General features: G+C 38.3%; 1 protein-coding gene and 1 long non-coding RNA gene across 2 annotated transcripts; both read right to left on the bottom strand.

The window, feature by feature from the left end:
• Positions 1-33,148: 33,148 nt before the first annotated feature.
• LOC141017588 (uncharacterized) lies at positions 33,149-34,980 on the bottom strand. Its single transcript, XR_012180659.1, has 2 exons — positions 34,900-34,980; positions 33,149-33,320 (listed from the first exon to the last, which is right to left on the bottom strand). It is a non-coding gene; the product is annotated as an uncharacterized lncRNA (long non-coding RNA).
• Positions 34,981-35,016: 36 nt separating this feature from the next.
• LOC141017698 (uncharacterized) lies at positions 35,017-39,225 on the bottom strand. The gene is made up of 8 exons (XM_073492430.1): positions 39,149-39,225; positions 38,893-38,912; positions 38,163-38,354; positions 37,537-37,739; positions 37,337-37,364; positions 35,730-35,921; positions 35,100-35,302; positions 35,017-35,022 (listed from the first exon to the last, which is right to left on the bottom strand). Exons 1-8 carry the CDS (start codon positions 39,184-39,186, stop codon positions 35,017-35,019), a joined length of 882 nt encoding a protein of 293 aa, XP_073348531.1. The 5' UTR covers positions 39,187-39,225.
• Between the last annotated feature and the right edge of the window lie 32,864 nt (positions 39,226-72,089).

Below are 72,089 nucleotides of genomic sequence, written 5' to 3' on the forward strand. Positions count from 1 at the left end.
CTTACATGGTCGTTCGGAGGTATTTTCTGAACCTTTTTTAATGTGAAAACATTTTCCAAATATAAAATTATAAAGGTTTTATAAAAGTCTGGCTGACACAGGATTTTCTTAGTAAGTCAGATCTAAAGGTTTGATCGGCACTTCCTTTATGTTTGCTGTTATGGATAACCACTCAGTCTCCTCACCGTGGACCAGAGCCACAGCAGGCTGAGGTTCAGCAGCTGGAGTCTCAGGCTCAACAGCAGCCTCTGGTTCTTTGGCTTCTGGCTGGACTGGTTCAACTGGTGGGACTGGTTCTGGATGAGGCTGCATCACTGGCGGTGGATATGGTTGATACTGTGCATAGTACGGAGGTGGTTGTTGCTGATAAAGATGCTGCATCGGTGGAGCTCCGGGATGGACGGGGTGAGCAGTCAGAACAGGAGCAGAGGGAGCTGAACAAATGGACCACGGAAAGTCTATGAAACCACTGCTCATAACACGCTAAAGGAACAGTCTTTTTCTGACATTATATCACTTAGAGTTGATATGACACCAGTATAAATACCTGGCATGGTGGGAGGAGGGTACGGGTTGTCTGTGACAACGTGATGAACTAGAAAATACAGAGTAAATTTGAGTTTTTAATCAGTTTGACATTCAAAATCAGATATTTATTACCCCTGTATGATAACGTTTCACAATGTGTCAGAGTTCTTTCTACTTACCGTACCAGCCAGGTGGAGACGGGCAGTAGACAGGTGCAGGTCTGCAAGGGCCAACTGAAACAGACATATATGAATATGTAGAATATAAATATTTGTTGGTTGCCATGTCTAATGTCTGTTCTATCTATTAGCTTGTTTCTATTTGTTTAGTCTACATTCAGTTTACTCCTGCTGTGTTCATTTGACACTTAAAGTTACTTTGCATATTTAGATTACTATTACAAAATAGTAATCAACTAATACATTTGTAATCTTATAGGTTAAGCTACCCAGCAGCACATAAAGTAACTAAAATAAGCTCCATCTTTACCAGCTGCAACATTAAAATGATGTACACATGTATCATAAAGCAATAATTATAATGCAGTAATATGATATATATGAATCTGCAGACTGAGTAACAGTTCTTTTGAGTTTGGATGCAGGTCCAAACTCAAAGTATTTCTACACAGTAGTATCTGAAAACTTCTTATATCTACATTTGTAAATCGGTACTTTAAAAATCTTTTACTTTGCGTTATTTGTTTATTTGATTGAGACAGAATTAATGAACAGCAGTAGAAAAATATATGTCGTAGTATGAAATCATACAGTCGGAATGGAAATGAGTATCACACCTTCTTCAGATACTGGAACCTCTTCTTGTTTCTTGGTCTCCGTCTCTGTCAAAGAAAAATGAACCGATGAGAAAAGTTTTTGTCCCACAACAACAAGAATATCCAAGCTGCGTTCCCAATCCTACTCAAGTTTCTTTATCTGAACCAAGGTATGCTGAACATACTGTAAAGCCCCCTGAGGCATATCTGTGAATTAAGATATTGCTGTATAAAGTCAATCACTTACCTGATTTGGAAGTCTTGGTCTTCTCTGCTTTCTTGGCTTTTGATTGGAAGTAGAGGAGAAAACACTCCGTTAATTAAAGACGTAACAATGTTGTGAAAGAAATTGTGAAATTGTTTAGGCGCTAAGGACTGACATACATTTCAAGTCATATTCAATTCATGTGATGTTTTGAAAACTCTTACAGTTTAAAATAGATTTTGAGGAATAGTTCAACATTTTGGGAAACGTTTGTTTCCCGGTACACAGTTAGATGATATGATGGGTATCACTCTCATGACTGTACAATTAATATGAAACCACATCTGGCAGCTCTTAAGCTTAGCTTAGCAATAAAACAAAGTTGCTTGTGATTTGTTTGCCTGATCTTTTCGGATATCCAGTGTACCGACCTGTTTTGGCAAGTACACCTTGATTTTTAAGAAAAAAACATGAACTGTCTCTGAGTCGTGCTATTGGGTTCAGTCTGTGTGTGAGAGTTTTGTCACTATAGTTAAGATAAGATTAATACTTAATAGATTACAGGTCTATTTCCTACAATGTTTTCCTTTACACTCAGTTCTAACATCCTGATTAATAGGAAGACCTTCATATATAATAGGGCAGTTTAACTCTGAGTACCTCTGAGAATTGTAGGAATCTTCCTGATTCTCCTGACTGGTGCGCCCAGACCTGCAACTCTTGGCAGAGCTGGAAAAACACATGCACATAATTGACTTTATTACACCACAATAACAACAAGGATTAACTATAACTATACAAGGTGACATAAACACTGTACATATAGTGTTTATTGTTACCGTTCCTTCTTGGCTCTGTCTTCACAGCTTCAGGCTCTTGAAATGGAAATGGAAAATTAAAGAACTTTGCTTGGTTATGTGTCAAAATGCTGCATTAGAAACATGCCTGCCCTGATTTCTGCCTCTAGCCTGCTCCATCAATCAATGTTTACTTTTAGCTTGGAGATGGTGGCTGCCAAAAAACCTTAAAACATGAATTATATTATCACAGATTAGCTTGATTTGTATTTGGAGAATATTTTAAGTTTCTTGTGGTGGCTTTAATGAGAATCCTTCTATTTAAAACTGCAAATTGTTGTCTTTACCTTTTTTCCTCCTCACTGCTGAAACTCTCCTTGGAGTTTCTGGCAACACAAACAAGAGATCACAGACTCAAAGCTACAAACTTAAAGACTTAAACACTAAGATATCTCGGTATCTTGATGTAAAAAGACCTTACACTGACAATGTGTTAAAATAAGGATGTGATACTGTATACTTTCAAACCTTTTTTCTCTGCAGTCTTGGTGACAGACTCTTTGGCCTTCCCAGAGTGCATACAGGGACACACTGAAATCACAAAGTATTAAATGTAAGTCACAGTGAGGGTAAATGTGATAAAATGGCTTTAGCAAGCCTTTATCTGACCTATGGGATCAGTCTTTGGTGCTTCTTCCTCAGGCTCAGGGACAGGTTTGATCACATCCACTGCAGCCTTCTCCTCATCGGCATCTTCATCTTCCTCCTCTTTTCTGTCTTCAGGTTCATCTACGGTTTTCTTTAGTTCAGCTGTCGGCTCTTCATCTTCTCCCTCATCCTCCTCCTGGTCAAAAGCAGCAGGATGGCTGGTAACTGAGGGTGAAAGTTATTATAGTCATGAGACACAGTGACAGATGTAAGAATGGAGAGCAGCTGGAGTTTTTCTACTTTAACTGGAACAGGAAAGGAATTAAAGGAAGAGTTTTGAATTTTATGTCTATATAATGTATACTCTAGGTTTTATGTTTACAGCCTTTCATCTCTCTATTCATACCAAGGTTATTATAGTTAATTAAAACTAAATTATAAACTTAAACATTTATATGAGACACAGTTAAATGATGTGTTAAATGAGCTCTGATAAGCTCATGTTGTTTAACAGTGTGTAAAACAGAGGATGTGTGACACTCACTGATCTTTTCTGCTTCAGCCTCCTCAGATTTGTCTTCATCAGCAGCCTGTTTGACGTCGTCCTCGTCATCATCCTCATCCTCATCAGTGTCTCCCTCGGTCTTTACTGCCTCCTCCTGGACAGTGAACGCTCCTGCCGTGGCAGCTGAAAAACATACAGTGGAGTTTAACTACAAAGCCACTGCAACAAATTGGTTTTGTTGCAAAGTGCAAAATTAAACCATTTTTGACCACTTGAGAACTGATAAAAGGTAAAGTCCCATCACAGAGATAAACAAAACAGCCATTTGGACCCCACAAACATGCAAAATTATTCATTCAGAAACATAATAGCGTTTTTAAGGAAAAGAGAGACTTACATTCTGCACCTTTCTACAAGCTCTGTAGAGGTATTATTTTTAACGTTGATATAATAATTGAATAAATACATGAAGTTTATGTATGAATTTGCATTAATTTAATTTAAATCAGACCAAGTTATCCACATTTACTCAACATGATGACTTTAAATGTGACACTTTACATTGAACGTATGTAATAACATTAGGTGGAAAATGTACATGTAATTAAAATATTTAAAGGTCATTAAGCAACAAAAATGTTAGCTAGCGTTAAACACAACTATAAATGAAAGTTATCAATAATTCTGGACTATACCTGCTAACAAGATGTCTTCAACATCGTCATCATCTTCCTTATCTTCATCATCACCATCATCATCGTCCTCATCTTCTTCTTCCTCACTAGCTAAGGACTCCGATGTGAATTCTTCATCATCTTTTTCAGAGTCAACAAATGCTTCTGTGACCTCTTTGTCGTCTTCTAAGTCGTAGGTGAATTCAAATGAGCTGGTATCAATATCTTCATCATCCTTATCATCTTCATCGGTCGTGTCATAGGAGATGTCATCACTGAACACAGTCTCTCCGATAGATTCTTCATCTGTTTTAAGAAGGATGTCATCGTCGTCATCATCTTCATCGCCTAAGACTCCGCTGTCTGTACTCTCAAATGGAGGGATGTCGACTTCCTCCTTCTCTTCCTCCTCTTTGTCATCATCATCATCATCATCATCATGGATGTCCTCTTCGATGACATCATCAAGTTTGTCATGATCATCCTCGTCAAGGTCAACATGGACATCGAGGTCAAGGTCCTCGTCTTTGAGGTCACTGTCTTCCTCATCATCTTCATCATCTGCAAAGTGCTCTGAGGAGGCAACGGAGATGTCCTCGTCTGATTCGTCAAGATCATCATCTTCATCAGTGTCTTCAGCAACCTTAACTTCCTCTTCCAGGTGTTCATCATCGTCATCATCATCTTCGACAGCAGGCAAAGGAGGAAGATCTTCCTCTTCATCGAGTTTATGATCCTCGACTTCGTCATCTTCATCTTCCTCACTAGCAGCAGGAAGAGGAGGAAGGTCAAGCTCCAGCTCATCAGCGGTGTCTTCTGCAATGACGTCATCGCTGTCAGTTGTTATGACACCCTCAGCTAATCTGTCGTCTTCATCATCGTCGTCATCATCTTGCTCCTCCTCATCACTGGAGAGAATTGCAGATTCACTGACATCTGAGGTGTCAGTGAATGCATCGTCACTAGTGTCGTCAAGTTCATCTTTTTCATCGTCTTCATCAGGCAGAGTTAGGTCTTCATCGCTGTCCGTGACATCAACAGGAGCGTCAGAGTCAGAATCAGGAGACACAGCTAGCTCTTCATCCTCAGAAGTGGAGATAGGTTCAGGAGAAACTTCATCATCTTCTTCATCAGCCTCTGCTGCTTCCTCTTTCACTTCATCGTCATCTTCATCTTCATCAGTCTCAGCTGCAGCTGCCTCAGGTTCCATCTCATCCTCCTCCCCTTCATCCTCATCTTTCTCCACCTCTGCAGCTACCTCCACCTCCTCTTCCTCCTCTGCCTTCACATCATCCTCCTCCTCATCAGCAGCTTCTGCTTCATCTCCCTCTTCTTCTTCTTCCTCCTCCTCTTCCGCTCCTTCTGCCTTTTCCTCCTCCGCCTCCTCTTCTTCCTTCACCTCTTCAGCCTCCTCCTCTTCTTCTTCCTCCTCCCCCTCCTCCTCCTCCTCTACAGCTGCTGCTCCCTCCTCCTCTTCTTCCTTCACCTCTTCAGCCTCCTCCTCTTCTTCTTCCTCCTCCCCCTCCTCCTCCTCCTCTACAGCTGCTGCTCCCTCCTCCTCTTCTTCCTCCACCTCTTCAGTCCCCTCCTCTTCTTCCTCCTCCTCCCCCTCCTCCTCTTCTTTCTCCACCTTTTCTGCCCCCTCCTCTTCTTCCTCCTCCTCACCCTCCTCCTCCTCCTCTACAGCTGCTGCTCCCTCCTCCTCCTCCTCCTCTTCCTCCTCCACCTCAACTCCTTCTTCCTCCTCCTCATACTCTTCTTCTTCCTCATCATAATACTCCTCTTCCTCGTCATAATACTCCTCTTCCTCGTCGTAATACTCCTCTTCCTCTTCATAATACTCCTCTTCCTCCTCCTCCTCCTCCTCCTCCTCCTCCAGTCCTTCTTCCTCTTCCTCCTCCCCAGCAGCCTCCACGTCGTCTCCCTCTTCTCCCTCCTCCTCCCCCACCTCTGCTTCCTCCTCCACGAATTCAATCGCTGGTCGTATCGGCTTTGCTTGCATTTCTATAACTGTAAAAAACAAATTAATGTTATTCTAATTAACTCCATAATTAGGTTCTTAATGAAACATCAATCGAACAGATCAAACGAGGAATAAAGTGCTTCAAGTGGGAGGCAAAGATATAATGGGTAAGTTCACATTAGAGAAGTGTAAGAAGGTGCTAACACTTAGCTTGTGAAGTAGCTATGAGAAGGAAATTAGGTTCCCATATACCTCTCCCCATCAAGAACTGAGAAGTTTCTCATTTCCTCTCATCTGTAAACAATCAAGCTCAAATATTAATGAGCCAAACATGAGGTACAAACCTTTACTTCGGGATGGTAGGAATTCTCCTAGAACACAGAAAGAATAATGGAAATCAGCAACACAACAAACAGATTTAACTGGATCAAACATGTGACAACTCAGTATTTTGTCAGTTTTAGTAGAAGTTTAATAGCTTAGTTGAAGCCGTTATTGTAGAGAGTTAATGAGAAACAGACAAGCTTCTGATAAGAAATTTATTAGGACAACAAAAGAAACAACACATACCTTTTAACTTTTGCTAGTATAGTCATTTTAATGGTGTTGTCTCGATCACTACAGTTACAAGGGTAAGGAACAGGTTTGATAATATCCATCTAGAGTTAATCTAAACGTTCAAAGACAAACAGTCGTCATAAAATACCTTTTGCTTTCTTAATCTTCACCTCCATTTCCTCCTCCTCCTCCTCCTCCAACCATCTTGAATCTTTGAGATCGTTCATAGATCAAGTCAGCTTGAAACTATCACAATTGTTGTCACCTACATCCATGTTTGTCTTCCTATTGTCCCTCAGCCACACATTTTATGTATTTCTGGGAGCTTTTAACAAAACAACACAGTCACTTATCTATGTCTGACGGTAGCAGTGGCATCATCATCCATCTTAAAGACTAACATGCCATTTCCAGTGGGTTTTAATGAAATCACAAACGTACTGCACTGGTACACTTTCAGTGAAACTGTAGCACATACATTTCTAGTTACCATTACTTCTTGAGGGAAAACATTTCGGTTGTGCAATCAAACTCCCCAGAAAAAAAGAATGATATAAAGAACAGCACATGTAATGCAGCGCAGCATGAACAAGACTTTCATAGCAGCGAGCAAGGCTTTATCTCTTTATCTGCAGCAGAATGATGATCGCAACAGGAAATACATTTTAAAAAAAAGCATCAATACAAACCTTTTTTTCTCACTGCGTATAGATTTCCTAATGAAGAGGAGAAAGAAAAGGTTAAACGCACTGTAATGTCATAATTTGATATAATAAACTGTAATCTAGTGGTGGAGTAAGTATTCAGATTTTAGTGAAAGTACTAATATAAAAAGTTACAAGTAAAAAAGCTGCACTGAAAATGTTCCTGAAGTGAAAGTATGTAAGTATAATCCGTAACTGTACTACGTAAGTATTAAAAGTAAAAATACTCAATATCAGTATCAACAATATCATATATTATATTATTATTTGACCACAAAAAAGGATTCTTTTCATTCTGGATAAATCTGCTGATTGATTGTTTAGTCTGTGAATATTCTTAAAATAGGGACAAAATTATGTCAATGTAACACCATGTCAATAACAGTCCAAACCACAAAATTTATTACAAATTCATTAAACTTATAGGAAGTTTCACATTTGAGTCACTCTGACTAAAATCACTTTAACAAGTTATTTTTTGGCAAAATCCACTAGTTGATTTATCTAATTGTTTCAGCTGTATACATTGTTGGGTAGTTTCATTTATAACAAAATGTAATATTTATAAGCTTTTTATATGTTTTCTGTGCAAAAATCTGAATTTGTAAAGTAACAAGCGGCTAAAGCTGTCGGATAATAGTAGAGAAGTAAACATCACTGTGTTTTCCTTTGAGATGTAGTGGTGTAGAAGAAGGAGGTGGCATTAAAACAAGACTCATGTAAAGTACCTCAAATTTGTTTTTACCTTCAGCCATAGGTAAATGTACAATAGTTACATTTCACCACTGCTGTAATCACAGTTTTGTTCTATTTACTTCATCTAAAGGTCCAGTTTGTGTGATTTAGGAAGATCTATTGGAATATAATGTTCCAAATAATTTTGTCATTAGTGTATACACCGATCAGGCATAACATTATGACCGCCTGCCTAACATTGTGAAGGTTCCCCTTGGTGTCTGGCACCAGGGCATTTTATAGTGGATCCTCTTGGTCCTGTATGTTGGGGGGTGGGGCCTCCATGGATCAGACCTGCTCCAGCACGTCTTACAGATGCTCGATCAGATTGGGATCTGGGGAATTTGAAGGCCCGGTCAACACCTTGGGCCCTTTATTGTGTTCCTCGAGCTGTTCCTGAGCAGTGTTTGCGGTGTGTCAGGGCACATTGTCACTCAAATAACAATTGCGTTTTTGTAAACTTTATATTTATATTTTTGATCTCTACAAAGGGATCAGGTCCTCTTCCAGAGTCTGCCATGTTTCTACTGTAGCCCAAACTTAAACCAAACAATGGCTCTAGAGAGTGACTTTCATATTTCTCATATTTTAACGGCTACTGTAAGGGAGACAAGTGGTTTTCAATTGGTTGGAATCTGGAGCATCACTACTAGATGCCACTAAATCCTACACACTGGACCTTTAACAAATCCAACATGTTTACGATGATGAGATTCACTGTTTGTTTTTCTGCGTGCGTTGTGACATGTACCTTCATCTTCTTCAGGAGCAACCAGGTTGGCAGCAAACTTCAATATCACACTGAACAGGTTCGTTGATTCCTCCACGGCATCAGTGACCAGCTTCATGGGATCTGAGCCGACCTTGCTGAGGCCTCCTGGTGATGCAGGGACATGAACACACCAGCTGATCAGTCACACAGTCCGTCTGAATGAAGTTGTTTTTTCTGGCCAAACATATCCAGTTTCAGTAAGAGTTTCTGAACTCTTACTCATACATTTTCTCAGTGCAGACAAAGCTCTCATTCAATGCACACAAGGAAATGTCTGAAAACATGAACTCTATAGCAAAGGGTTAAACTGGGATGGGGCTACAGGTGGTGAAAACTAAAATCTGGATTCCAGGAACTGATTATTCTATTAAAGAACAGTGATGACCCACCTTCCAGTTTAGCCACTCCAAAAGGCCTTCGACATGACATATTGTTGTGCAAAAAGCATTTGAAAAATCACACTGACCCTCTTTCATCAAGTGAATATTGTTTTTTTTCTCCATCACATTTATTATGTCAGAGTCAACACAACTGAAAATGTGAACTTTGCTTTGAATTAAAACAGACAGAAGAGACCAAATGCTTGAATATGAACTTGAACAAAGTTTGATGAAGGAGGCCCAGTGTTCCCAGTGCAAACACTTCTGAAACATGGTTCGTTTGTAATCAGGGCAGTTAAACTGATCTGAATCCCGAAGAGAGGTTTGGAAACTATCATCGAAACCAGAAAAAAAAGGTAACAAGGTAAAAAAAGTAATATTTGTTGTTTTATTTTGATGCACATTATCTCTGTTTTCAATGCATTTTTCATTGAAGGAAAGTAAGTTATCATCTACTCACCCCCACGCAGATGGAAAGTCTGAAGTTTCTTAGTCTACATACCATTTCAGGAGCTTGACAACAAAATAGCATATTTTTGACAACAACTGAGGTAAACGGGGCCTTGTTTTAAAATGTAAAAAAAGAAAAAGAAAACATGAATGGAAGTGATGCACATGGATGATTGTTACTTTGTCAGTCAATATTATTGCCCTAACCCATTTTGCAATGAGTGTGAGTGTTTTCTATTATAAAATTGTTTTCCCACCATGATGATGTACGCTGACCTTATACTGATCCCCACATTACATACAATAGCCTAAAATCACATATGTTGAAGATCATTTATAAAAATGTCTCTTCATCTGAGAACTGATTTCCCCACAACTTTTCAACACAAACTGATACCCCTTCGAAAAGATGTTATTTACACTCCTATTTAAACTGAAGTCATGGCTGTAGCCAGTAAGCGAGGGACTGCTTTGGTAAATCTCACCTGAAATAAAAATATTTAGATGTTTTATTTTTCTTCCTGGTTGCAATAAAACACTTAAATATTTGAACCATTTTTTTTCTGCACACAATAAAGATGATGTAAAAAAAGGGGGAATAAACAAGAAATGATACACATCAGAAAATATCCCTTCTACAGAAACTAAACTACCAGTAACATACTGTATATTTGAATAGAACAGCATCATCATCAAGCATCAGAAATGAAGCAGCTTTCACTCTGTAGATCTACAGAGTTGTTTTGAAGGCCTCTCTAACATTGATAGCAGTCAATGTTAGGTAATTAGTAGTTTTTATCAGCGACTTTAGAAAAAACTTCTGGTCTGAGGAGTTAGTAGCAGATAAGGTGCCTTGCCTCTACTGCCTGAATCCTTAAAAACCTTCCTGACGGGCTGACGACCTGGTTGGATGAGAAACACAGTGGCAATAAGCAAAGACATTCAGCACATTGGTGAAGCAGAAAGAGGAGAGGGGAAGGGAAGGAGGAGGTGCTGTTCAATAAAGTTTGTGTTCACACTGTGATGGCGTGATGATGGTAAAGATGTAACAAGCAGACTACTGCCCGTGGTATGTTAGGAAAACATGAATTCTAATTAATATTCAGAAAGGGGAAAAAAGATAAAAAGGTTGATATTTCTATTAATATTGATGCAGGTGTTGATTTGTTCTCATGTCCTTTTGTCCTTCATTTCAGGATATAAGGAAGCATATTGCTGTCAATCCAGGAAAAGAAAAATGGATCCTAATAAAGTGAAAAGTTTATTGTTATAAAAATATGTTTTCACATTATTACAGAAACAAACTTATCACGTTATAACCAGAAACTTTCCTTGCTTTAACAACATATTATTTATCTTGATATAAGGTGTAATGTTTCATGTTAGAACTTGTTAAATTATATTGTAACGACAAGAAACTTGTCTTGTTACCATAAACTATTTATCTTCTTATAAACTGAAATGTTTCACGTTATAACATGATATATTTTTGTTGTTACATTCACATTATAACAAGATGTTTCCATGTTATATTATCACATTTAACTGCAACGTGTCATGATTTGACAACATGCCTTATATTGTGAAACATTTTTTGTGCATAACATAAAACATTGCACATTAACAAAATATAAATAGTTAATTGCTATAACATGAAACATTTTGATGCTATAAACATAAATTCTTATGTTCTAACATAAAAACAATTCACATTATAACATGAAACTGATCTTTTCTTTCTCTGGCATGGCAGCAACACAATGATGTAAAGAAGAAATCATGAATATTTAAGATATTTAATTAACAATATCATAGACTAGTGAAAATATATGCACTGCTATGTTTTAGTTTTGTTTTGATGTCCAGGTTTTTTGCAAGACCTATTAATCTACAGATAATCAGGCTTAATGAATTAGAAAATGAACAAGCAATACAGACAGATGTTCATGTTAGGATTAGAAAGTTGAGTACAGTTGAACACAACAGAATTAATGAAGTTTTGGGAGCATGTTTGTTTTAATATTGTGAGGGGGGAAAGGAATCAATGCTGGCAACTTAGCTACGTCACTGTTAGTGAGAAACATATGACCAAGTAATAAATCATACTAAAAACAAAAGAAAGAAAAAAAATTATGTTAAGACAAAAATATAAATATCACAATATTAAAATGAAAAGGAGAGAAGGGGAAGAAGGGGAGACATTTAGCCAGCAGTGGAGGAGATCCTCGGTTTTATCCTTGACACCTTCAGTATCTGTTTAAGTGAACCAAGGTCGATGGTGCAGTATTACAGTTTCCTGTGAGCTAAGAAGTAAGACCTGTCCAGTCTAATGATGAACAACTGACTGCTGGCCACTTAATGCCAGCTTGTATTACAGTTAGATGTAGGCAAAATAGTCGTGAACTGCTGGAATACACTTGTAGCTGTGCTAGAAACTTAAAGAAAGTATTAATAATATGTTACATCGCTCATCTGCCTCTCTTCTACAGTTTCAAGTTGATATACTAAAACTTCTCTGAACCGTTTCTTCTTGCCGTCTGCAGAAATCTAGATTAGAGATGCTCTGAGTAGATAGAAATGCTATTGCATATCAGTGCAGAAAGTGCTGTGGGCAAGTGCCTTACAGACTATTTTTGCCCTGGGTTTCACCTCTCAGGCCACATACGAGCTCCCCTACCATATTGGTGAAGTTTGTCGAAGCTATATGCAGTGTGAAAGGAATACCTGCAAAAAAAACAGTTTGAGTGCCGCTAACTGGAGCTGAATTGTTTTTACAAATTCATCCGAGTTCTAACCCTCGAAGCCAAGCTCATCTGGCATGTATGAGCCAGAGCCAGCCCACATTTGGCCGTCTGGTGCCAGAATAGAGCCTATAGTGTACCAACCCTTAGCCAGAATCCATGTGTCTTAGCTGAGTAGAAGCTGGCTGTCGTATGGGAATGTAGTTTATACATGTACGTACCAATTTTAAAACTTCAGTCAAGAAGAATCAATACATACTGTATTCCTCCACAGCTCTTCTTCAATGTATATGAGTGAATACACACCTGTATTTAACACTGAGAGGTAACAATGGTTGGAAATGAACAGCGAACACCTGCCCTTACCTGAAATGGTCTTGTAGTCCATGAGATCAAACATGATGACAAAAACACAAGACCACGTAATGATGAGAGCCAGAACTAAGATCCAAGCCAGTGGGGAGCTGAAGGTAGAGTAGAGGTCATCTGTAAAAGTTTTCTTGGACCCTCGTGCAGACGCTGACCCGGCGTCTCCATTCTTGCTGTCAATGACCATCGTGGTGGTGGTCGATGTCCGCGCTGAGGAGCAAAGAAACTGGGATCAGATGAAGCACATTAAACGTGGCCCTCTATAGAACAGTTTTTTATTTCACCATCCCTAATATCCAGGAATCTACACACTCAAAATAATATTTTCAAAATCAAGTCACACAGGTTTAATTCATTTGTTTTGGATGTACTGTCAGATACATATATATCTTTATTTCCTGCAGAGTTGACTGTTAGTCTTAGTTAACACAGTTCACAGTTTCGTGTAGTATTTTGAGGTACTTTCTTAATTAGTCAAAAGGACTTGTCCATCTCAAAGCAAGGATTTCTGTCTTTACATGGGTAAAAACTCACTGTTTATTCAGTATTTTACAGTTATATGGAGTGTAAATCTGATAACTGGTAAGAACACTTAGAGGAACTGGGAGGAGTACGCAGCAAAACATCAACGACGCTGGAGAAAATCACTGATGATTATTCTAAGTGCTGTATTGAGGCAACTGGACTTGTTTCAGTGTCTTGAAGACGTTTCACCTCTCATCCAAGAGGCTTCTTCGGTTCTAACTAACTGGAGGCGAGTTGCAGGCTTTTTTAAACTCTGTGTGGGAGTGTCCTTAGAGAGTCGTTAGGGACACGTCTGGGCTCTGAGTTTCAGTATATGTTTATTTGCTCTGCCACCAGCAGTTGATTTCACTTGAACATACTGTTGCTAGCAATTTAACGGTCATTTTGAAATCCACCATTTTGTGTAATCTATGGCAAGCATATTTCATCTGCTCTTAAAATATCCCTTTTTTAACAAATGTTTTTATTGAATTTTTCATATACATTACTTTAATTAATAGAAACAAACAATCAAGCATAGAACATTTAAGGTGCAGGGTAGCAGCAAGGCATCTTCCTATAAAGGTTTTTGACAGAGCATTATAACGTGTTGCTCTTCGTGGTCTAAAGTTTACATCAGCATGTTACAAAAAGGAAATAGACATACAATGAAAGAAAAATAAATAAATGTCAAATGAAATGTTACATTTAAGGCAAGAAGGTTTCTTTGGCTTTCTCCCCTTCTAAAAATGATATAAACCTTCTCCAAATTCTATCAACGGTAGACAATTTACATACCTTTATGTACAGTTTATGTACCTCATACCATACCTGTATTGTATTTTTAACAAAGGGATCCTGCATATGGTTTTTAAGTTCTTTTAGTTTAGCTGAGTATAAATATGAGTTGAGAGGCAGAGGAGATGTATTATATCTCTCAATGCTTACCCAGGATAATGGTGTTCCTAGTTCGAACCAGCAGGAGGCAGTAGAAAGTTGGGCCCAATAATACCACTGAAGGTTCAGAAGTCTCAGACCTCCTCTTTCATAGGGGAGATAAAGCAAAGATAAGTGAAGTCTAGCCCTTCTATTGTTCCAGATAAACTTAGAAAACGTGCTTTTCATTCTTGCAAGAAAATGAGTTGGAGGACTGAGAGGAATCGACTGGAATAGGTAAAGAAATTTTGGGAGAACAATCATCTTGACAATATTTATACGGCCCATCATGGAAATTGGTAACATTGACCATCTATTAATTAATTCTGTCACTGATTCGATCACAGGATCATGATTTGCAGCTACTAGATTATCAATTTAAGGGTAATTTTGATGCTCAGGTAAGTGAAGTTACCTGAAAACACTTTGAACGGTGTTTGAAGGTGGATTTAATCTGGATTGCCGAACGTATTAATAGTGTCAAGCAGAGTGAGTAATGACTGTTCCAATTTTATTCTCCAGATTATTTATATTTATACCAATAATATTTTGGTTGCTCCTAACAGCAATTGCCAATGGCTCTATTGCAAGCACAAACAAGAGTGGGGAAAGGGGGCAACCTTGGTGCATGATATTATATTATTAGTTGCCACCGAAGCTACAGAGTTGTTATATAATATTTTAATCCACGTGGAGAAGTAATTGCCAAACCAAAACGAGAAAGCACTTCATGGAAATAGCAATGCTCAACCTGATCAAAGGCTTTTTCTGCATCCAGAGGCCGTAGTAATCTATACGACTGTAGGTATTGTGACTAGTAGAATGACATGAGCATTCTCTCTATTCTCTTGCAGGGTTTCTAGATCTCCAAATATCTTTTAAGTTTAATTCAAGCATAAACTGATGTATAATCTTCCTGCTTCTTGGGTGAGAAATATCTGAACCTGAGGATCGACCTAGTTTCGGATCTAGGGCGCAGTTGAAATCGCCACCTATTATTATGTCACCGTGCAGTGAAGAGATAGATACAGCTAATTGTAAAAGTTTGGTTCGTCATTATTTGGTCCATATAGATTAACCAGAATTAAATCTTGGTTCAGTAATGGATTTATGCACGAGCAAGGTGGCGCCCCTGGCATGCGAGTTATTAGTAGAGTTGTCCCTCCCTCCCAGAAAAATAACTACACTTGGTTATAGTCACTGATCCTTTAGGAGCAGCAGAGAAAACGTCCTACTGTTACTACTCCGACCCTGGTAACAACGTAGTGGTCACATAATAGCTTAACTAAATGAAATATGCAACAATATGCTCAGTGCAGGCTATAGACCATAGGATAAAGGTAATAAATAAAGGTGTAAAAGGTGTCAGCTGTCCTGGTGGAAAATCCTCATCTTACCCGGAAAAATTAGTCCAAGTTTAATTCCCGGAGCTGTTGCTTCACCTCGTTATATTGTCTCCGTTGTTTCTGTACCTCCGTGGACAGTTCCGGGAAAAACATCACTTTTACTTTTTCGCGAGCCGCCTTCATCACCTTCACCTTGTCTTGACAGTTGAGAAACTTCATGATGATGGCGCGTGGGGGACTGTTAGGAACCTGCCGACCTGGTAATCATCTGGAGATGTCGTCTTCAGACATCTTGGTCATCCTCTCAGAGAAAGCGGTAATTGCTTCTTTTGTTTCTTGGTTGGGTGATATGACTTCTCGTATTTGAGTAGAAATGTCTGCTCTCAATAAACGTATGGCTGCTAAAATGTTAGCATCGTCCTCAACCTGGCCGCTAGCATTAGCACGACCCCGTCCAGCAAGGTCACGTCTGTGTTAGCATCTGCTGTGTCGCCAACTTCTCACGTTTTCCTCGGTTTAGTTTTATGTTTGTTTGTTTGTTTGTTTGTTAAGGCAATATTGGCACAGGCGCTGGCAGTTTGGTTTCAGTTCTGATTTCTTAGTCGAAATGAAAGTGCAAATATGGGCCCAGTAGGTCAGAGCTCTAAGTCCTGCTGCTGCTCAGTTAGACGCCACAACCGGAAGTCCTCAAAATGTCCCTGTTGATCGGTAAGTATTGACCAATTTAATTTATTACTAATGATTGATGAGTTTTGATAAAGTTAGTTACAGTTTTTCTCTGACCATGCTAGTGGGTAACCAAGCTAGCTGCCAGCTATCAACGGCTAATGTTTAGCTAACTTTGAGTAATTTATAACTTCTGTGCTAGCTAGCTGTTATGTATTCTGCTCTATATGACTACTTTTACTCTTATGTCTCATTGTCAATGCGGTAAAAGCCTCACTTTAAAGCCTTCAACTTGATGTGTGTTTAACATAGCTAGCTGCATAACTGTACATATAGTTATACGCAGTGTGGGGATTAAAACAGCCTTCTGGGTTTTTCCAGACATGTTTGATTAATATACTAAATTATCTTAATTACCAATGCTTATACAAAAGAGGGACAAGCTGCCACTGAAAATGGCACTAATGTCTTAGCAAGCAGCTGTCTCATGGAGTTTGGCTAATGTAAACTTAATTGCATATCCAACAGATAGAGCATTAATTTGGAGTCATGTTGCAGACCCCCTGAGAAATGTAAGTCCAAAAGTCACTGTCATTTTAAGTAGCTAATTTTTGGTCACCTGGTGTGTTAGCTTAGCTGCTACATGCTCCACAGGCTAGTCACTCGCTTTGTCTCTTGTTTGGTACACGGCAGGTTGTGTACTGTGGGTTTATCAGACTTTTTTTTTTAATGGCTGCCTGTGTGGAGTAAAGACAATGAACTATCAACAAGTGTGTAAAGGTGAAAGAGTCTGAACCAACAGTCAAGTCTTTTAGTTTAAGATAGTTATCCCACCACCACCAGTCGGTTTTAGTTGACAGATGTTTCTGTTTTGAAAAGCATCTTTTATTTTCCTCCATTTTGTGTCGCCTAAACTGTGACCAAGCAATTAACATCATGTATCTACTGATGAAATGCCTTTGTTGCAGAATTACCTGTAAGTACCGGTATTATTTTACTTATTACAGCTGTTTCATGATTAATGAGTTGTGATTAGGGCTGGGCGATATGGCCAAAACTGTTATCACAATATGTTTTTTTATATTGATCGATGTCGATATACAGTATATTTAACAATAATAATGTTGAATTGACAGTTTCCTTAGGACAGAACCCAAAACAAACCAGAAGGTTAATTATGATTTATAAAATACAATTATTTATTGTCAGAATGAATAGGTGACAACCATTCAACAGAACCAACCAGCCAAATGGCTTTATGTTAATCACTGGATAAATAAAATGATGAATATGTTCAACAAATTGCTAGTTTCAAACATGTCTCTTTAAGAGGTAGTATACTGAACTGAACATTGATTAAAGAAAATAAAATAAAAAGGTAAATGTTGAGGATGATTATGCTCCTGTATTCTTTGAATATTGCACATTCTTGAGCTTGCAGGTAGTTGTTCAGTTCAGCTTTAATGCCTCCTGTTCTGTAAGACCTGATGTGGTTCGGACGTGCGACCAGACCGCATATCAGCGGTGACATCTCTGAGCTGCCCCTCCAACTTTACCCTACACTCTGCATAGAGCTGATTTTTCAACCGTGCTTATAGGCATCATATCTTTAGCGATACAGTACGTAACTGCGCTGGTTATGTCTTTGAGTCGCTTCGGTTTCTGCTCATATGGGGTAATGGCTGAAAAAGCAGCGGCAACTGTTGATTGAACTGAAGTTTGACTAGTAGAAGCAGTGGGGCTGGGCTGTTGGCTACTTGAGGGGGACTGACACTAGCATGATAGCGCCAACTCATACTTTCAGAGTACTGTTTGGGACGGTACTTTTTGAGATGATGGAAGAGGTTGGTGGTGTTTCCAGTTCTGCTGAGGACTGGTCGCCGACACATTTTGCACTTAATGCTGGTCTGTCCTTTGTCAGACTTCAGGTAGCCGAACTATTTCCAAATAACCGAAGTGGTATGACCTTTCTTTGGTACAATTTCTTCATCTTTGTCAGTTTCCTCGCACTCGGTTTCGCTAGTCGGACCGCTCATTGTCTTGTGTCGGCTAAACACACAGGTGGTCACCGTCATTCTGAGTAGTTGTGAGTGGGAGGGGCCGGAAACATGTATCAACCACATGCATCTGTTTCTCTGCTGTGTGATTGGCTGTTGGTGTAGTGTTTTCTAGGTAAAGGAAAACTGACTCAAAAATAACTATATCGAAACTAAATGTCATAAATGTATCATCGTTATCGTGGAAAATTTTACCATGAAAATTATCGAGATCGTTTTATCGCCCAGCCCTAGTTGTGATTTAGTTAGTTAATTCAATATATCTGTCACCAGTTTAGTGCTAACCAAGCTAGCTTCCAACAAAGCTAGCAGTTACTTACTGCTAGCTAGCTGTTGTGTATTGTACTTTTTGTAGACCAACAGTCTCTTTTACTATACTAATATATTTGCTTAATTACTTACTGTATTTTACTACCTTTTTGGACTTCATTTTGAGCTTTCACTGATATTGTTTTGACTGCTAGCTAGTCTAACGTTATACATTTGTGAACCCATTTTCCTTGTTTCTGTATTGAATTTCACTTCGCACTTATCTCCAGTAAAAGCCTCAGATGCATTACATTGAATGGAGGTTTAGCTAGCTGCATAACTGTGCATCTACCAGCTAGTTGTGGAGGCAAAGCTAGTATTGTACTGATAAATATTAATAACTTCAGTTAAGTTTCATTCATATTTGTTCTTAGACTACATTTTCTATTTTAACCAACCAGCCAGTCTTTCTTATCAAGCAAACCGATAGGCTAACATAATTTTCTCAGTACATAAACACGTTTTCAGTATGTGTACATTTCAAGTGCTATTATCCATATTGAAAGTTTTAATTCATGCCACCAGGTATAAATTTTTAAACAGAGAAAGTGTTTACCTGAACCTGTGGGAAGTGGGTCGAGTACCATGTACTGGCAGAAGGTAAAACATTTCTGACAATGTTCCCTAGACACTCTCTATGCTGACCCAGTCTTGCATAGTCTTGTTATTATTACCACTTAGCTAACCAGAAACCAGTGCAATCTATTTTGTATTTTCATTTGCCTTAAAATTGGAGTTATAAGGTTTGCAATAACTTAGTATTACACTGTACCCGCAAACTCTCCTTTTTAAATAATGCAGCATTTTATTTTTCATTCAACATAATTGATTATTTCTGTCATGTATAATCAGTAACAGTGTAGTTGCTAATGTTGCTGTGGGTGTGCTGGGGAAGCTCAGGCCACCTGTTGACTCTCCTCAGCTCACTGTTGGCAGCTAATGTAAGTTGCTCCTTTACTGCTGACTCAAACAGCTTAGCAGCACTCCAAACACACAGACACACACACCTCTGTCTAACCTCTTCACAGGTCAGTCCAACATACCATGAGTGGCCGCAGATGAAACCTCACAGTGGCTACTGTTGGATGATCGACATGGCTTTGGATGGTCACTAGAGGTTTGTGTGAATGTGACTTAATGTCTGAAATGTTGTCAACCATGCTCTTTCCAGGAAAAAGTTGTGAATAATACCAAGCACCCTACTCAAACACAAATATAAAGAAACATTTTAACTAGTGTGGGTAGATGACCTCTCTACCATATGAATTTCTTTTTTTTAACTACTTGCAGCACCAAGGGTGCTGATGTCAGTCTTTCCTTTCCACTCTGTTGTCACTGAACTTGGAACTAGGAAAAACAAACAAAAAAAACGTTCTGTGTTTCACGTTATCATATCATATCAACATTTCATCAGGAGGAGGAAGGGATGCTGGTATAGCGAGACCTGATTGGGACTCCTGCCAGGCGAGAGAACTGTTCGAGACGACCTCATCCGTATATCCAGCCGTGTTTGTGCAACAAAATGGGATATTTTTAACAAGACTGGGACACTTTCCAGCCGTGATTGTGACTACAAAACCAGGTAGGTCAAAATAGGTTTTTTCCTCACCCTAAATGTGTGATTAGTGCCTAACCTAACCAGACCATAAGCACAGCATTGTCAAGACATAAAATTGAGTAAATAGATGGTGATAATTCACACAGGACATTACAGTAGTGGCTGTTGTATAAAGAGGGTTTTGCTTCCTGTTGGAGGCTTCTAGGGAAAGATTTGAACGTGTCCTTTTCTATCCTTTCTAACCTGCAGAGTTATTGCTGCTGTTTCTTTTGATGAAACCTGATTAATTCAGGTTCCTGCTCTCAAGTTCATGAAATAGGATGTTATGGCCATCAGCCATGAGATCAGAAGAATGCCTACTGGCCGACTGGTCCATTGGTTGTTCTATCCAAGACTATGGTCCACAGCAACATATCTTGACAACTTCTGGTCAAATCTGGATCTTTTATGACTTTTGACTGTCATGTCAAAATATTCTTCTAATATCCTTCTTGTTAGACATTACATTGTGCTTATGATTACCTTGAAACCATTGTTTTGTTTTCCTAATGATCACCACCATTGGGCCAACATATCCTAAATATTTGTGTCCAGAATGTCATGAAATGTGTTCATTTTCATTGTGGGTACTCTGAGAGCATCTCCTTCAGCAAAACACTCAAAATTACACACAACTTATCTAGTGAGCAACCCTAACTGGGCCTTAAAACATGAATAGCTGGTAGATCTTTCCTTCTCCCTTCACTTTGATGCCTCTTTCCACCACCACTATTTAAACCCAACTCTAAATGGTTTGACCAGCCATCCATGCACGATTCCTCCTTTTATGGCTGACCTATCTCCACACTGTGGATAACATTTCTGTTGTTACTCACACCGGGTATCCATGACAGCTCAACTCAGAGCAGTCATTAGGAGCGAATGGTTGCCTATTCAGTCAGAAAACAGGCAAGTGTTGTCATAACATTTCCTTAATGAGTGCACAGAGCTGAATGAAGTGCAGCAGAGACCTTTACGATCCGGCTGGCTGCGCATGGTGGTATTAATCAGGTTAGGAGCTTGATTCAAGCAGCTGTTTCCATGTTTCCATGTGGCATTAGTGTTGTGCAGCCACTGTAATGTTAGTGTCAACACTGCAGAGAGTCCATTTAGACAGTTTAGGACTCAATGATGACTAAAAGGAAATGGATTACATCAATTCACTTCCCCAATTATAGACCGTTTCCATAGTTAAAGCTTTGTAAACACCCCTGATCTACTTCACTTGCTTATTCACTGAGCTGCCATAACTCTGCATAACAGCCTTTGACATAAATATTTGCTTTGGAAAAGTATCAGCACATCTCATATTTCCTAAGCCAAATCAAGCTAAAAGTTATTTTAGTTCTCCAAAACATTTTATTTTTTGTTCAGTTTACTGGTAAAACTCTTTAATATCTTTTATCTTTAATTATTATATCAAAATATCAGATTTTGTTATCTGGACTAAACTGACACAAAATGGTTCCCAGTGTTACATGTTTTGAAGGACATATTCTGAAACAAAAAACTGATTGTTATCTCTAACAGGATAATGGATGGTCATTCTGTCACAGTCTGTCCAAGTCAGTTCTCCTAGCCATGTGAGAGGGAGGAGATCTCCAAGAGAAAAACATCAAAATTCAAAGTAAGTAGGTCTCTTACCACTGTTTGTTTTCTTGTTAGTGGATCATGAGACAGCAATTGTATTTCCTGAGATAATGAGATAATCACATGTTATTTGTTTCAGCTTTTTTAGAGAATAAACATGGAAACCATAACAGCATCATTTTTGAGCATGGAAGGTGCTTCAAGCTTCAAGCAAAAATCAGTCCTCTCATTAGCCTTTTCCAGAACTTTTGACCAAATGTCACTGTCCTCATCAGCGGTTGGAGTTTGTTCAGTTGTCATGTTGTTCTCAGTTCTCCAACTCCATCCACTGATGAAGACTTTGAAACATGTTTGAATGGAAACGATAAAATGGACCTGGTGTTAAAATTATTTTGTAAAACCTAACTTTTAATATTGAAAATACGATTATTACATGTACGTATTGATCACAGGAAAAATGTATTAGCTCAAGGAAAGTTATCTTGTTATCGTCATCATTAAGGTGTTTTCTGTTATATTGGTTGAGTGGCTCTCTTGTCAGGTCAAAGGAAGGCAGAGCTATGCTTAGGTCAGAAAACTGTATTTACTTTTAAGAACATGACGCTTTTCCAACAATGACATGTCAAAAAAAAGGCCTATCATGATGATGTAAATGGCTCATTTTAATAGGGGAATTGAAACAAAGTGGAGAGTCATGTGGCTGTCAGTCTAATCTGCATACGCCCACAGTGAGAAGACATTTATATGACTAAAGTAACTGAAAACACCAGCATGTGTGTGTTATTAGGTTTTAAATCTTCATGAGACTTTAACAGTAACGACAGCTGCTTTTTGCTTTCAGACCCGCTTGTCTCGTTTCATTATCCATGCACAATGAAAAGATAAAATCTGATAATAATACTACCCTTTGATGTGGCTACATGCAACAAGAGGAACAGTGTTGATGCTGACTGATCCTATACAGCACTGTAGATGTCACAGCAGTCTTAAAGCTGCATTACAAATAGCCGATACACGATAGCGCTGTATTTTTAGATACTTCCAATCATGAAAAATCCCTACACACCAGACAGCACAACATCAGAGGGACTGTGTGCAAAACAAAACATACAGCGCTCTGCAAGAGCTTCACATGTACATTATGAAATAACGTTGAAATTGAATAATAATATTTAATGTGAGGATACTTTACCTTCGACTGCTTCGGTCATAGTTTCAAAATAAAAGTTCTATTCCCACAGTAAATCCCTTGTGCAGATTATGTTGCCATGAAAAGGAATATTTATCGTAGATCCTCAACTCCTCGGCGCGATTTAATCCCAGTGTTTAATTCCAATCTAGCTACGTCGTGCGAATGGCTGGCACTGAGGATATGTTGAAAACCCGAACCCTCTGTCCACCACTGGTAACGCTACACCTCTTTTTCCACTCTTATAACTCAAATTTGCATTTTCCTTTCTTGTTCCAGAAGTCCAAAACTGTTCATGGGTCCAGATGAATGCACGGCGGTCCAGAAAGCAGACTTCCGTCCCAGTGGATGAGGCTGGGGAGACGACAGAGACCAAGTTAAGGTGGTCACTGTCTTCGCCCTTTGACTGGTGGGGCTGGGGTTGTAGATAGAGCAGCCTGCCCCCCCTCTACCCACCCTGACAGAATTAGATCGGCCACGGGGACTGACGGACGATGGAAGTGAGGGGAAGAGAGAGTTTCAAGGTAACTTTATCCCACCAGCTAATGTTGCTTCTGGAGTCATGTGATCACAGTGTGGACAGTGATTTAATTTTACTGAAAATTCATTAGATCTAAATCAAATCTATCATTCAATCTTATTTGTTAAAAATGACTTCAGATTGCTGTGAATCAAACTCTGAATCTAATTAGGTACTGTTACATTCATGCCATGTTTCTGAGCCTCAGGCCCTGAGTTATTCTTAGAGCAGCTCGCTGCTGCTGGTATTCTGCTTCGCCTTTTTAGGCCAGAGGCGTGACCTTAACACCCCGTCCCCCCCACCCCCCTTATGTTAACTAATCCCCCTCCTCCAGACCTCCACTGCTCAGTGCAGAGCTGTCATCAAGTGAAGAGAGAGAGGGGGAGTATCTGAATGGCTCAAGTCTAGGCAATGTACATGCACTTCAAGTTAAATAGAATTTGCAGTGTTGTCACGGCACTACAAGTAAATAAAAGTCCAGGGCCCGTATTCCTAAAGATTCTGAGAATCCTCTCAGAGAGCTCCTAACTTAACCTAAAAATTCCTAGCAAGGAGTCTTAGCTTAGGAGTGATTCCAGAACATTCTCAGAGAACTCGGAGCAAGGAATGGACAGAAACTCCTATCTTAGTGAGGAGGTGTGGTTGACCCCGTTGCTAGATATGAGTCATCATTTCAAAAGCTGTGATTGGTTGATCCTAAAAGCTAGATAAAAAATATACTTTTGGTGATAATGGACAAAGGATGGACCCTCAAATCTATAAACTTAATCATAGAATCTAATCTTATGAAGACTGTGTAATTGTAAATAATATTTCACATAAAAGAAAATATATGTTAAATGAATAGTAAGCTATACTTTAAAATTATCCTACAAAATGTGTGAAAACTTAGGCCCACTTGCACAGTATTCACATAGTGATAGTTATATTAATTGTCGTGCTGGTAATTTTTGCACTTTCAACTTTCAACATTTCAACTCAATTTGGTATTAACGATGGCTCAGCTTTCATCAATGTCCGTGATTGCTGACCGGCCTAGAAGAAGCAGTGTTGGTTGGCTTTCAAATCTACCACAAACCAGTTAACAGCAATGGAGAAGAAAAGAACAAGGAAACCCAACTGGACAGAGGAACAGTGTTTGCTTCTGGCTCAATTGGTCAATGAGCATAAAAGTGTTTTGAGAGGTAAATTTGGCCCCAGTGTCACAGTACAAGCCAAGGAGCAAGCATGGGAAACTATAGCACAACAGATAAATGCCTCCTTTCCGCTGGTTGTGCGGACAAGTGATGATTGCGAGAAGCGGTGGTATGTGTTGCAGTCAAAAGCAAAAGAGGAGATTGCAGCACACAAATGTGAATCTTCACGCACAGGTGAGCGATATACCACTTACTTACACCTGCTGGCAAAGTTAATTTAAATGCCTAATTATTTGTCCTCTGCTTAGGGAACTCCTAAGCCACTTAAAAGTCCTCTTCCCTGCTCTTAACAGATCTCACCTTAGGAGCTCTCTTAAGAGCTAGGATTCTTTAGGAATAGCTTTTATCTTTACTAGGATCTACTCTTCACTTTTAGGGGAAATTCTAGGAAAACATCATGATTCTAAGAATTTTCTTAGAATTTGGCCACTAGGAGCAACTCTTTGACCTAAGAATCTTTAGGAATACGGCCCCAGGTGTATTAATTTTAATGATGCAAATGGCAGATCGGGAAGCTTTAAAAAGGAAACTCAAAGTTTAAGTCTCAGTATGCTTCAAACTAACTAGGTCGAATGACATGTCATCCAACCACATCCAAAGATAAATGTCTTTGTACCTGTTCTGATATTCGGAGCAAAAGACCTGCCATCATCCTCTCCGTCTTCATCACACCGTCTCCCCCATTTCTTTCCAAGACATCAGTGTCATTTGCTGGTGTCTGACATGATGGATTGTACAAATTAGGATAACTTTGCACACCTGCCAACAGTCTCTAATCAAAGACTGTCATTGTGCCACTACTGTTCTTCACAGTAGGTGTGGTAATGGCTAGAGATTGGCTGGTCGCTAAAGTTAAACATTTTGTACATTCACATCAAAAGGTTTGTGAATCAAAAAAGGAACTGAAACATTTTTATTTTTTATCCATCACATTTTATATCAGTGATGCACACAATTTTACAGACGAGCTACACAAATATGATACAGTCACTGGGTTGATTCATTTTTATTTCATGTTCATGAAGGAAAAACATCATCTTGATCTCTGAATGAGCACAAAAGCAGCTGCAATCACAATTTTACACAGACACACACTTAAACATTGACATTCTACAAACTGTTACGTCAAAAGCACAGTCATTGGGGTCATGAAGCAACTTAGGACAAAACCCTGCCCTGACATTCAAGTACTTAAATTACTTACTTCCTTGTTTCTCTTCCAGCTACTTGCTGAAGGCAGACTTGTTATTCTGCTGTCATTCTTCCACATATTATGTTTCAGAAAAACAGGGTATTAATGATCATACACTCCCCAAAAGTTATGTTTTTGCAGATTATTGCACATGTTTAACAAAGAACTTTTTTGGACTACATTAATGGTAATAATACTTTAAACTATGATTAGGTTCCTTTGGGATTAGTCACGCATGCTAGTGCAGGCCTCACAGATCTTCTTATTTTCATGTCACAGAAACAATGATTATCACGAGCACTACCAGCCCTATAAATACAGCTACAGCAACAACCACCCTAGGATCCATGTTCCCTAGAATAAAGAAAAAAAAACAGAAAAATTACTTTACAATTATTTACAATTCAAACAACCCTAAAATGGTTAATAATACCATTTAAAGTATTCCCTAAAATGCAAAGAAAATTAAAGACAGTTCAAGGTTTCTTACATTCAGGGCATTATTTTCATAGTATTGGCCATCGCTTCTGTCACATTTATTTTTTTTTAACCTGGTTTAGACAGCAGAAACACTGAATACAGACCTGATAACCTTGAAAAAAGTCTTAAGTATCACCGTATGCTGAAAGGATTTTCAGCTCACGTACATATGTGTGGGGCCAAAATTTAACGCAGATGTTGGCATTCTGAACCCATTACAATGAGCAATAGACACTTTCTTCATAAGGATCCGTTAACGCAAAAAAGTTGTCCATTGATAATTTAAGTGTGGATGCTTTGCACAGATTAAGGACTGTGGAGCCCTTTTAGGTAGGTATCACTTCACAGTCAATATTGAAATATCAACAACTCTTGGAATGTGCGAAAAATGAGATCTGAAATCTGGAGTAAATGATTACAGTCCCACTTACTTTTGCAGGGAAGGGCAGGAACCCTAAAGGCCTGTCATAAAGAAAGAGAAAGAGGAAGAGTAACAGAAAGAGAAAGGGAAGCAGAGAGTAACAGAAAGAGAAAGAAAAAGAATAATTAGTAATCATGATACTGCATCATACACCATTTCAAAGGTGGACCCCTGTAATGATCCCGTGTCACTAAATATTATAATATCAGCACTCCACATTGATTGTGTGGTTGTATCAGATAAGTAAATCTATTCATTACCTGGACGGCGGAAACTCCAAGTGCTCTCTGGATACCATGCCATGCATCATCATTGCGGTTACAGCTCAGAAATTTGCCCTCATGGAACAGACAGTCCACAGTGAGGAGGACGTTCGGGTCGTTCACCTGTCGCCTGCTTTCAGCTACAACATGATAAGGGTCGTAGTTGTGATGCAACACCACCAGAATTGTCGGTTTACCATCTGTAAGCATAGAGATAACACAACCAAATGAGTCAGAAATAAGATGAAACTTAAGAGATGAGTTCAGTTTAGTGTCTACTCAATCTGTAGCCCATATTATGGGGGTTGCCAGGCTCTGGCACTTTGTATCGAAGCAAAGTTTCTTTTCATGGTATTTTTAAACATGGTTTTAACAGGGTTGTAAATAGGCAATTGAGTATTTGAAAGCAGTATTAGTTTGTTTGTTTGTTTTAGTTTTAGTTTTTTTGTCCACTGGGAGGGTGCAGAACAAGCTTTAAACCAAAATCATTTGTTTAAATTACAGTTCATAATCCACAGTATGGAGGCCCTGACAGGCAAGTGAAAAAAATTGTGGTGATCTGTTTTTTGATTTAAGTTGTGCCATCAAGTGTTTGTTTTTGTAGTACTTATTTCAGCCAGAAGAGGCTGAAGTGCAGCACTACTTTATGCTCTAAATAGGGATAAAAGCACCTTTGCTCCATGCACTATAACCACATTAACAGTAGTGTTACATAGCTTGCTAACCATATTTTATTGTCCATGTGAAGTTATGGCAGGTGATTAAAACAGTTGTGCTAGGATAATTTGTCAATATTGTTTTATCTGTGAAAGTGAAAGTTATCAGTGATTTCCTTTTTTCCAGCTGCGACAGCTTTGGCTTTTTCACGGATGAAGAAAAACTGAGGAAAATGAGCCTGCCAAAATGTTTTTCTCGCATGATTTCACAAACGAAAAACACTTTTTGAAAATGAAAAACGAATTAATTTCTCCTCTCTGGGCTTCCATACCACAGACCTGTTAACACTCTTAGTGTTAAGTTTGAGGCAGTATTCATCCTCCTTATTATAGCACTCGGCCACACCAGCATTCATACCACCTTAATTATAGGACTGATATTAATTAATTTCAACGAACTAGAAATGTGGGGCCATGCTGGTGAACTGCTAAAAGTATATTTTTAGTGTATTTTTTCATAATAAAATAAGGACCTTTTCATATGATTGGTCACATTCCCCTGTGGACCATTGACTAATTAGTGTGAAATTTGCCAAAGACATTTCATACCAGGAATGTCCGCCAGGGCCTCGCCGACGTCCGTTCCCACTCGTGACGCGATAGGACAGAAAACCATAACATAGTCACTTTGTTCAGGAGAGAACACCTCAGTTTGGCCAATGCGTCTGAGCCTCTCAACGTACTCTAGATGAGCCCCGTTAGTTTTTCCTGCCACTTGGACAAAGAATCTTTCCCCAGTCACTAAAGACAGAAAAAAATGTTTGAGTCATTATTGAGCCATATCATTGTTTTTGTACAGCCACACCATCAAACACAGATTCAGGAAAACATTGCCAAAAAGAAAGATCTTGAGCTAGATTCAGCTAAATTTAGAAAAGACACTTCACACATTGCCATACTTTACTGCTTTAGTAAATCAGTTCCACTCAAAAGTACTGCGTTGGATTTTCATAGCATCTTAAAACTTATTCTGATCTCATCCATTTTTGTTTGATTGTGTCAGTGGAGGTGTTCAATATGTGAATGAACAACGCTCCAAAACTTTGATATACAATGTGTTACATTTATTGTACAACATGTCCTGGTTAAAAGATACTGCATGAACAGGAATGCCACAGAAAAAAAAGACAGTTTAATGTTTAACCTTGAGGTGCTTTTACTCTAATCTGTTCACTCGATTCAAAGACCTCTGCTGTGTCTGCCTGTTTGGATCTTTTGTTCAGGATGTTGTGAAAGCTGTTAAAATGTTCTCAATGATTAAATGTTATCTGTTATAGTGACTGAATGTAGTTTAGTTTCTATTGCAGCCTTTACAGAGCAACATATGTTGGCAATTTATCAAACAAGTAAATGTTTTCTTACCGGTTGGAGCTTCCTGCACCATGTCTCTGAGAAAGAGATAAAGAAACAGAGAGGAACCTTGAGTCAACATAATTTAACAACATTAAATAAGGCTGAACAAGTAGCAGGTTAATATGCATCACAAACTGCTGTGTCACAGCTGCTCTTGTACCCAGCCCACAAGACACTGTAAAAAATACCTTAAAGGTCAATAACCTATATCACGGCAGCAGTTCACAGCCTAGCAGGGATAATTTGAAAGGATTTTGATATGCCTACTTACGGAATAGCTTGATAATCTGTTTGTAGAGTCTCTGGCATATTCAGTCCACAGTCAACAAGAAAAACCTCACAGCTCCTCCCTGTGAGTGAAGCACTTTCACTTTTGCTTTGACAAGTAACATGTTCTCAAACTGACCACTAAAGACAAGGGGCAGAGCTGAGCCAATGCTGCTGGTGCAATACATGAAGGGATTCACCATCCCTTCGATCCTGACTAGATTCACATTTCCGTTGTCAAAACGCACCGTCATCGTGCCAACACTGTTCCTCACAGTGGGGGTAGTATTGGCCGGAGGTGTGCTGCACCCTCAAGTTAAACTTTTAAATGTAAAAATGCTGGTGAGCCACAACGGAAATTGAAAGAATTAGTATTTTTTTCAAGGACCAAATTTGTTTTTCAGCTGTGCAAAAACTTTACAAAGACAAGCTCCACAAATATGATACTTTTTTTATTTATTCTTTATGATGGAAAAAAACATAATCTTGATATCTGAATGAGCGCAAATCAGCAGCAGTCAATATTTTACAGAGATGTTTTATCTTGATTTTAAACATTTAAAACACGTTTAAACATGCACATGGCTTTACACTGTCATTAAATGATTTTGTTCCAAACTCACATTAAAATGTCTCTGTCTTTTATCTTTCTTTCTTTCTTTCTTTCTTTCTTTCATTCTTTCCTCCCTTCCTTCCTTCCTTCCTTCCTTCCTTCCTTCCTTCCCCTTTATGTTAACTAATCCCCCTCCTCAAGACCTCCAATGCTCACTGCAGAGTTGCCATCAAGTGAAGAGAGAGGGGGGGAGTATCTGAATGGCCCAAGTCTAGGTCTACAAGTAAACAAAAGTCCAGGTGTATTCATTTAATGATGCAAATGGCAGATCGGGAAGCTTGAAAAAGGAAACTTAAAGTTTAAGTCACAACTCATCACACCGTCTCCCCCATCTCTTTCCATGACATCAGTGTTGTTTGCTGGTGTCTGACATGATGGATTGTACAAATTGGGATAACTTTGCACACCTGCCAACAGTCTCTAATCAAAGACTGTCATTGTGCCACTACTGTTCTTCACAGTAGGTGTGATAATGGCTAGAGATTGGCTGGTCGCTAAAGTTAACATTTTGTACATTGACATCAAAAGGTTTGTGAATCAAAATAGGAACTGAAACTTTTTTATTTTTTATCCATCACATTTTAGATCAGTGATGCAACAAATTTACAGACGAGCTACTCAAATATGATACAGTCACTGGGTTGATTCATTTTTATTTCGTGTTCATGAAGGAAAAACATCATCTTGATCTCTGAATGAGCACAAAGCAGTTGCAATCAATTTTACACAGACACACACTTAAACATTGACATTCTACAAACTGTTACGTCAAAAGCACAGTCACTGGGGTCATGAAGCAACTTAGGACAAAACCCTGCCCTGACATTCAAGTACTTAAATTACTTACTTCCTTGTTTCAAAATAGGAACTGAAACTTTTTTATTTTTTATCGATCACATTTTATATCAGTGATGCAACAAATGTGATAAAATCACTGGATTGATTCATTTTTATTTTGTGTTCATGAAGGAAAAACATCATCTTAATGGTAATAATACTTTAAACTATGATAGGTTCCTTTGGAATTAGTCGTGCATGCTAGTGCAGGCCTCAGAAAATATCTTAAAGGTCAATAACCTATGTCACTCCGATGCATGGTAGAGAGTCAGCACTTCACAGCCTAGCAGGGATAATTTGAAAGGATTTTGTTAGTCTCTGGCATATTCAGTCCACAGTCAACAAGAAAAACCTTACAGCTCGTCCCTGTGAGTGAAGCACTTTAACTTTTCCTTTGACAAGTATCATGTTCTCAAACTGACCACTAAAGACGAGGGGCAGAGCTGAGCCACATTAACTGTGTCAGTGTTGGTAAGAGATGAAATGAACACAGCAGGAGGAAGGAGCAACTGACATGCAACATGCTGTGATGTTTGTACAATGCTGCTGGTGCAATACATGAACATATAATGTGTTGTTTATAGATTAAAGAAATAGTTGCTGAGTCCACTCACGTCAGGGGCAGAGGGAGTCGCACTTTGAGCACTTTTGGCTGCGTGCGCCTCGTCTTGCTCAAAGCTGAATCTTCACTCACACACATGGCTTTACACTGTCATTAAATGATTTTGTTCCCCACTCATTATTATAAAATAATAATGATCATATGCTCAGTAAACAACATTAATATCAGCCTTCACAACTACACTATAATAACAATAATCCTTCCATGGTTATGTTTTTGCAGATTATTACACGTTTCACACAGCACATTTATTTTTATCTCTTCTTTTATTGTGATAATACTTTAAACTTCCATTAGATTCCTCAGGGATTTGTCGCATGTACTAGTGACGGCCCTCACAGATTTTTTTGGCACTTCATAAACAATGATTATCGTGGTGATTACCACTGCTGCACTCAAAAGTGCACCAACAACCACCCCACTTGTCCATGATACCTAGAATAAAGAAAAACTCCTGCACATGTGTGTGCGGCAAAAAGTTAAATTTATTTATTGGTTCTTTATTACTAAATAAATGCTTTTTACATATTATTTACAAAAGGTGCAGATACAGTAACAAACGTTAGTTGCCGTCAACTCAAGGAATGTTATCTTCACTTCACCTGGTTCACTATCTGCACTGTGGCCCCTCTGCTATGCTGTTCCTTCACTTTGCTCCGTGTGTGTGTGTGTGTGTGTGTTTGTAGGTCAGCAAAAAAGAGGCTGCGGTGTAATTATTCCATTGAATATTAAAAAGTACAGATAAACGAGCCAGTAAAGTTGATGCTTAGCAATACCACAATATTTAATCATTTAGATCAGAGGAACAGGTTACCAACGGGTTTCCGAACCCACCCTACATTAACTTAACTTTCTGCCAACTTCCCAGTTGTGAGAAGGGAGAACAACAAAGAGGAAATGAAGGTCAAGAGTTTTGCTATCAGTGTACTGACCCTTGCTAGTCTCTTGAAAGGACATTACGCATTTTAGTTATCATCCCTGCTGATAAATATATTTTTTTGTAGGTGGGTGAAGGCAAGGGTAATCCAGCACTACAATTGGAAGAACTCCTCTTCTTCTTCTTGTGGTTGTCAGCAGGCTACATGTTCATTGTCACATTGCTGCAGCCTCTTTCTCTTAGACTCGAGTCCTGCTGCACAACTGGTCATATTCACAAGGCTTCACCAGCTCATTGCGTACTTAAGGGTGACAAATTGTACAAGATCTTTGATGTGAAAAACTAAACCTGCTGTGCAAAATGCATACAGATTGGCAAAATTTTACAATGATTTCCACTGTTTAATGCAACACATGCAATGTAAGCAGTTTAACCCAGTGATCAAAGAAACTTATTTCGAGGTGAAAACAAATGTGACCATACTCAAAATGTACTCATTTGAACCAGTAGATAGCCTTTCTTTCTTTCTTTCTTTCTTTCTTTCTTTCTTTCTTTCTTTCTTTCTTTCTTTCTTTCTTTCTTTCTTTCTTTCTTTCTTTCAGCCTCTTGTTGAAAGCCTGTATCTGTTATTCTTTCTTCTTTTTTCCCTCTCGTTATGTTAAAGAAAAAGAAAATAATAATGATCATATGCTCAGTAAACAACATTAATATCAGCCTTCACAACTATACTCTAACAATAATAATCCTTCCGTGGTTATGTTTTTGCAGATTATTACATGTTTCACACAGCAAATTTTATTTTTATCTCTTCTTTTATTGTGATAATACTTTAAACTTCTATTAGATTCCTTTGGGATTTGTCACATGTGCTGGTGACAGCCCTCACAGATCTTATTTTTTTGTCACTATAAGAACAATGATTATCACAGCCAATACAACCACCGCCAACGGATGGTCCATGATCCCTTGAATAAAGAAAAACAGAAATTAGTCATCTAGTATTATTTCCAACTCAAACAACTGTTAAATCATTAATAATACCAATTATTATAGAAAATAAAAAGTTTCTTTACAATCTGGGTTTTATTTCCATAGTTTTGGCCATCACTCCTGTCACATTCATTTTTTAACCTGGTTTAAACAAAAGGCGCAGATACAGTAACAAACGTTAGTTGCCGTCAACTCAAAAATGTTATCTTCACTTCACCTGGTTCACTATCTGCACTGTGGCCTCTCTGCTCTGCTGTTCCCTCACTTTGCTCTGTGTGTGTGTGTGTGTGTGTGTGTGTGTGTGTGTGTGTGTGTGGGTGTTTGTGTGTGTGTGTGTGTGTGTGTGTGTGTGTGTGTGTGTGTGTGTGTGTGTGTTTGTTTTGTAGGTCAGCAGAAAAGAGGCTCCAGCATGATGATAACATAAAATATTAAAAAGTACAGATAAAAGAGCCAGTAAAGTTGGAGCTTATCAATACTACAATCTTTTATCACTTAGATTTGGGAGCAGGTTCCTGCCAGGTTTCCAAACCCAGCCCTACATTAACTTAACTTTCTGCCAACTTCCCATCTGTGAGAAGGGAGAACAAGAGGGGTGAAATGGAGGTCAAGAGTTTTGCTGCCAGTGTGCTGACCCTAGCTAGTCTCTTGAAATGACATTTTAGCAATCATCTCTGGTTGTGAATATATTTTTTGCAAGCAGGTGAAGGCAAGGAGAATCCAGCACTACGATTAGAAGAGCTCATCTTTTGGTTGTCGGCAGGCTTCATGTTCATTGACACATTGCTTCTGCCTCTTTCTGTTAGACTTGAGTCCTGCTGCATATGTGGTCATATTCACAAGGCGTCACCAGCTCGCTGCGTACTTTAGAGTGAAAAATTGTACAAGATCTTTCATGTCAAAAACTAAACCTGCTGTGCAAAATGTGATGTGATGCTTGTCCTACATCTCTGGATCTTTTGAAGTCAAATGTTAACTTTTCTGATAAAAATGATGGCCACAACTATGAAATAAGACCATATTTCATTTTATTATAAAAGGCAGAATTATTCAGACTACACTCTGATATGCTTACATGACCACTTATATATTTTCAGGCTCAAGTGACTTGTTGATGAGCTGCTGTCTGCAGTTCAGCTTCAAGTTGGCATGCTCTTTGTTACTATTCCTCCACTGCAGCGCATCATGAAAATACAAACTGGGATTTTTGTTCTAGAAGGACTGTAACTTTGGGAAATGTCCTCCTGATTTGGCTAAATCAGACACTTGAGCTAAATTCAAAGTGGAGACGGACAACTTTGAGCCTTCATTATCTCAGGAGATTTTGTACCCAGGTGCAGACAGAATTGCAGAGAAGACGCCAATGGTGTCTTTACTCTGAACCCATTACATCGTGCACTCAACACTAATGTACTTATCTGTTACATTTCAGTCCCACTTGGAGCTATCCCTTCACAGCCAATAAGGAACAATAACTCCTTTAATGTGCATATGACCATGTTTTAAGATAGACTTCCAAAAATCTGATCTGAAATCTGAAGTTACAGTCACACTTACATTTTCTGAGGGCATTCCACATAGAGACCTAAGAGAGAGAAACAAAGAAAGAGTAATAATAGTTAGTGTATAATGAAGCTGCATCATGTACATCATTTCAAAGGTGGACAACTGAAATTATCCCTTTTCACGAAATATTATAATATCAGCACTCCACGTTGATTGTGTGGTGGTATAAGATCAGTAAATCTATTTATTACCTGGGAAGCAGGAACTCCAAAAGCTTTCTGGATTTCATACCATGCAATATCATTGCGGTTAGACTTCAGAAGTTTGCCCTCATAGAACAGACAGTCCACAGTGAGGCAGACGTTCGGGTTGGCCACCTGTCTTCTGCTCCCAGCAACAACATAGTTAGGATCGAAGGTGTGATGCATCACCACCAGAATTGTTTTTTTTCCGCCTGTGAACAAGAGTCACAAACATGATGAAACTCAAAAGGAGGGATCAGGCTCGTTCACTGTGAAAGAAAAGGGTTTTTTCCATGGTGTTTTTAAACATAGGCATAGCAACGTTGAGAATAGGTATGTAATTTAAAGCAGTATTAGTTGATTTTTTTTTTTTTCTGCCACATTTGAAAGTTTTGAAAAAAAATGGCGATTTTCACAAATGGCTCCACCAGGGTGATGTTTAGACTGATATTATTTTATTTATTTTAAAAGAACTGCCATTTTGGGGCCATGGGGTTTACTGCTTAAAATTAAAAGAAATTTAAGTAGTTTAAACCAGTATGAAAAAAAATGTTTTTCATACTAAAATAAAGAACTTTGCATGTGATTGGTCAAATTTCCATGTGAATCAGTGTGAAATTTGCCAAAGGCATTTCCTACCTGGAATGTTCTCCAGGGCCTCCCCGATGTCCTTTCCCACTCTTGACACAATAGGACAGAAAACCATAACATAGTCACATTGTTCAGGGGAGGACACCTCAGTTTGGCCAATGCCTCTGAGTCTCTCAATGTACTCTAGATGAGCCCCATTAGTTTTTCCTGCCACTTGGACAAAGAATCTTTCCCCAGACACTGAAGACAGAAGAAAATGTTTGAGTCATTGTTGAGCTGTAACATTGTTTTTGTACAGCCACACCATCAAACACAGATTCAGGATAGATTAGAATAGGTATTTTAAACCTCCCCAAACTTTACTACTTTAGTAAACAAGTGTAAGTTGATATCACTATGTGTTACATTTTCACATGATTATAGCATCTTAACATTACTCTCATATGTTTTTGTTTGTTTGTGTCAGTGGAGGTGTTCAACATGTGATTGAACACACCTTCAAGGCTCCAGCATGATGAATACATAAAATATTAAAAAGTACAGATAAAAGAGCCAGTAAAGTTGGAGCTTATCAATACTACAATCTTTTATCACTTAGATTTGGGGCAGGTTCCTGCCAGGTTTCCAAACCCAGCCCTACATTAACTTAACTTTCTGCCAACTTCCCATCTGTGAGAAGGGAGAACAAGAGGGGTGAAATGGAGGTCAAGAGTTTTGCTGCCAGTGTGCTGACCCTAGCTAGTCTCTTGAAATGACATTTTAGCAATCATCTCTGGTTGTGAATATATTTTTTGCAAGCAGGTGAAGGCCAGGAGAATCCAGAACTACGATTAGAAGAGCTCATCTTTTGGTTGTCGGCAGGCTTCATGTTCATTGACACATTGCTTCTGCCTCTTTCTGTTAGACTTGAGTCCTGCTGCATATTTGGTCATATTCACAAGGCGTCACCAGCTCGCTGCGTACTTTAGAGTGAAAAATTGTACAAGATCTTTCATGTCAAAAACTAAACCTGCTGTGCAAAATGTGATGTGATGCTTGTCCTACATCTCTGGATCTTTTGAAGTCAAATGTTAACTTTTCTGATAAAAATGATGGCCACAACTATGAAATAAGACCATATTTCATTTTATTATAAAAGGCAGAATTATTCAGACTACACTCTGATATGCTTACATGACCACTTATATATTTTCAGGCTCAAGTGACTTGTTGATGAGCTGCTGTCTGCAGTTCAGCTTCAAGTTGGCATGCTCTTTGTTACTATTCCTCCACTGCAGCTCATCATGAAAATACAAACTGGGATTTTTGTTCTAAAAGGACTGTAACTTTGGGAAATGTCCTCCTGATTTGGCTAAATCAGACACTTGAGCTAAATTCAAAGAGGAGACGGACAACTTTGAGCCTTCATTATCTCAGGAGATTTTGTACCCAGGTGCAGACAGAATTGCAGAGAAGACGCCAATGGTGTCATTACTCTGAACCCATTACATCGTGCACTCAACACTAATGTACTTATCTGTTACATTTCAGTCCCACTTGGAGCTATCCCTTCACAGCCAATAAGGAACAATAACTCCTTTAATGTGCATATGACCATGTTTTAAGATAGACTTCCAAAAATCTGATCTGAAATCTGAAGTTACAGTCACACTTACATTTTCTGAGGGCATTCCACATAGAGACCTAAGAGAGAGAAACAAAGAAAGAGTAATAATAGTTAGTGTATAATGAAGCTGCATCATGTACATCATTTCAAAGGTGGACAACTGAAATTATCCCTTTTCACGAAATATTATAATATCAGCACTCCATGTTGATTGTGTGGTGGTATAAGATCAGTAAATCTATTTATTACCTGGGAAGCAGGAACTCCAAAAGCTTTCTGGATTTCATACCATGCAATATCATTGCGGTCACACCTCAGAAGTTTGCCCTCATAGAACAGACAGTCCACAGTGAGGCAGACGTTCGGGTTGGCCACCTGTCTTCTGCTCTCAGCAACAACATAGTTAGGATCGAAGGTGTGATGCATCACCACCAGAATTGTTTTTTTTCCGCCTTTGAACAAGAGTCACAAACATGATGAAACTCAAAAGGAGGGATCAGGCTCGTTCACTGTGAAAGAAAAGGGTTTTTTCCATGGTGTTTTTAAACATAGGCATAGCAACGTTGAGAATAGGTATGTAATTTAAAGCAGTATTAGTTGATTTTTTTTTTTTTCTGCCACATTTGAAAGTTTTGAAAAAAAATGGCGATTTTCACGAATGGCTCCACCAGGGTGATGTTTAGACTGATATTATTTATTTTAAAAGAACTGCCAATTTGGGGCCATGGGGTTTACTGCTTAAAATTAAAAGAAATTTAAGTAGTTTAAACCAGTATGAAAAAAAAATGTTTTTCATACTAAAATAAAGAACTTTGCATGTGATTGGTCAAATTTCCATGTGAATCAGTGTGAAATTTGCCAAAGGCATTTCCTACCTGGAATGTTCTCCAGGGCCTCCCCGATGTCCTTTCCCACTCTTGACACAATAGGACAGAAAACCACAATGTAGTCACATTGTTCAGGGGAGGACACCTCAGTTTGGCCAATGCCTCTGAGTCTCTCAACGTACTCTAGATGAGCCCCATTAGTTTTTCCTGCCACTTGGACAAAGAATCTTTCCCCAGACACTGAAGACAGAAGAAAATGTTTGAGTCATTGTTGAGCTGTAACATTGTTTTTGTACAGCCACACCATCAAACACAGATTCAGGATAGATTAGAATAGGTATTTTAAACCTCCCCAAACTTTACTACTTTAGTAAACAAGTGTAAGTTGATATCACTATGTGTTACATTTTCACATGATTATAGCATCTTAACATTACTCTCATATGTTTTTGTTTGTTTGTGTCAGTGGAGGTGTTCAACGTGTGATTGAACAAACCTCCAAACATTTGATATGTGTGTAACTTCCTGTTTAAAAGCTACTGCATGTGCAGGACAGCCACGGCTTCCTCTTCTGCAGAAAGTGCTTTTACGTGGCTCAAAGACCTCTGCTGTGTCTGCCTGTTTGGATCTTTTGTTCAGGATGTTGTGAAAGCTGTTAAAATGTTCTCAATGATTAAATGTTATCTGTTATAGTGACTGAATGTAGTTTAGTTTATATTGCAGTCTTTACAGAGCAACATATGTTGGCAATTTATCAAACAAGTAAATGTTTTCTTACCGGTTGCCACGTCCATGTCTCTGAGAAAGAGATAAAGAAACAGAGAGGAACCTTGAGTCAACATTATTTAACAAAATTAAATAAGGCTGAATAAGTAGCAGGTGTATATGCATCACAAACTGCTGTGTCACAGCTGCTCTTGTACCCAGCCCACAAGACACTGTAAAAAATACCTTAAAGGTCAATAACCTATATCATGGCAGCAGTTCACAGCCTAGCAGGGATCATTTGAAAGGATTTTGATATGCCTACTTACGGAATAGCTTGATAATCTGTTTGTATAGTCTCTGGCATATTCAGTCCACAGTAAACAAGAAAAACCTCACAGCTCCTCCCTGTGAGTGAAGCACTTTCACTTTTGCTTTGACAAGTAACATGTTCTCAAACTGACCACTAAAGACAAGGGGCAGAGCTGAGCCAATGCTGCTGGTGCAATACATGAAGGGATTCACCATCCCTTCGATCCTGACTAGATTCACATTTCCGTTGTCAAAACGCACCATCATCGTGCCAACACTGTTCCTCACAGTGGGGGTAGTATTGGCCGGAGGTGTGCTGCACCCTCAAGTTAAACTTTTAAATGTAAAAATGCTGGTGAGCCACAATGGAAATTGAAAGAATTAGCATTTTTTTCAAGGATTACATCAAATTTGTTTTTCAGCTGTGCAAAAACTTTACAAAGACAAGCTCCACAAATATGATACTTTTTTTTTAATCCATCCATTTTTTATTTCTTCTTTATGATGAAAAAAAAACATAATCTTGATATCTGAATGAGCGCAAATCAGCAGCAGTCAATATTTTACAGAGATGTTTTGTCTTGATTTTAAACATTTAAAACACGTTTAAACATGCACATGGCTTTACACTGTCATTAAATGATTTTGTTCCAAACTCACATTAAAATGTCTCTGTCGAACTTCCGGTGACGTCATAGCAGACATGGCAGCATAGAAACGGAGCTCCGCCAGACGATAAAAAAAAAAAGTGACAACTAGCGGTAATAGACGTCCAAATATCAGTAAACTTGTACAAAATGACTACGACCGCGAGACAAAGAACTCTCAACAAAGGTAGCTGGAAAGAAAAGGAGGACGCATGGAGACCACCGAGTCCAGCTAGCTTAGACACCCCAGCTAGCAGCCAGAGTCAGCAAGAGCTAACGCTACTGGAGGAGTTGAAAAAACTACGCCAAGAAAATCAAGAAGGGCATAACCAAACTAAAATGTCCCTTGGGCGACTGGAGCAAGCGGTTACAGATATAAAAGACCAAATGGCTAAACATGAAGAACGTATTGGACAAATAGAGGAGAAAGCTAGCGAGGTTGGAGACACGGTCATGCGACACCAGAGGGCGCTGCGATACTTGGTTCATCGTGATATGGACCTCTCAGCAAAATGTGAGGATCTCCAAAACAGATTGAGACGGAACAACATAAGGATTTTTCAGATTCCAGAAGGAAGTGAGGGCAAGGATACGGCTGGATTTGTGAAAGGGTTGCTCCGGGAGACACTGAAACTATCACCAGAAATGGACATTAAGATTGAGAGGGCATACCGGTCACTCGGACCTAAACCTAAGGACTCAGCGGCACCTCCCAGGTCGATAATAGTGAGATTCCTTGACGCAGCAATAAAAGATGAGATCATACGACAAGCATGGAGCCAGAAACAAGTCTTTTTCCAAGAGAAAAGGATTTTCTTCTACCAAGACTACTCCCCCGACCTACAAAAGAAAAGAACGAGAGTTCACAAAGTTATCAAACAACTCAAAAATAAGGAAATACAGGCAAAATGTCTGTATCCAGCACAACTGAAAATAAGACTGAAGACCGGGGATAAGATCTTCAAGACACTAACGAGTGCTGCACCGCTGCTGAGGGAGCTAGGAGTCGAGATGCGCTCCGGCGAAAGACAGCAAATTGAGGATGAACTGAGGGAAGGCTGGAGGAGCAGCGCAAAGAGAAAGAGGGACACGGTGCTGTCAACATTGGATCTTAAGGCTCTTCTACAAGGAGACACCTGAACCGACTCCACACATCAAGATAGCCTAGAGGAAGTTTATTGACTGAATTGAAAGGAAAAGGGGACGTCAACCTCACGAAAAATGAGCGTCATAAACATTGTTATGACACAGATGTGAGTAACTTTGGATAGTTAAATGTCACAAATGTATATGTGTTTTATAAAGTTCTGGCGGATGCTGTATTTAGGCTTAACATGAGTGGATTACACTCACTTAGACCTTTTTTACACATTAGTGTAATATTGGTTGCTCTCGTATTGAGCATTGTTCCCACAGAGAGGGCGGGTCACACCTCTCTGTCCCATTACCAACGGGGGTCGGCCACAGTTAAACTAAAGTGGACGACAGGAAAGGTGGAAGTTTTGTTCTGTGTTACTAATGTTAGGTTTCTGTTTTCTCTGACATACTTTATGGACCAAAGTTTGCACAAGTGTATACAAGTAAAGCATATCTGTATAACATGTTTGTTAAAACAAAAAGGGGAACACATCATAATACCACATAGAGAATATGACTTACCTGAATTTTATTAGTTACAATGTGAGAGGAATCAATAACCCAATTAAGAGGAAAAAAATATTTGGGCAATTAAAAAAATTACATTGTTCTGTAGCCCTACTTCAAGAGACGCATTTATCTGAGATAGAGCACCTTAAATTAAAAAGAGAGTGGGTTGAGCAAGTTTATAGTGCAACATGCAGAGGGGGGAAGAAAAGAGGAGTTGCTATCCTGTTTAATAAATCTGTTTATTACAATAATGAAAAAATCTTTCAAGACGATGAAGGCCGATTTGTCATGATAATTGGAACAATTGGTGGCACAAAGATAACCATTTTAAACCTATACGCCCCAAATGAAGACTGCCCATATTTCTTTAAAAAGATTGCAGGCTTAGTGGCAGATAAAGGAGAAGGAATCATACTTGTGGAGGGAGATTTTAATTGTATTTTGAACACAAAACTAGATAGACTACCAGCTATAATAAGACCTCAGTCCAGAATGTCTAAAAGCCTATTAGGTATGATGACAGAACTGGGATTGGTAGATGTTTGGAGACATTTTCATCCTAATGACAGGGATTTTACATTTATGTCTCAAATACACGGAAGTTACACAAGGATAGATTTTTTCTGCATGTCAAAAAAAGACCACAATTGAACCAACCACCATCTCAGACCACAGCCCAGTTGTTATGAAAATTAATAAAGGGCCAAATGACCACTTTAAGTACTGGAGGTTAAATGTTTCATTACTGGCAGATACTCAGGCTAAACAAGAAATACAAGCTGCTTTATCTGAATACTTTGCAATAAATGATGACGGTATTGTTTCTCCATCAGTAGTATGGGACGCAAGTAAGGCCACAATACGGGGGAAGATTATTTCCATTGGCTCTAGAATAAAAAAACAGAGGCTTATAAAACAGCAAGAACTGGAAAATGAAATAAAAAGATTAGAGAGGGAACATAAACAATTCAGAAAAGAAGATACACTTAAAAAGCTTAAAAAGCTAAAAAGAGAAGCTAAGCAAAAATTAGATGAGATATTAACACACAAGGCAGGAGGGAGTCTCAGGTATATTAGTAGAAAATACTACGAAATGGGAAATAAAGCTAACAGGTTGCTGGCCTTTCAGCTCCGGAAGGCCCAGTCCAACCGTATAGTTGCTAAGATCAGAAATCCAGAGACTAACCTTGTTGAGACTCATCTTAAGAAAATATCAAATGCATTTGCAAAATATTATGAACAGCTATATAAGGCTGAGGTACAAGAATCACAGAAAGAAAATATTAATGAATTCTTGAAACCTCTCAAACTGACTAAACTGTCAAATGTGGAGGCAACTAAATTAGTAGAGCCTATCACAGAAGTTGAAATAAGAGAAACTATTGCTAAACTAAAAAACAACAAATCACCGGGAACGGATGGATTTAGTGGGGAATACTATAAGATTTTTGTAAATGAGCTTACTCCCATACTATGCAAAGTATATAATTATGCATTAAACTCAGGAGATCCTCCAAAGTCATGGTCAGAAGCAATTATTGCAGTCTTACAAAAAGAAGGAAAAGACCCCATACAGTGTGCTAGTTATCGCCCGATAAGCCTCCTATGTGTAGACTACAAAATTTTAACTTCTATCCTAGCCACTAGAATTCAGAATTATATAAAGAAACTGATAAAACCAGATCAAACAGGATTCATTATAGGCCGTCATGGAACAGACAACATAAGAAGAGCACTAAATTTACAGTCAATAGCAGGGAAAGACAGGACACCTTCAATGCTTTCTCAGCTTAGACGCTGAGAAGCATTTGATCGGGTTGATTGGCTATTTTTGGAACAAACACTGTTAGAAATGGGATTTGGTGAAACATTTGCTACCTGGATTAATACAATTTATAAAAATCCTAGATCAAAAGTTAGGGTTAATGGCTGTTGTTCGGATCCGTTTAATGTGGAAAAGGGTGTGAGGCAGGGAGACTCACTGTCACCCATTCTCTTTGCACTTAGTATAGAGCCCTTGGCGGCAGCTATACGTCAAAATGCACAGATCCAAGGAATGGAGGACAAAGGAGGAGCAATCCACAAGATAGCCCTTTTTGCTGATGATATTTTGATGTTCATAAAAAATCCACTTCTTTCTATTCCCGCACTTATGCAATGCCTGCACAAATATGGCTCAGTCTCAGGATACAAAATTAATGAAAACAAATCAGAGGCAATGATGGTATCAGGGAAATGGCCTACACAGTTAAATGAAAACATCTCCTTCCGCTGGTCCAGACGGGGATTTAGATACCTGGGAATCACTCTCACTGCAAACTCCATGCATTATTTAAGGCTAATTATAATAATCTACTTAGACAAATAAAAAATGATATAATAAGATGGGAGGTTCTTCCCCTCTCTCTGCTGGGAAGGGACGAGACAGTGAGGATGAACCTCCTGCCACGAATGCTGTTTCTGTTCCAGTCCTTACCTGTAAGAGTGTCAATCTCTACCTTTAATATGTTGGATAAACTAATTTCTAAATTTATTTGGCAGAGAAAGAGGCCCAGGATAAGACTTAAGACTCTTCTTCTACCAAAGGAAAAGGGGGGTCTAGGCCTGCCAAATTTTAAATACTATTATTGGGCTGCACAGTTAAATGCAGTAGTGGCCTGGATTAGAAATGATGAGGAAACTGGGTGGGTCCGGATTGAACAGAGTACAGCTAAAGGTATATCCTTATCAATAATGCCTTTCATCAATGTGAAACCTGTTAATAAGGCTAAAATTGAAAATGAATGGATAAAACATACTCTGAAGGTGTGGACAATAGTTAGAAAAAAGTTTGGAGGTCCATTATCCATTATTATTTGAAAGGTGGGTGGATAAAGGTATTAGAACAATTAACTCACTATTCAATGGAACAGAGTTGAAGTCATTTACCCAGCTTCAGGAGCAGTGTCAACTTCCATCCAATGATCTGTATAGATACTTTCAAATAAGACACTATATTAGAAATCATAAAGAAAGGGAGTTGCTTAGCAAAAACCCAAATGATATAGAAGATTATCTTATTAGTATTGTAGAAAAACACTTCCCAACTAAAAAACATGTTTCTCATATATATAAAAGGCTTATAAACTATACACTGCAAAATACTGAAAGTATAAAGGGAAAATGGGAACTGGAACTAAATGTTATAATTGCAGATAATGTATGGGAAGAGCTGTGTACAAACTGTCATAAAGGACTTAATAGTCAGTTATGGAAAGAATTTGAATTGAATTAAAAATAAGGTATTTTAATACACCTCTCATAATTTCAACGTATGTGAAAGAACCTAATGTCGAACTGTGTTGGAGAAAATGTGGAAAAATTGGAGATCATTCACATATCTTCTGGGACTGCCCAGTAATCCAAGGATTCTGGAAGAGAATCAAGGAAGAAACTGACAAAATCTTACAAGTGAACTCCCCACTGGACCCACTGATATTCCTACTGGGAGCTATACCTAAGGAGACATACAGTTCAGATCAAAGATGCATGTTACGGATACTTTCACTGATTGCTAAGAAAATGATAACTATCAACTGGAAGGAGCCAAAACCACCGACTATAACTCAATGGGTACGGAGACTGAAAAGGGTCTACACAATGGAGCGAATGACTGCAAGTTTACAATTGAAAATGGACACCTTCAAACAAAGGTGGAACTGTGTTACTCTGTATTTGGATGAATGATTAATGAATATGGGTTATGATAAGATGGTTGTGTTTCTCTTCTCGATATTGTACTACTGTAACTCCCCTTGGTACAAATATCTGCTTTTCATGTGATTCCCCTTTATGGTATCTCTACTGCATTCAATTTGCTTGTATTTTAATTCATATGGTCCTATGTCAGTGAATGTTTTGTTTTGTGGAAAAATGAAAATATCTAAATAAAGAGTTAAAAAAAAAAATGTCTCTGTCTTTTTTCTTCCTTCCTTCCTTCCTTCCCCCTTATGTTAACGAATCCCCCTCCTCAAGACCTCCAATGCTCAGTGCAGAGTTGTCATCAAGTGAAGAGAGGGGGGGGGGAGTATCTGAATGGCCCAAGTCTAGGTCTACAAGTAAACAAAAGTCCAGGTGTATTCATTTAATGATGCAAATGGCAGATCGGGAAGCTTGAAAAAGGAAACTTAAAGTTTAAGTCACAACTCATCACACTGTCTCCCCCATTTCTTTCCAAGACATCAGTGTTGTTTGCTGGCGTCTGACATGATGGATTGTACAAATTGGGATAACTTTGCACACCTGCCAACAGTCTCTAATCAAAGACTGTTATTGTGCCACTACTGTTCTTCACAGTAGGTGTGATAATTGCTAGAGATTGGCTGGTCGCTAAAGTTAACATTTTGTACATTCACATCAAAAGGTTTGTGAATCAAAATAGGAACTGAAACTTTTTTATTTTTTATCAATCACATTTTATATCAGTGATGCAACAAATGTGATAAAATCACTGGATTGATTCATTTTTATTTTGTGTTCATGAAGGAAAAACATCATCTTAATGGTAATAATACTTTAAACTATGATAGGTTCCTTTGGGATTAGTCGTGCATGCTAGTGCAGGCCTCAGAAAATATCTTAAAGGTCAATAACCTATGTCACTCCGATGCATGGTAGAGAGTCAGCACTTCACAGCCTAGCAGGGATAATTTGAAAGGATTTTGTTAGTCTCTGGCATATTCAGTCCACAGTCAACAAGAAAAACCTTACAGCTCGTCCCTGTGAGTGAAGGAAGGAAGTGAGGGAGTCACACTATGAGCACTTTTGGCTGCGTGCGCCTCGTTGTCTTGCTCAAAGCTGAATCTTCACTCACACACATGGCTTTACACTGTCATTAAATGATTTTGTTCCCCATTCATTATTATAAAATAATAATGATCATATGCTCAGTAAACAACATTAATATCAGCCTTCATAACTACACTATAATAAAAAATAATCCTTCCATGGTTATGTTTTTGCAGATTATTACACGTTTCACACAGCACATTTATTTTTATCTCTTCTTTTATTGTGATAATACTTTAAACTTCCATTAGATTCCTCAGGGATTTGTCGCATGTACTAGTGACAGCCCTCACAGATTTTTTTGGCACTTCATAAACAATGATTATCGTGGTGATTACCACTGCTGCACTCAAAAGTGCACCAACAACCACCCCACTTGTCCATGATACCTAGAATAAAGAAAAACTCCTGCACGTGTGTGTGCGGCAAAAAGTTAAATTTCTTTATTGGTTCTTTATTACTAAATAAATACTTTTTACATATTATTTACAAAAGGTGCAGATACAGTAACAAACGTTAGTTGCCGACAACTCAAGGAATGTTATCTTCACTTCACCTGGTTCACTATCGGCACTGTGGCCCCTCTGCTATGCTGTTCCTTCACTTTGCTCCGTGTGTGTGTGTGTGTGTGTGTGTGTGTGTGTGTGTGTGTGTGTGTGTGTGTGTGTGTGTGTGTGTGTGTGTTTGTAGGTCAGCAAAAAAGAGGCTGCGGTGTAATTATTCCATTGAATATTAAAAAGTACAGATAAACGAGCCAGTAAAGTTGATGCTTAGCAATATCACAATATTTAATCATTTAGATCAGAGGAACAGGTTACCACCGGGTTTCCGAACCCACCCTACATTAACTTAACTTTCTGCCAACTTCCCAGCTGTGAGAAGGGAGAACAACAAAGAGGAAATGAAGGTCAAGAGTTTTGCTGTCAGTGTACTGACCCTTGCTAGTCTCTTAAAATGACATTACACATTTTAGTTATCATCCCTGCTGATGAATATATTTTTTCATAAGTGGGTGAAGGCAAGGGTAATCCAGCACTACGATTGGAAGAACTCCTCTTCTTCTTCTTGTGGTTGTCAGCAGGCTTCATGTTCATTGTTACATTGCTGCAGCCTCTTTCTCTTAGACTCTAGTCCTGCTGCACAACTGGTCATATTCACAAGGCTTCACCAGCTCGTTGCGTACTTAAGGGTGACAAATTGTACAAGATCTTTGATGTGAAAAACTAAACCTGCTGTGCAAAATGCATACAGATTGGCAACATTTTACATTATTTCCACTGTTTACAGCAACACATGCAATGTAAGCAGTTTAACCCAGTGATCAAAACAACTTATTCATTCATTTCATTCATTCATTCTTGTTGAAAGCCTGTATCTGTTATTCTTTCTTCTTTATCCCTCTTGTTATGTTAAAGAAAAATAAAATAATAATGATCATATGCTCAGTAAACAACATTAATATCAGCCTTAACAACTATACTCTAACAATAATAATCCTTCCGTGGTTATGTTTTTGCAGATTATTACACGTTTCACACAGCAAATTTTATTTTTATCTCTTCTTTTATTGTGATAATACTTTAAACTCCTATTAGATTCCTTTGGGATTTGTCACATGTGTTGGTGACGGCCTTCACAGATCTTATTTTTTTGTCACTTAACTCACAGCCATTCCCGCAGCTGCAATCGAATATGCACCAACAACCACCGCCAAGGGATGGTCCAACCCTTGAATAAAGAAAAACAGAAATTAGTCATCTAGTATTATTTCCAACTCAAACAACTGTTAAATTATTAATAAAACCAATTATTATAGAAAATAAAAAGTTTCTTTACAATCTGGGTTTTATTTTCATAGTTTTGGCCATCACTCCTGTCACATTCATTTTTTAACCTGGTTTTAACAGCAGCATCACTAGATACAGACCTGCCAACCTTTAAAAAACTCTCAGAGTACACTATGCCACACATGTGTGTGCAGCAAAAAGTTGAATATCTTTATCGGTTCTTTGTTATTACTAATTTTTACATATTATTTACAAAAGGTGCAGACACAGTAACAAACATTAGTTGCCGTCAACTCAAGACATTTTATCTTCACTTGACCTGGTTCACTATCTGCACTGTGGCCTCTCTGCTCTGCTGTTCCCAATATCAGCACTCCACATTGATTGTGTGGTTGTATTGGATCTAGTTCAGTAAATCTATTCATTACCTGGGGAGCAGGAACTCCAAGAGCTCTCTGGATATCATACCGTGCAATATCATTGTCAATATTTTACAGAGATGTTTTGTCTTGATTACAAACATTTAAAACACATTAAAACATGCACATGGCTTTAAACTGTTATTAAATGATTTTGTCCCCCACTCACATTCAAATGTCTTTCTTTCTTTCTTTCTTTCTTTCTTTCTTTCTTTCTTTCTTTCTTTCTTTCAGTCTCTTGTTGAAAGCCTGTATCTGTTATTCATCCTTCATTTTCCCTCTTATTATGTTAAAGAAAAATAAAATAATAATGATCATATGCTCAGTAAACAACATTAATATCAGCCTTCATAACTACAATGAAACAACAATAATCCTTCCGTGGTTATGTTTACCTCTTACGTTTCACACAGCACATTTATTTTTATCTCTTCTTTTTTTGTGATAATACGTTAAATTTCTATTAGATTCCTTTGGGATTTGTCACATGTGCTGGTGACGGCCCTCACAGATCTTATTTTTTTGTCACTTCATAAACAATGACTATCACGGCCATTACCACAGCTGCAATCAGGAGTGCACCAAGAACCGCGACCCGCGGATGGTCTTTGGACCCTAAAATAAAGAAAAACATATAAATTAGTCATCTAGTATTATTTCCAACTCATACAACTGATAAATTATTAATAATACTAATTATTTAAGAATATTTGAGGTTTCTTTACAATCTGGGTTTTATTTTCATAGTTTTGGCCATCACTCCTGTCACATTCATTTTTTAACCTGGTTCAAACAGCAACATCACTAGATACAGACCTGCCAACCTTTAAAAAAGTCTCAGAGTATACAATGCCGTGCACATGTGTGTGCAGCATAAAGTCGAATATCTTTATCAGTTCTTTGTTATTACCAAATAAATGCTTTTTACATATTGTTTACAAAAGGTGCAGAGTGTGTGTGTGTGTGTGTGTGTGTGTGTGTGTGTGTGTGTGTGTGTGTGTGTGTGTGTGTGTGTGTTTGTTTTGTAGGTCAGCAGAAAAGAGGCTCCAGCATGATGATAACATAAAATATTAAAAAGTACAGATAAAAGAGCCAGTAACGTTGGCGCTTATCAATACTACAATCTTTAGTCACTTAGATTTGGGGGCAAGTTACTGCCAGGTTTCCAAACCCAGCCCTACATTAACTTAACTTTCTGCCATCTTCCCAGCTGTGAGAAGGGAGAACGAGAGGGATGAAATGAAGGTCAAGTGTTTTGCTGCCAGTGTGCTGGCCACAACTATGAAATAAGACCATATTTCATTTTATTATAAAAGGCAGAATTATTCAGACTACACTCTGATATGCTTACATGACCACTTATATATTTTCAGGCTCAAGTGACTTGTTGATGTCATGCTTGAGCTGATTCAAAGTGGAGACAGACAACTTTGAGCCTTCATTATCTCAGAAGATTTTGTACCCAGGTGCAGACAGAATTGCAAAGTAGACGCCAATGGTGTCATTACTCTGAACCCATTACATCGTGCACTCAACACTAACGTACTTATCTGTTACATTTCAGTCCCACTTGGAGCTATCCCTTCACAGCCAATAAGAAACAATAACTCCTTTAATGTGCATATGACCATGTTTTAAGATAGACTTCCAAACATCTGATCTGAAATCTGAAGTTACAGTCACACTTACATTTTCTGAGGGCATTCCACATAGAGACCTAAGAGAGAGAAACAAAGAAAGAGTAATAATAATTAGTTTATAATGGAGCTGCATCATGTACATCATTTCAAAGGTGGACAACTGAAATATCACTAAATATTATACTATCAGCACTCCACATTGATTGTGTGGTGGTATAAGATCAGTAAATCTATTTATTACCTGGGAAGCAGGAACTCCAAGAGCTTTCTGGATTTCATACCATGCAATATCATTGCGGTTAGACTTCAGAAGTTTGCCCTCATAGAACAGACAGTCCACAGTGAGGCAGACGTTCAGGTTGGCCACCTGTCTTCTGCTCCCAGCAACAACATAGTTAGGATTGAAGGTGTGATGCATCACCACCAGAATTGTTTTTTTTCCGCCTGTGAACAAGAGTCACAAACATGATGAAACTCAAAAGGAGGGATCAGGCTCGTTCACTGTGAAAGAAAAGGGTTTTTTCCATGGTGTTTTTAAACATAGGCATAGCAACGTTGAGAATAGGTATGTAATTTAAAGCAGTATTAGTTGATTTTTTTTTTTTCTGCCACATTTGAAAGTTTTGAAAAAAAATGGCGATTTTCACAAATGGCTCCACCAGGGTGATGTTTAGACTGATATTATTTATTTTAAAAGAACTGCCATTTTGGGGCCATGGGGTTTACTGCTTAAAATTAAAAGAAATTTAAGTAGTTTAAACCAGTATGAAAAAAAATGTTTTTCATACTAAAATAAAGAACTTTGCATGTGATTGGTCAAATTTCCATGTGAATCAGTGTGAAATTTGCCAAAGGCATTTCCTACCTGGAATGTTCTCCAGGGCCTCCCCGATGTCCGTTCCCACTCTTGACACAATAGGACAGAAAACCATAACATAGTCACTTTGTTCAAGGGAGGACACCTCAGTTTGGCCAATGCCTCTGAGTCTCTCAACGTACTCTAGATGAGCCCCATTAGTTTTTCCTGCCACGTGGACAAAGAATCTTTCCCCAGACACTGAAGACAGAAGAAAATGTTTGAGTCATTGTTGAGCTGTAACATTGTTTTTGTACAGCCACACCATCAAACACAGATTCAGAATAGATTAGAATAGGTATTTTAAACCTCCCCAAACTTTACTACTTTAGTAAACAAGTGTAAGTTGATATCACTATGTGTTACATTTTCACATGATTGTAGCATCTTAACATTACTCTCATATGTTTTTGTTTGTTTGTGTCAGTGGAGGTGTTCAACATGTGATTGAACACACCTCCAAACATTTGATATGTGTGTAACTTCCTGTTTAAAATCTACTGCATGTGCAGGACAGCCGAAGCTTCCTCTTCTGCAGAAAGTGCTTTTACTTGACTCAAAGACCTCTGCTGTGTCTGCCTGTTTGGATCTTTTGTTCAGGCTGTTGTGAAAGCTGTTGAAATGTTCTCAATGTTTAAATGTTATCTGTTATAGTGACTGAATGTAGTTTAGTTTCTATTGCAGTCTTTACAGAGCAACATATGTTGGCAATTTATCAAACAAGTATTGTGTTTTCTCACCGCTTGGAGCTTCCTGCACCATGTCTCTGAGAAAGAGATAAAGAAACAGAGAGGAACCTTGAGTCAACATAATTTAACAACATTAAATAAGGCTGAACAAGTAGCAGGTTAATATGCATCACAAACTGCTGTGTCACAGCTGCTCTTGTACCCAGCCCACAAGACACTGTAAAAAAATACCTTAAAGGTCAATAACCTATATCATGGCAGCAGTTCACAGCCTAGCAGGGATAATTTGAAAGGATTTTGGTATGTCTACTTACGGAATAGCTTGATAATCTCTTTGTAGAGTCTCTGAACTATCCGTACCACACTCGACAAGAAAACACTTACAGCTCCTCCCTGTGAGTGAGGCACTTTCACTTTTGCTTTGACAAGTTGTTCTCAAGTTGGCCACTAAAGAGGAGGGCAGAGCTGAGCCAGATTTCCTGTGTCAGTGTTTGTTAAGAGATGAGATGAACACAGCAGGAGGAAGGAGTAACTGCACAGCATGTTTGTACAATGCTGCTGCTGTAATAGATGAACATATAATGTGTTGTTTATAGATTAAAGAAATAGCCTGCTGTTAGAGTCCACTCACGTTGGGGGTGGAGGGAGTCACACTATGAGCACTTTTGGCTGCGTGCGTCCTCGTTGTCTTGCTCAAAGTTGAATCGTCATTCAAGTGACTCTGGAGAGGGATTCACCATCCCTTCAATCCTGACTAGATTCACATTTCCGTTGTCAAAACGCACCATCATCGTGCCAACACTGTTCCTCACAGTGGGGGTAGTATTGGCCGGAGGTGTGCTGCACCCTCAAGTTAAACTTTTAAATGTAAAAACGCTGGTGAGCCACAATGGAAATTGAAAGAATTAGCATTTTTTTCAAGGATTACATCAAATTTGTTTTTCAGCTGTGCAAAAACTTTACAAAGACAAGCTCCACAAATATGATACACTCACTACAATCCATTCTTTTTTATTCTTTATGTAGGAAAAACATAATCTTGATATCTTAATAGGCGCATGTCAGCAGCAAGTCCCGCAACATGGTGAAACTCAAAAGGAGGGATCAGTCTGGTGCACTGTGCTAAAACAAGTTTCTTTCCATGGGCTTAGCAGGGTTAAAAATCAGTAGGTGAATTATTTTTTTTCATCCACTTGATGGCAGCACAACCCTGTTTTAAAGTTGATAGGGATAACTTGTCAACAAGCAGCTGTTTATTCATACATACTGCACAGCAGGCATGGAGCATCATTACTTTGTCTATCTGTCTTTCTGTGCTTTGTGCAGGTAGCGTACTAACTACATTTTTTTTTTTAAATCAACAGAAACACCTGTTCCCAGAAATGTTTTTTCAGTTACAGTGTGCAATCCACTGTATGGAAGCCCTGTCAGTGTAGTGGAGGGAAAATGGTGATCTGTATTCAATTTAAGTTGTGCCATGATCTCTTTTTAAAAGTGTTTGTTTTTCTAGAGCTTATTTTGTCCCCAAGAATATGAATTGCAGCACCACCCCATGTTCTCTATAGGACTAAAAGCATTTAAATTGTATACCATCTGAGTTTTAATTATGTTGGGGTACAAAGGTAGGGCAGGTGTGGGAGATCTCATCTTTCCTGGCCTGGACTTCCTATCGCAGGCGGGAGTTGTCATGCTGTGTGGCTTGATAGCTCCTTTGCAGCTGGGCAAGCTGTTGCTGGTTCACTGTGGCTTGCAGCTGAGTTTGCGCTGACATAGCAGCGCTATCTGCCCGAGCACCTCTGGGATGGCGCGCTGTGGCTTTCCAACTGGGTCATTAACATAGCTTATTAGCTCCTGTAATTTCTCATTGCAGGTGCGATGTCATAGCTATTCAGGTGGCCTCTATCCTCTATGGAGAGGCAAGGGGGCCAGCGACAGCATCCTGCAGGGCTGGGTCGTCTGAAAAGGGAAGAGCTCTGGTTCTTGTCACACTGGGGTTTTAGCTACTCGTTTTATTGATGAAGCTGCGACAGCCAGTGGGTTCTATAAACTTATGTGATGGGTTGCTTTGTTGCTGATGCTGATGCACAGGTGAGAGGCTTTACCTGTGACTAACAATCCTACTGGTTAGTAGGTGTTATGCTAGTTACTCTCATGCAACCTATCATGTTAGGATGTTAATGGGGTGCCTTCAGCACCTCGGGGGGAGTAAGGCACAGTTAATAGTGTTAGTGACCTCAGGCTCTAAATAGCATGTACACTATTTAGGGCTAAATGAAAAAAATACTAACCACTAGTACACTACAACAATCTACAAGCCACAGTCGAATATGTTTTGCAAGTTATGAGTGCTTAAATTCCCAAAAACGTAAAAACTTCAACCCAAAAAAAAAATTTCAGATCGACAGACACTGTTCTGCCATTGTTTGTTCAAGCCACACATGGTCACCTCCACTGACCAGCCCTTGGCGTGACGTGGCCATGTCCGCCATCTTGAACACTCCGTAACTTCATCTTCCAAGAGATCGCGGAGGCCATCTTGTCTCTCTCTCGCTTTGTCTCTCTGACTCACACACACAGACCTTTGTCTTAGTGTTTTAGTTTCATAGTTTGGCTGCTGTGGTTGGATAATAGATTTTTGTTGATTGAAGTCTTATTGATTATTGATTAATTTGCTAACATTAATTAATTATATTATATTTTACAGAGCAGTTTTCTGTGTATACTTGTGATGGTCAGTGCTCAGATTAATTTCCTTCACTCTTCCTTTAACATTTAAAGTGAACCCTTCTTTTGAGACTGTTTTCCGGTCTGGTTACAACAACACATCCTGTAAATCATACTCATTTGATGGCCTTAAAAAGCAAGTGAGAAAAGAAATTCTGTTTTGTTCATATGTGAAAACAGGTTTAATTAAATTACATCTTCCACGGTTAAATACAAGGTAAATTCCAAGCTATACAACATTTCTCTCATCTGCACTTATCATCACAGATGAGAGAAAAAACTGACATTATTTAATTTTAAAGAATGTGAGGGCCATGGGGCAAACTGCTAAAAAATTAAAAGGCACGTATATAAGTAATTAGAACCAGTATAAACAAAAATGTTTTCATACTAAAATAAAGAACTTTGCATGTGATTGGTCAAATTTCCATGTGAATCAGTGGGAAATTGGCCAAAGGCATTTCCTACCAGGAATGCGCTCCAAGGCCTCCCCAATGTCCGTTTCAACTCGTGATGCGACAGAAAACCACACCGTAGTCACTTTGTTCAGGAGAGAATACCTCAAAATGGCCAATGCCTTTAAGCTTTTCAACAAAGTCTTTATGAGCCCAATTCATTTTTTTTTTTTTTTTTTTGCCACTGGACAAATTTGTTTTTCATCTATGAGAAAACTTAAAGACAAGCTACACAAATATCATACAATCACTTTGATCCATCATTTTTTATTTATTTTTTATGATGGAAAAAAAACATAATACTTGATATCTGAATGAGCGCAAATCAGCAGCAATCAATATTTTACAGAGATGTTTTGTCTTGATTTCAAACATTTCAAGCATAATAAAACATGCACATGGTTTAACACTGTTATTAAATGATTTTGTCCCCCATTCACATTACAATGTCTTTTTTTCAACATGCCTGTATATGTTATTCTTCCTTCTTTTTCCCTTTTATTATGTTAAAGAAAAATAAAATAATAATGATCAGAAATGGATTTGCATTTCTATAGCGCTTTTTCAGTCTACTGTCTGCTCAAAGTGCTTTACAACACTTGTCACATTCACCCACACACATTCATACGCTGATAGCAGAGGCTGCCATGCATCATTAGGAGCAATTTGGGGTTCAGTATCTTGCTTAAGGACACTTCGACATGCAGCTGGGGATTCGAACCAGCAACCTTCTGATTACTAGACGACCCGCTCTACCTCCTGAGGTACAGCCGCCCCTCAGTGCTCAATGCTCAATGCTCATTGCTCATCATACTATAACAACAATAATCCTTCCATGGTTATGTTTTTGCAGATAATTACACGTTTCACACAGCACATTTATTAGATTCCTTTGGGATTTGTCACATGTGCTGGTGACAGCCCTCACAGATCTTATTTTTTTATCTCTTCATAAACAATGACTATCACGGCAATTACCACAGCTGCACTCATAAGTACAACAACAAACACCGCCAACAGATTGTCCATGATACCTAGAAGAAAGAAACAGATAAATTAGTCATCTAGTATTATTTCCAACTCAAACAACTGTTAAATTATTAATAAAACCAATTATTAAAGAATATTCAAGGTTTCTATACAATCTGGGTTTTATTTTCATAGTTTTGGCTATCACTCCTGTCACATTAATTTTTTAACCTGGTTTAAACAGCAGCATCACCCGATAGAGACCTGCCGACCTTTAAAAAGTCTTCAAGACCACACAATGTAGTGTACTTAGTAAAAAGTCAATATATATTTATCGTTTCTTTTTTATTACTAAATAAAAGTGTCTATCTTATTTTAAAAAGGTTTTATTTCAGTTACATTTACAAACGTTAGTTGTCATTAACTCAAACATGTTACCTCGTTCACTATCTGCACTGTGGCCTCTCTGCTCTGCTGTTCCCTCACTTTGCTGTGTGTGTTTGTTTGTTTGTTTGTTTGTTTGTAGGTCAGCAGAAAAGAGGCTTTAGCATGATGAATACATAAAATATTAAAAAGTACAGATAAAAGAGCCAGTAAAGTTGGCGCTTATCAATACTACAATCTTTTATCACTTAGATCTGGGGGCAGGTTCCTGCCAGGTTTCCAAACCCAGCCCTACATTAACTTAACTTTCTGCCAACTTCCCATCTGTGAGAAGGGAGAACGAGAGGGATGAAATGAAGGTCAAGAGTTTTGCTGCCAGTGTGCTGACCCTAGCTAGTCTCTTGAAATGACATTTTAGCAATCATCTCTGGTTGTGAATATATTTTTTGTAAGCAGGTGAAGGCCAGGAGAATCCAGAACTACGATTAGAAGAGCTCATCTTTTGGTTGTCGGCAGGCTTCATGTTCGTTGACACATTGCTTCTGCCTCTTTCTGTTAGACTTGAGTCCTGCTGCATATTTGGTCATATTCACAAGGCGTCACCAGCTCGCTGCGTACTTTAGAGTGAAAAGATCTTTCATGTCAAAAACTAAACCTGCTGTGCAAAATGTGATGTGATGCTTGTCCTACATCTCTGGATCTTTTGAAGTCAAATGTTAACTTTTCTGATAAAAATGATGGCCACAACTATGAAATAAGACCATAAGACATAAGACACTTGAGCTGAATTCAAATTGGAGACAGACAACTTTGAGCCTTCATTATCTCAGGAGATTTTGTACCCAGGTGCAGACAGAATTGCAGAGAAGACGCCAATGGTGTCATTACTCTGAACCCATAACATCATGCACTCAACACTAACGTACTTATCTGTTATATTTGAGTCCCACTTGGAGCTATCCCTTCACAGCCAATAAGGAACAATAACTCCTCTAATGTGCATATGACCATGTGATTTAAGTTTTAAGATAGACTTCCAAAAATCTGATTTGAAATCTGAAGTTACAGTCACACTTACATTTTCTGCAGGGATTCTGCTCAGAGACCTAAGAGAGAGAAACAAAGAAAGAGTAATAATAGTTAGTGTATAATGAAGCTGCATCATGTACATCATTTCAAAGGTGGACAACTGAAATTATCCTTTGTCACTTAATATTATAATGTCAGCACTCCACATTGATTGTGTGGTGGTATTAGATCAATAAATCTATTTTTTACCTGGGAAGCAGGAACTCCAAGAGCTTTCTGGATTTCAAACCTTGCAATATCATTGCGGTCACACCTCAGAAGTTTGCCCTCATAGAACAGACAGTCCACAGTGAGGCAGACGTTCGGGTTGTTCACCTGTCTTCTGCTCTCAGTGACAACATGGTCAGGACTGAAGGTGTGATGCATCACCACCAGAATTGTTTGTTTGCCATCTGTGAACATGAGTCACAAACAAGATTAATCAGGCTGCTACACTCTGATTAAACATGTTTCTGTCCATGGTACTACATTACATGGGCTTAGCAGGGTTGAAAATCAGTAAGTAAACTTTTTTTTTTTCATCCACTTGAGGGCAGCACAACCCTGTTTTAAAGTTGATATTGATAACTGTAAGCAAACAATTGTTCATTCATACATCCAGCAGATATGGAGCAGAAAGATAGACTTTGTCTCACTGTCTTTCTGTTCTGGGCAGGTAACACTTCTTTTCAATTACAGTGTGCAGTCCACTGTATGGAAGCCCTATCAGTCAAGTAGGGAAAATGGTGATCTCTATTCAATTTAAGTTTTCTTTTAGTTGTTTGTTTTTCTAGTGCTTATTTCAGCCCCAAGAATATGAAGTGCATCTCAACCCCATGCTCTCTACAGGACTAAAAGCATTTAAGTTTTATTCCATCAGATTTTTAATTATAACCATGCCACCACACAGGACATGACAGTAATGTTGCATAGCTTGCTAACACATACTGTAAATCATACTCAGTTGATGCCCTAAAAGGCAAGAGAGAAAAGAAACTCCTTCTTCCATTTCTGTTTTTGTTCATATGTGAAAACAGGTTCAGTTGAATTAAAATATGGCAGGTGGAACAAAAAAGGTTGATTCTCTTTTTTCTTACTTTTTTGGCCTGGATCATTTTTTGTGTTTGCTTTCAAAAAACTCACACTCGTGTCTTCTTCCAGGTCTAAATACAAGGTAAATTCTGTGACCAAGCTTTGCATCATTTCTGTCATGTCATGGCTGGAAATGTAGTTTAATCTGCACTTATTGTCACAGATGAGAGAAAAACTTGGAAAAAAAATGATCCTGGCAGAAAAAAACACATCTGCCAAAACTCTCATGGCTCCACCAGGGTAATTTTTAGACTGACGTTATCTAATTTTAAAGAATGTGGGGGCCATGTGGCAAACTGCTAAAAATTAAAAAATACGTATATAAGTATTTAGAACCAGTATGAAGAGAAAATGTTTTTCATACTAAAATAAAGAACTTTGCATGTGATTGGTCAAATTTCCATGTGAATCAGTGTGAAATTTGCCAAAGGCATTTCCTACCTGGAATGTCCTCCAGGGCCTCCCCGATGTCCGTTCCCACTCTTGATGCGATAGGACAGAAAACCACGACGTAGTCACTTTCTTCAGGAGAGAACACCTCAGTTTGGCCAATGCCTCTGAGTCTCTCAACGTACTCTAGATGAGCCCCATTAGTTTTTCCTGCCAATTGGACAAAGAATCTTTCCCCAGACACTGAAGACAGAAGACAATGTTTGAGTCATTGTTGAGCTGTAACATTGTTTTTGTACAGCCACACCATCAAACACAGATTCAGAATAGATTAGAATAGGTATTTTAAACCTCCCCAAACTTTACTACTTTATTAAACAAGTGTAACTTAACTTGATATCACTATGTGCTGAATTTTCACGTGATTATAGCATCTTAACATTACTCTCATATTTGTTTGTGTCAGTGGAGGTGTTCAACATGTGATTGAACACGCCTCCAAACATTTGATATGTGTGTAACTTCCTGTTTAAAAGCTACTGCGTGTGCAGGACAGCCACGGCTTCCTCTTCTGCAGAAAGTGCTTTTACTTGACTCAAAGACTTCTGCTGTGTCTGCCTGTTTGGATCTTTTGTTCAGGCTGTTGTGAAAGCTGTTGAAATGTTCTCAATGATTAAATGTTATCTGTTATAGTGACTGAATGTAGTTTAGTTTCTATTGCAGCCTTTACAGAGCAACATATGTTGGCAATTTATCAAACAAGTAAATGATTTCTCACCGGTTGCCACGTCCATGTCTCTGAGAAAGAGATAAAGAAACAGAGAGGAACCTTGAGTCAACATTATTTAAACATTAAACATTAAATAAAACAGGTATACACCTGCTAACAAGTAGCTGGTGTATACGTGTCACAAACTGCTGTGTCACAGCTGCTCTGGTACCCAGCCCACAAGACACGATGAAAAATACCTTAGAGGCCGATAACCTATATCACTCCAATGCATTGTAGAGATTCAGCAGTTCACAGCCTCACAGATAATTTGAAAGAATTTTTGCATGCCTACTTACGAAGTAGATTGATAATTTGTTGATAGAGCCTCTGGCATAGCCATACTGCTCGGCAAGAAAACACTTACAGCTCCTCCCTGTGAGTGAAGCACTTTCACTTTTGCTTTGATAAGCAACGTGTTCTGAAGTTGACCACTAAAGAGGAAGGACAGAGCTGAGGCAGATTTCCTGTGTCAGTGTTTAGTAAGAGATAAGACAGCAAGAGGAAGGAGTAACTGCAGAGAGGATTTGTGCAACGCTGCTGTTGCAATATAAGAGCACTGACAGTTACTGTGTGTTGTTTTAGCCTGCTGTTAGTCACCTCACCTTTTGTTTTTTCATTTCTTGATTTGAATCCATTCGCCATCCCTTCAATCCAGACGCCAGCTTGCCTCTGATACTACCTCCGGAGGAGGATCACACACCCCATTCACACTGCCCTTTCAGTGCAGGAATCATGCGCCAATTATCTTGGTTCAGTGTGAACAAGACAAAGGCGGTGGCTCTTTCACTATAGTGTGAGTACGAATTAATGGTTATTGCTCCTGAGGAGGTGGTGACGCCACCAGTGTGTGAGTGGGTTAATGCTGACTTGTGTTTTTAATAGGCTTTTGAGTGGTTGCTAAGAGTAGAAAAGTACTATACAACATTAAAACCACTTGTTTAATATTGTGCAGGTTAACCTTGTCGTTCCATGGATCGGCCTTGTAACGAGCAGATCATGTTACTCACATCACCTGTTTGTGGTTGTAATGTTGTGGCTGATCTGTGTATAACTACAGCCTATTTACCATAATTCTTTATGGAGAAAAAACATATAATCCATATATTTTCATAAGCATAATGCACCAGAAATCATCATTTTACACAGACATTTTGTCTTTATTTAAAACTTGATAAGATTGGACCACACACAATTCTACTACACACACATTTAAACATGTACATGCCACAAAACCTCTCAAAGCACAATTACTGTGGTTGCAAAGTCACTTTTGTCATAATCCTGGCTTTACATGAATGGATTTGTCCCCCATCACCTCCACATAATCTCTTTAGGAAGGTCTCAAAAATGATGAACCTATGTAACTTATAGCAGTTTTGTGAGTTACATTTTTTGCAGAAGATTACACATGCATAACATAGCACATTTATTTTGTCCTTGTAATAATCATTTATTGTGATTATACTGTAAACTGCTATTAGATTCTTTTGGGTTTTGTCATGTGTGCTGGTGACAGCCCTCACAGATCTTCTTAGTACTTCGTTGTTTCAATAAGGATGACTGCCACAGCCGCCGCCACTGACAGCAACGAAAAAAAAACTACTAGAAAAATAACAATCTTCTTCTGATAGTCCGTCAACCCTAAATTAAAGAAAAACAGAGAAATTAGTCATCTGGTATTATTTACGACTCAAAAAAATGATTTTGTTCACATATTAGAGTAATTCAACCAATTTCATTGTTTGTTAAAGCAGGAAACTAAAGAAAAATGGAATGTTTCTTTACACTCTGGGTTTAATTTCATAGTTTTCTCATCAGTCTTGTTTTGTTTATTTCTTCTAACCTGGTTTACTCAGAAACAGCACTAGCACAATAGCATGGTGTCACACCAAGGTTTTCACCGCCAAATAGGTGGTTTTCACAATATATGAACCAGTTGTCTGACAGCATGCGTTGCTTAACACATCCCTGTATCTCTGGGAGATGTGTCACAATACTGTAATGTCTTACTTCGATAAAACACCTTGAAAAAATACCAATATATGTTACCATTTTCGATACCACAGGGATAAATTGACACAACATTTAGGGCATCTGAAATGAGTTATAACATCATAACAAAATGAAAAGAATGAGACGACTGCTGAAAAGAAGACAGCTGAGCAGTGAGTGAGAGGAGACAGGCTTATGTGGACACCACAGTGGTGATTGTGAGAAAGCAAGAAAGCAGAGAAAATGAGTATGGGAACCCTTTCAAATATTCAGAGTTGATGTGTATCGAGGAGTCAAGTGTTAACGTTCATGACACGAATGATGGCCCCAACTATGAAATCAGACCAAATACCAAACCTTCTATTGTTGTTGTTCTATTGTTCTACTGTTTTTTTCTATGTTTATACTTTTGTCCATTCATGTGTTATTGTCTATTCTGTATTTTTCTATTTTTCATCTCTATTTATATTTATATTTTATCTTTCAATTATGTTTAGTATTGTTTGTTGTCTTGCACCTACATACCACAGCAAATTCCTCTTATGTGAAAACTTAATTGTCAATAAAAAAAAAAAAAAAATCTGTTTCTGATTCAATAAATATGAAAGTCAGAATTATTGAGAGTGCACTCTGGTATGCTTTAATAACCAATTATATATTTTCAGGCTAAATTGACTTTTAACCATGAAACCACAGGCTCAGTCCTTTATTCTAACATGCTTCAGTGGGTTGTTATCTGACCTTCAGCTTTAAGTTTTCTTTTGAATTGCACATACATAAGGTTTGATAAAATCAGATGATAAAAAAAATAAAAGATGGAAGGACGCATTTTTTTCCTCCTCCAGTTTCAAACAGATTCCTGTCCACATCAACGGTATGAAAACGCAAACGCAGGCTGTTAAGCACACACCAAAGCAACAGGTGGCGATCAAATCTCTACTGTAAGGTCACGTTGGCCAATCAGAAGCCTGCTAAACAAAGGAGACAAGCCCAAAAAAAACGGTTTTCCTGTCTACACATAAACACTGAAAATTTTTGAAACGCATAGAAAAAGCTTTGTTGAAAGAAATACCCCCATACAAGTGTACAGGGCCTCATATTCACTCCAATTGAGCTTAAGGGTGGATTTTTGCACAGACTGGGGACTGGATTTATATTTACACAGCATCCCAACTTTTTGGATTACAGTTGTACTAGAAAAGCATGACTTCACAGCAAGTATAGATGGACCAATAACTTTTTAAATGTGCATATGGTCATGTGAGTGAAGTTTAAATATAAGAAATATGATATTCATAGTTACATTCACACTCACAATTGATGATGTCATTCCAGGTAGGGACCAGAAGGAAATGAAGAAAAAGAGAAAATGTATAAGTAACAATAGTTAATGACCTAATAATGAAGCTGTTTCATTTGCAATATTTGAGAGGTGAAATTGATTGTGTGTGAGCCTGATTGTATTAGATGAGTAAATCATTACCCTGTGAATATAAGATGGATAAGATTGGACAAGGAACTGCGCGACCTCACGCCCTGCCTTTTTATTGAGCTTACACCAAGGGAATTTGCCCTCATGGAACAGAACATCAACAGTGAGGTGCACATTCGGGTCGTCCACCAGTCTTCTGCTTTCAGCTACAACCTGCTTATGATCGTCGGTGTGATGCATCACCACCAGAATCGTTAGTTTGCCAACTGTGAGTATAGAGATAACACAGCCAAATGAGTCAGAATCACTTGGGGACAGCAGAAGACTTAAATCAAACTTATATTACAACCTAGTTGATATGTAGAATTTATTTTATTTAATTTGCCTCTTTACACATCTATCAGATACGGAGCAACATTAGCATTCATTTGGAGTTCCTGTCCGTCTAATAAATATAAGTAGAATATTCAGCTCTGCTTTGGTCTCCATCAACTCCTGAGAAAAATATCCAGCTCCTGAGCTGCTAAATGTTCACCTGTGTTCTCCAGCTCATCTCTGCCATTTGGTGCTGGGCAGGTAGAATACAGTTGGCTTATTAAAGGTTTTTCACTAAAAACTGCTGTCGGCTTCATCTGGAGAGAAGGTGTGGTGAGAGTTAACAGGAAAGTCAAGGGCTGTAAAACCAAAGCAGTGATCTGAAAGATTTGACGGTAACTGCAGAGCTGGTTTGTAATTATCCATGAATTCATTACTGTGAGACAACACCAGTTTTCTGCCTGGAGATGAATGAAATTTAAATTGTGGTGCTCACCCCACAGAAAAATTACATTTAAATCTGTTCCCAGAAACTGTCTCAATAATATAGGATTATCTACATAACTGTGAAGACATCAGAGGAAATATCTCTTTAATAGAAAGTCAGTTTCAGCCAGTCAACATGTGCTGCTTTTAGAGGCAGTATTCATCCTCCTTATGTAGGGCTCAGCCACACCAGCATTTACAACAGCCCAGTTTTAGACTGAAATCAATTAATATTAATGAACTGACAATATAGAGGCTTGAGGGGAACTACTAAAAATAGAGAAATTTAAAGTTCAGTTAGAACCTTTACAAGAACAGTCATCAAAAATGTTTTTCATACTGTGTACTTTTGACTAATCAGTGAGAAACTGGCCAAACAGTGACCGATGGCATAACCTACCCGGAATGCTCTCCAGGGCCTTGCTGATGTCCGTTGTCACTTGTGACACGATGGGACAGAAAACTAGAACATAGTGACTTTCTTCAGGAGTGAACACCTCAGTATGGTTCATTTCTTTTTGCAAATCAAGAAAGCCTCGATGAGCCCCATTAGTCTGTCCTGCCAAGTGGACATAATACTTTCTCCACGGCCCTAAAGACAAAGAAGAACATTTGAGGCAATATTGAGATTGTTTAGTGAAGCCACACCATCAGACCCAGATTAATACCGAAGCCCCCCTGGCGTCAGCTGAGGGAATAACAAGTAATAAAAGTAATTCTCCTGGGTTTGTAAACTGTGAGCACAGATTTTCTATGTATTTTTAAGTGTCATATCCACTGACAGCCTGCTTTTCTCCTCCTGTCTCGCTGTTTTGTTGATGTTGCCTTGGCAGAGGTCCAATCACTTTGAGCCACCCATCTCACATTACATGTTGTTCATTGATCATGTTACAATATAAACATATTGGTAATAGCAGCTTTAAATGTTATCTATTTCAATGTCTAAATATAGTCGATTCTCTTTAATATGAAAATATTGCAGTCTTGACAGAGCAATGTTGTTGAATTATGAAATAAGTAAATTTATTTTCTCACCAGTTGCTTGGGCCATCAGTCTGAGGAAGAGATGAAGAAAAACAAGAACCTTTAGTCAACATCATTTAACAAAATTATATTTAAGTAGTAGAATTATACGCAAATACTGCTTTGTCATGATGTCCACAGGCTTGTGCCCAACCCAGAAGGACACACTTAAAAAATCCTTGCAGCAAAACTTATAATATCCTCATGCACGGAGGATTGGTGTCTCAAGAGTCAGCAGCCTCACAGGAATTTTAAAAAACATTTTTTGAATTCCTACTTACAGAAGAGCTTGAATATTTCCTTGTTGTGTCTCTGGCATATCCATCGCACAGTCGAAGGGAAAACAATTATAACTCCACCCTGAGAGTGAAGCACTTTCCATTTCCAGTTGACGAGAAACATGCTCTCAAATTACAGTAAAGAGGAGGCGCGGAGATCAAATATGAAGTATAACTGCAGAGCACATTTATACAATGCTACTGGTAGAATACATGGCCACTGAAAGTTACTATGTCTTGTTTTAAGATTAAAGAAAGCCTAGTGTCGAAGCTGAATCTTCACCCAAGTCACCCTTGAGCATTTTTTTAAAGATTTTTTTATTTGACTTCATTTACCATCCTTTCAATCCTGACCGAACTCCCAGTTTCGTTGTAGAAAATCATTGTGCCAACAGTGTTCATCACAGATGGGGCATTATTAGCCAGAAAAGAGCTGGACCCTAAAGTTAAACTTTTGAATGGACATTAAAATAAGTCAAAATGGGGATTAAAACTTGGATCTTTACTTTTTATTGGACCTTTACCTATGTTTTGATACTAATCCATTACATTATATATCAGCGATGCAACACATGAACAAAGACAAGCTACTCAAATATGATATAATCAATTTGATTAATTTTTGTTTATTCTTTATGAGAGAAAAACTTGATATCTGCATGAGCACAAAGCAGCAAACTTTATTTTACACAAAACTTTTGTCTTTATTTGAAACTTGATAAGACTGGACCTTAGGAAACTCTATTACACACACATTAAACATGAACATGCTCCAAAACCTGCATCTCAAAGCACAATTACTGGGGCTGCAAAGTAACTTTGGTCATAACCCTGCTTTTATATTCTTATGACATTATTTTGTCCCCCATCACTTACACAACATCTCTTTGATTTCTTTGAGGTCAGTACAAACAGGAGGAACAACAACATCAACCAAAAACTCTTGAGAGGAAATTTAAAAAAAAACACAGAAAAAAGAAAATAACATTCAATGAAGATCTTTCTCTTCTGATTAAAATGTATTCCCCAAAACTACATAGTGCACCTTTAAATGTACATTTGGACACATCATTACTGTTTTAATATAGATCTGAAAAAATGCTAACCGATCCTTTAAAGTAGCTTTTTTTCAACTTATGGCAACTTTGTGTTTGATGGGAATTTCAATGTTAATTTCTTTCAACTGTGTCTCTTTTCTTCATTTTCACACAGTCACTCACTGACAGCCTTCCATCATGAACCCCTGTACTATGTTCAGGTAATCGTAAGCTCTGTAAAAAACATCTATATCAGCCATCACGAATATACTACAATAATAACAATAGCAATCCTTCCATTATTACATTTTTGCAGATGATTACATTACGTGTTACATTGCACATTTATTTCGTCCCTTTAAGAATCTTTTATTGTGACAATACTGTAAACTGCTACCTTTGGGTTTTGTCACACATGCTAGTGACAGTCCTCACAGATCTGCTTATTCTTATTCATTATTGACATTCCCGTAACAAACCCCACCAGAATAATAATAGTTATAGCTATAGTTAAAATAATCGCCGTCTGATGGTCCATCAACCCTAAAATAAACAAAGAGAGAAATTAGTAATATAGTTTTATATACCACTCAAACAATCAAAAATTATTTTGTTCACATTTTAGAATAATTATAGCAATGTCATTATTTCTTCATGCAGGAAACTAGAGAAAAAGGAAACCATGCTCAAAATCTCCACTAAATCTCCAACTCTCTGTCTGGTTGGTCAAATTTGTACCAGGAAAAAAACACTTAGGTAGTACTTTGAAGATTGACCTCATCAAGAAATGTCAGTTGGGATTTTTGTTCCCAAATTGACTATGAAAGTTTTGGAATGGTTCAAAAATGCCTGGTAAAGGGTGATAGTATCATGATTGGGTATAAAAGGCCATCCTCAAAAGGCTCTGTCAATCACAAGCAAGGATGGAGCAAGGTTCACCACTTTGTGAAACACACGATTGTGTAAAGTATAATACTACATGGGCCCTGGAACACTGTAAAACTGTTGTCAACACAGTTCACCTGTAAGGACTGCATTTTGTTTTTATTTCTATTTTACACAGCGGTCCAACTTGGGTTGTACTAGAAAACATGGATATGGGACCTAGGGGTGCTTAGGGATCTGCAGCATATGCTGAATTTACAACAAGGCCCACACACAGACTAACAAGGGGAAAACATTAGCTGCTGACACTGTCGAGGCTTGTAAAAATCTAAAGTTCATGATTACAGTCATACTTACAATTGATGATGTCATTCCAGGTAGGGCAGAAAGACAATAAGACAACAATATGAGTAACAATATTTTGTAACAAAACTCATCTCACAAGAGAAATTGATTATGTGTAAGCCTGACTGCATTAGATCAGTAAAACTAGTCATTACCTTTTTGTTGTAACTTCTGAGAGACGCTGCAAGAAACATCACAAAGTCAGACCTCGCTTTTTGATTTTGCTCACACTTCATGATTTTGCCATTATGTACAAGAAGGTCCACAGTGAGGTGCACATTCGGGTTGTTCACCAGTTGTCTGCTTTCAGCTACAACATGGTTATGATCGACGGTGTGATGCATCACCACCAGAATTGTTGGTTTGCCAACTATGAGTATAGAGATAACACAACCAAGTGAGTCAGAATCACTTGGGGACAGCAGAACAAGACTTAAAATTGTGTTGTTGCTAAATGTTCACTTATATTCACCAGCACATCTCTGCATTTGGTGCTGGGCAGGTAGCATACAGTAGGCTTATTAAAGGTTTTTCACTTAAAACACCTGCCAGCTGCAGCAGGTGTGGGAGTTGAGGTGCAGTGAGAGTAAATAAGAGCAAAGCAATGGTCTGAAAGATTGGACGGCAGCTCAATGCTGGACTAAAACAATTTAATTTTTAAGAGCCTGGGGGAACTGCTAAAATAGAAGTATTGTAAGTTCAGTTAGAACCTGTACAAAAACAAAGGAAAGTTTATTTTATACAGTGTACCTGTGACTAAGCAGTGTGAAATTGGCCAAACAATGGCCAAAGTCATAACCTACCTGGAATGTCTTTCAGGGCCTCGCTAAAGTCTGTTTCAACTTGTGACACGAAAGGACAGAAAACCACAACAAAGTCACTTTTTTCAGGAGAGGACACCTCTGCATGACCAATCTGTTTAAGATGTGAAACAAACTCTTTATGGGTCCCATTAGTGTTTCCTGCCAAGTGCACATAGTACCTTCTCCACCGCCCTAAAGACAAAGAAGAAATGGTTGAGTCAATATTGAGCTGTAACATAGTTTAACAATCTGGGGTCAGTTGAGGTATCACTATCCATGCTCATGAATGTGTAAACTGTGCGCACAGACTTTGTATGTATTTGTAGGCGTTTCATATCGCCCCTCCTGTCTGTTTTGATGATGATGCCAAACTGCCCATATGTCTATATATTACTGTTTAATACAATGACCTACTCTTGGTTAATGGCTATTCATTTTGCCCATATAAATCCAAATCCATATTATTAATATATATATATATATAATATTTTTTTATCTATATATGTATATATATGTGTGTGTGTGTGTGTGTGTATGTGTATATATATATATATATGTTTATATAAATATACACATATATAAATAGTCTGTCAATCTGTTGCATAATCCTTTAAGCTTTTTAAACCTAATGTATACAGCATTACTACGAAAACAGGAAAATCTAACTATAAAACATATGTTGATGCATACGTAAATGGATAATGGAAACTAAAGAAAAGTTCCCACTTCAAGTCAAACAAAATAACTTGGAAAAAAAAACCCTAAACGAGTACAGTATGTAGCATCACAACCGGGCAAGATGCAGTCACAAGATTTTAAAAGGCCAAGTTTGAAGATGGGCGTGGTCTCATGTAATTATGTAGGAATAACTTCTGAGTGGTCATGAGTCAGAACATCATCATGTTGATGGGTGTCGCTGCTGGTGTGATCCCATCTCAAGACGGTCTCGAGTTTTAACTTTGTTTTTGTTCTCCACCACCTACACCAGAGAAAAATATCTGGCTCTTTTGTTGCTAAATATTCAACTATTTTCACCAGCTAGTAACTGTGTCTCTGTGCCATTTGGTGCTGGGCAAGTAACATACAGTGGGTTTATCAGAGCTTTTTCCCTGAAAACAGCTGCAGGCTGTGGCTGTAAACACCACTAGTGAGAGCAGTGAGAGTGCCAGTGTTTGGTTTCTGTGTTGGTCTGCTGGTTAGCAGGATTATGGAAAAACTACAAAGCTGAAATTTTGGGGTGGATTTAAATCGCTGGGCAGGTACACAAATGCTTTTTCACTTTCATTAACATTATGAGATAGGGCATTTGGCATCTGCAGAATAAAAAGTCATCCACTTAACAATCCAATAGATAAAGTTCAATCGTGACAAAACATAGCCACATTCAAAGCTACCAGTAATGATATTGACAATGACCATCTGCATATTTAAAAGTTATTGGTCCATCTATACTTGCTGTTAAGTGATGCCTTTTCTATTACCAAAGTCCAAAAAAGTTGGGATGCCGTGTAAATTGTAGATAAAAATAAAATGTAGTCATTTGCAAACAACAGTATAACAAAGTGTTCCTGAGCCCATATAGTAATATCCTTTATACAGTCGTGTGTTTATAAGCCGATAATTACAAAAAAGGTAAGACATGATATTGTCTTTGTACTGTTTTCAATTGAGTATATGTCAAAAAGGATTAGCGAATTATCTCAATCTGTTTGATTAATGTTTTACACAGCATCCCAAGAAAGCAGTTGTTATGGAGCACTGGGGGACGGTGGTTTAATGGGAGAAACGCTACAAAACAAACTAAGGCGTGGCTATGAAACGCACATTCACACATATCATGCAACTGATCATCAACTAATTTAGACTTCAGCTTTGCACAACCAAAGAAAGAAGTACATTTGTTTTCTCACCCTTTGCCAGGGCCGTCGCTCTGAAGAAGAGATTTTTTTTAAAAAAAGAAGACAGAGAGAAACCTTTAGTCAACATCATTTAACAAAATGACACAAAGCAAAACAAGGAGCAGGACTATATGCAACAGTTACTGCTTTGTCATGCCCAGCCCACAATAAACTTGAAATATTCCTCGGAACATTGATAATTAATTGATAATAATAATGAAACCATGATGCATTAAGAATCAATTAACAGTCTTGCAGGAATTAAAAAACATTTTTGCACACCTACTTACATAACATATTGTGTCTCTGGTGTATCCATCCCACAGTCGAGAGGAAAAGACTTATGGCTCCTCCCCGGTAGGGAGGCACTTTCTCTTTTGCGTTGACAAGCAAGGCGTTAACAGATTACACTAAAGAGGAAGTGCAGGGATGAGATGAGAGGAGTGACAGTGTTTGGCAAGGATGAGCACAGAAAGAGGAGGGAGTGACTGCAGATCACATCTATACAGGTCTGCTGGTGCAATACATGAGCGCAGGAAGTCATTATGTGTTGTTTTTAGTTTACAAAAGCAGCCTACTGCTAGAGTTGCCTCACATAGGAAGGAGGGAGTCACAGCACTGCGTTCTTAAAAGATCACAATGCTTTTTTGCTAAGACCCACCCTATTCTGCCTCCGATTGGCTGCCTTCATTGGCTGGGTTGATTAGGTTTAGACATGAGGAACTATATTGGTTAGGGTTAGGGTAAGAATATTAGGGTAAGCCAATCAAAGGCAAAGTAGGGTGAAGGCAATGCGTACCAGCCAATCAGAGGCAGAGGAAGGCGGGTTCAGCTTTAATCAGTTTAGCTGTGGAAAAAACAAGTGTTAACTTACTTAAATTATTGCATATTTTTCGAAAACATATCTAGGAGAAAGCTCCAGAGAACAACTTCTGCTCACACTTCCTTATGCAGCTTATTTCAGAGTTGAAGGTAAACAGGTGATAGATTTCTATCAACTACACAGTGTTAACAAGGCAATAAAGTACTGATAACTGTAAGATTTATATTAACGTTTATTATACAGGCCTCTGGAAGATAAGCCAACTTCATGTGAGTTTCTATGCACACTCAGTGGCCATTGCAATCACCTCTCCGTCATAAATTCTGTCTTTGTTTATTATTTTATTCTAAAATATGTATAAATTCTGTTACATTTTTAGGTCACAGTTAAAGGTTTTTTGTTTGTTTGTTTTGTTTTTTTGTTTTTTATTTAAATACATGAGCGAGCCAGATTATTAGAAACACCTCTGAATGTACTGCAGTCCAGTCCAACGCCTTCATTAACTATGACATCAGTGCTAATGAATATACTGAATTGGTACCTCTACGACAGTGTCAAAAATAAAAGTCATTGTAAAAGCACACTTTGCACAGTTGTACCTAATAAAGTGGCCAGTGTGTGTTTATATTGTGAGCAGATATTGTATTTATGTCACCTTTTGCACTCAAGAAATCACAAAAATAAAGAATTTTGCTGGGGAAATTCAATTGTTACAGCAGCTCAAGAGTCATAAGCAGAGGGAAAAAAGTGGTTGAATGATAGAAAGAAGTGTAAAAGTATAAATATAAATATAACTGCACTGAGACATTGGAATGCACAGGATACAAACAGGAATTATAGACTACATGCATCAAGATAATGATGGCAAAAATGAGTCAATAGCTCTTCAACTTTAACATGAAGGTGTTTTTTGATATCTTAATGTCAAACAATGTGACTGAGCAAACAAATGAAGAAAAGTTAAAGATCCACTCATCACTACTGTTTCAAATTCAACAGGTAGTGTTACTGTAAAGGGTTTATAGTGAAAATCCACCAATAATTATTGTCCTACTCCAAGCTTTTTAGTCTAATCATTTTGGTTTTACATTGGTCCTACTGGTCACAACAATTCCATTCCAAGCCCCTGATGTAAGCAGTACTTTGTTTTGGACCAGGAATGTGTTGGTGCCGCTCTTAACAAGCAGAGAACCAATTTTTTTCTTGCCGAGAGACAGTTCTTTGGCTGTCGAAACGACAAAAACTAGTTCAAGATTAGCCACTGACTCCAAACCA

The sequence above is a fragment of the Pagrus major genome, chromosome 22 (genome assembly GCF_040436345.1).
Source record: "Pagrus major chromosome 22, Pma_NU_1.0".
Lineage (NCBI taxonomy): Eukaryota > Metazoa > Chordata > Actinopteri > Spariformes > Sparidae > Pagrus > Pagrus major.

What these genes read in the sequence shown, in the direction of transcription:
- LOC141017698 (XM_073492430.1), bottom strand. Translation starts at nt 39,186, where the DNA reads ATGCCAGAGACTATACAAACAGATTATCAAGCTATTCC. An exon ending in ACAGATTATCAAGCTATTCC is followed by an intron (nt 38,913 to 39,148) that starts GTAAGTAGGCAT and finishes TCTCTTTCTCAG; the next exon opens with AGACATGGACGTGGCAACCG. An exon ending in AGACATGGACGTGGCAACCG is followed by an intron (nt 38,355 to 38,892) that starts GTAAGAAAACAT and finishes TTCTGTCTTCAG; the next exon opens with TGTCTGGGGAAAGATTCTTT.